We start from the raw sequence: 60,948 nt of genomic DNA, 5'->3' as shown, positions 1-60,948 counted from the left end.
TTTTTTTAAGTTAATTGAATAACTGATGTATATAGATTATTATAAATCAAATACTTCAATTATTTAATATGAAAAGAGAATATTTATGTATAATGATAACCGGGTGGATGAAGTATATTTTAAAATTTGGATTGATGCTAACTCAACTCTTATAAAATTGACTAATAAGGTGAAGATTATTTTCATTTATAAAAAGATGTTTGGACAATATTTCATTTAATGAAAGATTCTTATTGGTTGGTATTTTTTATTTTGAGATAGAGACTCTTATTGGTATTTGATGGCAATGGATATTGTTAATTGCAGCCATTGCTTGTTCCTGCTGTCTATTCATCAAAGAGTTTGGGTGGTCCCCTTCTACATTCCACACTGTCCAATATAGGTGTTTCTGGAGAAACTCTAATAGCACTCCAGTTCAGATGTGGTCCTCTTGGTGTAGAATGTGGATTCAAGTGATAATGAGTTTGATCATTATATGCTTTTTAATATGAATTTTAAAATTTATACACATAATTCTCGAATTTTCTTTAAACTCTTGTCCAAAATTGTGTACATACATACTCAGAAATATCAGTATGAAAGTAATAAACTGTAAGCTGAAAATGCAATGCTCAACACATCAGTATGAAAGTAAAAAACTGTAAGCTGAAAATGCAATGCTCAACACAGCTTATATTTTGTTTTTACCATAGCAGCATGCATGCTGAAAAAATAGTGCACACCCTTCAAATTTGATCAACTTTTGGTCCATTTTATCAGTTGGATATGTGTGAGTATATAGATGATGTAACATGACTTGAAGGTTTTTCTAAACAGCGAAAACAAATTTAAATAAAAATCAGAAAACAAGCTCACAATTGTAAGCTCACTTTCGTGTAAATACCATATGTAGGCTCACTTTCGCGTAAATACCATATGTAGGCTCACTTTCACGATTTCAGGTCGATATGACGAAATATCAACACGATGATAAATGCACCCAACAATTTAAAACAAACAACATAGACTAAAAAACACATGGAGTTGATAATCCAGAACCAAATCAGCAACTAGCTGCAAACAAAATCAAATAGTTCTAACAGAAGACAAGTTAAAGCATAAACACGAAAAAGAAAAAGCCCTGCCACCGTCGATCAAGAACCCAGTTCTGGGAACAAAAGTTGCGAGATGACGGTGCAGACTTGACACTTAATCCGAAAAACAAGTTAACAAGACAAAAAATAAAAGTACTACATAGACCAAACCATTTATTGTAATCACCATAATAGACTTCCTTGGATACATCTTCCTGCACGGTTCACTTCTTCTTCAATGCTGACTTTGTTTTATTAAGTCCTCCGCTGGGATCCTTCTTCTCCACAGCCTTGATAACACCAACAGCCACAGTTTGACGCATATCCCTGACAGCAAAACGGCCAAGTGGAGGATACTCAGAGAAAGTCTCAACCACCATGGGCTTGGTGGGAATCATCTTAATAATACCAGCATCACCATTCTTCAAGAATTTGGGCTCCTTCTCAATCTCCTTTCCAGAACGCCTGTCAATCTTAGTAACAAGCTCAGCAAATTTGACAGCAATGTGGGAGGTGTGGCAGTCAAGAACAGGGGCATAGCCATTTCCAATCTGGCCAGGGTGATTCATGATGATCACTTGAGAAGTAAAGTTAGCGGCCTCCTTGGCAGGGTCATCCTTGGAGTTTGAGGCAACATAACCACGCTTGAGATCCTTAACAGCAACGTTCTTAACATTAAATCCCACATTGTCACCGGGAAGAGCCTCAGTGAGAGCTTCATGATGCATTTCCACAGACTTGACTTCAGTTGTCAGTCCAGTAGGGGCAAAAGTGACAACCATTCCAGGTTTTATGACACCAGTCTCGACACGCCCCACAGGCACAGTCCCAATTCCTCCAATCTTGTAGACATCCTGAAGTGGTAGTCGGAGCGGCTTGTCTGATGGCCTCTTAGGCTCGTTGATTTGGTCAAGAGCCTCAAGAAGGGTAGGACCCTTGTACCAGTCAAGATTTGTAGAGCGCTCAATCATGTTATCTCCCTCAAAACCAGAGATGGGAACAAATGGAATTTTGTCTGGGTTATAGCCAACCTTCTTCAAATAGGATGAAACTTCCTTCACAATTTCATCATACCTACCCTTCGAGTACTTTGGTGTAGTGGCATCCATCTGTTCAAGATAGCAAAAAACAATAAGAACTTGTATAAATAAAGTAATTACAATAATAATCAGAGGCACCTTCAAAGGGCTAAAACGTTCAAATACCTTGTTGCAGCAACAAATCATTTGCTTCACACCAAGAGTGAAAGCAAGGAGAGCATGTTCACGGGTCTGACCATCCTTTGAAATACCGGCTTCAAAACCACCAGTAGTGGAATCAATGATCAGAACAGCGCAATCAGCTTGAGATGTTCCAGTAATCATGTTCTTAATGAAATCCCTGTGTCCAGGGGCATCAATGACAGTGCAGTAGTACTTAGTAGTCTCAAACTTCCACAGAGCAATGTCAATTGTGATACCTCTTTCACGTTCAGCTTTGAGCTTGTCGAGCACCCAAGCATACTTGAATGAACGCTTGTTCATCTCAGCAGCTTCTTTCTCAAACCTCTCAATCACACGCTTGTCAATACCTCCAAGCTTGTAGATCAAGTGACCAGTGGTGGTTGACTTCCCGGAGTCGACATGGCCAATGACAACAATGTTAATGTGAACCTTTTCCTTACCCATTTGTCCTTAAAAGCTTAAAACCACAAAAAGATCTGCCAATTCAACAAAGAAAACAATACATAAGTACGATACCAAAGGAAAAAGAAAATAAAAAGAAAAAAAGAAATTCTACTATCAACAAAAAGTCTTGCCAATTGAACAAAGAAAACAATACATGTATGTGCCCAAGAAAACAATTCAAGTCAATAATTCAATATCAAGTTTGTAGGGCATAGTCACCAAGTGTTTCAGCAGATCGATCAAACACAACATGATACAAAAACAAACACGAAGAATAAACCACCAAATTAGTCCCTAACTTTACTTTGTAGGGCGCTCTCAAATAGTTTCATGAGATTACGAATATTTCAAAAAGATCATGACTCTATTAAACTATCATGTTGGTCCCAATATTTAACCATCTACTATCAGTCACCTTCCTATATTTTAGCAACTTATTATCAATTAAAACACTATGTTTAACCACTTACTATCAATTTAGTCCCTAATACGCTTTAAGACTAATATGAGTAAAATTTAACAGAGTCAGCTGGATAGAGTCCGCGACTTCTTTAAAATTCGACGAATTTGGTGGTTTACTCCAAAAAGAACATCGATATTCACATCATCACATGTTCATGTATGTTAAGTATACATGGACATACAAAACCCTAGATGAAAAAAACAATGTCATCATAACAAACAAAAAATTACGGATTCATAAACAAAAAACGATCAATACATAATTTGGATTCAGAATTGCGATTTAACATGTACATAAACACAAGATAGCTTCAAACCGAAAAGTAAAACCAGAAACAGAATAAAATACTATGATGAATGAAATTATGTTATTAAGTAATAACAGAAGTAAAATCAACTATATGAATAAGCTATGAATCGAAGATAAGAATGTACCGAACGATAACAAACGAAATAGGAAGGTTACCTTGAAGGAAGAAGAGAACTAGAGCAGAGAGAAACACTAGGGTTTTTTGTTGGTTGCAAGCGGTAGGGTTTGGTTTGGTTTGGTTGTAAGGGAAGGTTAGAGGGTTTATAAAGTGATGGAATTGTACTAAATTAATTTCAAAACAAATATTTTAAAATTGTGCTCAAAAATATATAAACAATATATTGCTAATATATTTCAAAACAAATATTATTTTTTTTAGACAGAATTTTCTAAGATTTTCACTTCACCTCTTTAAAATTAAAATAATTATGTAGAGTTTTACGGCACTTTGGTTCTATCTGACTCGAAAGATTAATCTCTACAACAATTGTAAATAGGGATAACAATTCCGACTAAAATTATCCACTTTTCAATGAGATTAATTTAAAATGTTAATCAATAATTAGTAATAATTTTTCTTGAGAAGAATGATTAGTAGTAATTTTAGTGTCAAAAACTAATAATTACTAATGAATTTATTTTTTTTGATAAGCCAAGAGCAAAATGACATAAAAAAGAATAGTGTCTAACTAGGTTGGACACTATTCTCATCAGTTGCCAATTGCTCATAAATATTATTAAAAAAAGGAAAAATTACATAAAAACTGGGAGGACATAAAACGTGACCCTGTCAACAACCCTAATGGGCAAAAACAAAAAACGATCCACAAAGTGGGTCCAACCCTAATCAATTCTAACAATTAAGCATGGGTCTAAAGTTTGGCGAATGAATCGATCGTCAACACGAATCGGATCACGTACCATTAACTAATGAATTTATTGAATTGTCAAACCTTTCTCTTATACGAGAGCACATTTTTTGTTATGATAGATGTATGGAAAGAAAGAAATGGTATAGACAACCTAACAATTGGACTTAAGTGGTTGCGTATTAAACTTCACCAAAGAACAAATCATTTAGAAGAACTTGAGTTTAATTTTTGTATGAAACAATTTTTGATCGGACTATATTTATCTCACAGTCACACTCCAGATTATTAGGGCCACACTCTCCTAAGAATTAAAGGGTTAAGACAAAAAAGAAAGAGAAATACTATTGTTAGTGAAAAATAGGCCAGTGAAAGTTTCACTACACATGTGAAATATTCTCTAACAGGTTAGACATCAGAGAGGAGGACTGGAACTATAACTATTATCGTCGGATTCAGGAGCATGAGGTGAAAGAAGCGTTGAAAAGGATGAGTAATGGCAAGGCAGTTTGGCCGGACAACATACCCATCGAAGTGTAGAAAAGTCTTGGCGATAGAGGAATTGTGTGGCTCGCAAAACTTTTCAACGAGATTATGAGGACGAAGAAAATGCCAGACGAGTGGAGAAGAAGCACCTTAATTCCAATCTATAAGAACAAGGGGGATATACAACATTGCGCGAATTATAGGGGAATTAAGCTAATGAGTCATACCATGAAGTTATGGGAAAGGGTAATTGAGCGAAGATTAAGAAAAGAGACTCATGTTACGGATAACCAATTTGGTTTTATGCCCGAGAGGTCGACTATGGAAGCGATCTACTTACTTCGACGCGTGATGGAGCGATATCGGACGGATAAAAAAGACTTACACTTAGTTTTCATTGATTTGGAGAAGGCGTATGATAGAGTACCTAGAGAGATTTTGTGGAAAGCCCTGGAGAAGAAAGGGGTGAGGATTGCCTATATTAGAGCTATCCAGGATATGTATGAGGGGACTTCGACTAGTGTGAGGACGCAGGATGGGGATACCGTAGATTTTCCCATAACAATAGGACTGCACCAAGGGTCAACCCTAAGCCCTTATCTTTTTACTTTAGTTTTGGATGTACTGACGGAACACATCCAAGAGTTAGCACCGAGATGTATGCTTTTTGCAGATGATGTAGTCTTGCTTGGTGAGTCGAGGGAGGAGTTAAACGGGAGGCTAGAGACTTGGAGGCAAGCCTTAGAAGCGTATGGCTTCCGCCTGAGTAGAAGCAAGACGGAGTATATGGAATGTAACTTCAGCAAAAGGAGAAGTGGGTCTACCTTGGAGGTGAAAGTTGGAGATCATATCATACTCCAAGTTACACGGTTTAGATATCTTGGGTCCATATATAGTACAAAATGACGGAGAAATAGAAGCTGATGTACATCATCATATTCAAGCTGGGTGGTTGAAATGGAGAAGAGCCTCAGGTGTTTTGTGCAATAAGAAAGTACCACTTAAGCTGAAAGGAAAGTTCTATCGGACAACAGTCAGACCGGCAATGTTGTTTGGTACGGAGTGTTGGACGGTTAAGAGCCAACATGAGAGTAAAGTAAGCGTAGCGGAGATGAGGATGTTGCGTTGGATGAGTGGTAAGACTAGACATGATAGGATTAGGAATGACACCATTAGAGAGAGAGTGAGGGTAGCACCTATAGTAGAAAAGTTGGTAGAAAATAGGCTTAGATGGTTTGGACATGTAGAGAGAAGACCCGTAGATGCCGTTGTAAGAAGAGTAGATCAAATGGAGGAGAGTCAGGTTAAAAGAGGTAGATGAAGACCTAAGAAAACCATTAGAGAAACCATTCGAAAAGATTTAGAGGTCAATGAGTTGGATCCAAATATGGTTTTTAATAAAACACTATGGCGTCATTTGATCCATGTAGCCGACCCCACGTAGTGGGATAAGGCTTGGTTGTTGTTGATGTATTATTGTTGAACTGCTTGTTATCCACTCACCACACCCATGTCTTCCGCTAGCACTAAATTTTAATTGGCCAAAGGTTTTCTCGAAATGCTTTCGTGAAGCTTTTTGTCGCAGTAAATAACATAGCTCAAAAAGAAAATACAAAGGTATAAAGCGAGAAGATCACAAGAAATTTTTTATATTAGTTCACAACTCAAGCTGGATGTTACATCTATTCCTACCCGTAAGAGAGATTTGCCCCATTCACCGAGGACTTAATTCTCTATAACCAAATTGATTAGAAGTCATTAACCTCCACTTCAAATGTTTGGTATTAATGTATTATTATTTACCAAAGCCATATTAGACCATGTGTGATTATCAAAGCATCAACAAACATACATGATTTTGATCATGTCCCACCAAAAATCAGGTCCCACCGAACCAACTCAAGTGTTTTTGATCATGTCTCGCCGAACCAACCTAAGTATTAGCAATACCTCTCAAGGTACCTATAGAAGTCTCTCTTATGCATTCCTCATGACCCATTCCTCATAAAAGGCTATATCCACTTTCCCGTCAATTACAAAAGTTTGAGTTTGTGATTATGTCTGCTATGACACAAAGTCATTCTAGGATTCTAACTCTCCATAGCGAGGATAACACAAATTCAATCATGTATCAATCCAAGTATTTATTTCTTATATAGAGAATATAATGAGTACTTGATTGATTTATCACAAGATCTACCCAAACCATAGAGGATTTGCATTTGCGCTCATCTTGTTAAAGGCTTTTGTGAATGTTTATCCTTTATGAACATGCCTTTTTCTTTTCTCTCATTGTATCTTTGTTTCACTAAATCATTTCTTATTTCTCTTTTCTCTCTACATGGACATTCAGCATAATCGTCTCGTGTAGTTAACTGACAAAAATTGTCAACCTCATCATTAGAGATGAACTTTCTCTTAATTATGAGAGAAAGACCCATTGAGAGCATATAATTCTTAAAATCTAGCTATGTATAAGAGTTTTTGCCACAGCAGTATTCTAGCTTTTGTGTAGATGAAGCCTTGAATCTATCTATGTTCCAAATGTAGAAGGCTCTCTCTAAGTACCAAATATTCAAGTATTCTAGACATACAAGGTTTTTATGATTCCTGTGATCACTTTTCATCAATATATTGTGTGACAACAGATAAAGTTTATCCTCGATGTTAGATATACTTAATCCAAAACTAATCGTGCCAAATATCAATATGTAATTTCGTGTTTCACTTTCCATAAGTAGATAGTGAATAAAGGCATATGTTGTATTGTGGTATTCCGCATATTGTGCAATCATCAGATGACACGTACTTAATAGTCGTTGTTTTGTTGGATATAAAAAATTTCTGATTATTACTTCTAGCAGAAGGTAAGTACTAGATAAACTAGTATCTGGCTGATCCAACAGTTGTTAAAGTGAACATTACAAGTGATAACATTTTCAGCGAAGAAAGTTGGTCACTCATAGGCAAAAAACACCAATTTTTGCAACTATACCACCAATGTAGTAATTATGAAGACAAACTGAACACAAATACTTTGGAAGATCAAAACCCAGTATAAAGCTTCTTATCAAGATGGGAAAATGTTATAACTAATCTATTTGTTGAAGTTAATATTTACTTCTAAACAACATTACTTTTTTTTATACAGTTTAATAGTGGATATTAGCTCAGATTTTAGTCAATATAGCATCAATCAACATCACCATGTGGGAACATTTACGTTCTTTTTATTATGGAATTACCTTGAATAGCTTGCGCGTGGCTCCATCATCATCCTCCGGAAGTTCTTTTAGAAAACTTGCCAGGTCAGCGCTTTTGGGTCCAAAACCTGAGCAAGGATAAAAAAACTGAATTTTAAAAAGGAGGAACAATCTCGTGAAAGAACTAAAATAGAGAACCAAAACAGCAATTAAGTCTAAAGATGGTATTTCAAAAACAACTCCTGCAATAGTATTTCAAGATTGATGAAGGTGAATGGAGCACATTATTTAAACCAAATAACTAGTATTGTCAATCACAAACAACTCTTGCAATCATCCAAAGTATACAAAGGGCAACCAAAAGAAATGTGAAAAGAATGGCTGATACATTCTAGGGATAAAGAAGCACTAAAAAAAATAAAAAAGAATCTTCATTATATCATGACAAAAGTCCACAATCACATTTGAAAAATAGATCAACAAAAATTAAGAAGAATACTATAATAAAGATTTCAGATCCAGAATCATTATAGATGAGATGATGCTGCATATATAATATATTGTGGCAACTGTTAGCATAAGCAATTAAATTACTATCTATGATACGTACCATTTGTAGTTTAAGTAGGATTATGGAAATTGAACAAGGTGCTGCATGAATTATTTTACCAAGCAATGATTTTGTTGGACTAGAACACATAATGTTTTCAATAACTTAAAAGTTGATGCTTCCTGCCTCACAGACAAAGCATAAAAATGTAAGTACTATTTTAATAGAGTACATGAGCAATTAGTATCAAGTAGAGATTTTACATTTTATAAGAAATAAGTTTTTATTATTTGGTTAATATATTTCAAATATTAAAAAACAAAAAGAGTATGAGGGATACTTCAGTCCTTAAGGATACTCCAAGTCAAAGTTCTTAACATACAACACTATCTTTTTTTATTATCCCTATCAGCTGAGCTAAGCTTACGAGGACGAAAAAGAACTATCTTAGAAACAATCAAAGGGATCATCACACCATTCATGAAGCCCAATAACCAATTCCAAGACAATACCATCATTTTCTCGACTAGGCTATCAACTAGAACAACTTGATTAGAGAAAATACAACTATGATTGCTCAATAGGTCCGTTAAATTGCTCAAATTTTCAGAAAAATGTTCATCGAAAGTTAGGACCCGATTGAGGTTTACACACACAAAAAATCGATCGGGAGTTACAATCCGGTTGAGCATATTAAGGGGATTATTGAGCAAGACCCAAATACAACTATTCCTTAATTCTCAATTAGCCCAAAATATAACAACATATGTCGTGGCAAGTATGAGGTGAGTTAGAAGTCCCACATTGGATTAAAAGTGAGTGTTGAGCAATTGATAATGAGAGTATCCATAAACTCAATGTCTTAAGGTTTTAGGTTAAGATGTGGTGTCCAACTCACTTGTGTTGTTGCTCTTGATCCAATATAGATGATCCCTCATGACCGAACAATGTTATCACAGTCAACGGTTGGACAAGAATTCGATCGGTTCCTTGTATCGAAAGTCTTTCTTACCAAGGGTGTTCAAGCGGCGTGTCCGTTGATGTGCTGGGCGTCAACGAAGGTGCATGCAAGTAAATGTGGACGAAAAAGCTTCCGCTTAAGGGAAAGCATATAACCAGATGAATAAAATGACTCACACTTGAATGGCTGATTGTTGTGCCAAGTCTGAGGTGAGTTAGAAATCCCACATTAGGTCCCAATGTGAATGATCCTTCGAGCTCCCCTCATAACCCAACAACATTGACCTCCCTTTTTCATTATTTACTAAAAGATACACACTTCAAGAATAACTAGCACTGAGATAACTCACCCAACATCACAAATTGCATCCCAAGCCAATGACCCAAATATACGACACAATTTTCCTAAATAAGTTAATTCAAGTACGTAATGCACTCTTCCATTGGAACCTAATGCAACTCCTTCCTTAGAAAAATCTAAAGGAGACAAAGATGAGGGATAAGGAAATATAAACCGAGGAAACAGAAAACATGATGTCATGTGAACTCACCCAACATATATCAATTGTCAGACTCAAATGAAAGTGGTTCAAGGTCTTCAAAGCTCAATGGAAATAAGACACCAAACCTTCCTCCCGAACAAAAAAGTCTTCTCCACAATCTAAAAATCGCCAATAACCCCTTACCACCTGCAAACACTATTGTTGGACGGGGACTGCAAAAAATCTTGAGAAGGCAACCATAGAGAACGAACTCGCACATCATGCCTGAAGGAGACTAACTCCCCTTTACAACTCATCATGCCAAAAGTTAGTTGTTATAATAGTGTCACTGTCAAATTAACCAGAAATTGATATTCATGTCCAAAATTTTCCTAATTAACAAGGAAAATAATTAAAAACTAAATAAACATAGTAACAAGAGTAATCCTTTTCAATGTTTTCTTAGTACTATATGTATAGTGTTTCACTTCTCTGGAGCGAAGGATAAATTTTAGATAACAAAATGTGATATTCTAACATTTGATCATAAAATTAGTTGTTAAATTTTTTCATGGTTATTGATATATGTGCATATTTCTGTATATATTATAGTCAAAGTAATGAGTGTTGAATAAAAGGAGAAGAGAAAGAATAAAGACTTTTGAAATATGATTACATGTTCTGAGATGATTGATAATATAAATAACTTGATACAAAAGACTAACCATATTTGATATTTCTACAAGACCCCAAATTGTATAGAAATAGGAAATCGGGAAGTAATTAATATATGTAGAGACTAATTTGAAAATATAATTATGTAAGACCCTTTAAGATGATAAACAACTAACCCTATGCAATATATGAATTATTTTCCGATTTCCTGATTTCTATAGGATTTGGGGTCATGTAGAAAGTTAGATGTGAATCCTCTTCTCTCTTTATCTTTGTTCTTTGGATTGGTTTTAATTGCTCTACACAAAGGTTATAGGTTTGTTCCAATTTGAATCTATATTTTCTTGGACTTTTTAGCTTTATTTCCTTTGCTATTTGTTTCGCTTTATCTTGTTGAATTCACAACAAGTGGCACCATGTAATCTTTTAAGTATTCACCATCGGTACTAAATGGGATATCGAGAAATTTGAGAAACAACGATTTCGGTGTGTGGAAAGTAAAGATGGAAACAATCTTGATTCAACATGTGTGTAGGTGCTTTGAAGGATGAGGCAAAAATGTTAGTCGCTATAACTCAATCAAAGAAGACAAGACGGAGATGATAGATAAGGCAAGAACTGCCATTATCTTGGTCCATGGAGATAAAGTATTGAGAGAAGTCATGAGGGAGAAGACACCGACAAAAGTGTGGACCAAGTTAGAATCATCGTACATGAGCAAAAGTGGTTGGCACAATGGTTATGCATGAAATAAAATCATTATTCGTTGAGGGTGCTAGAATCAAAATCGAAGGATCATGCTAACAAGTGTTCTAAAGACATTGTTTAAGAAATACACAAATAGAAAATATGTCCTGGAAATACAAGTCAAAATCGAATATCTTCAAGGAAGCGGTCGAGAACAAGGATAATTAGAAATGACAATAGGAAATGAATGAGGAAAAGAGTTCACGGAAGAAGAAAGTGAATGAGGAAAAGAATTCATGGAGAAGAATCAAACTTAAAAACTTGTGGAACTACCTAAGGATCAAAGGGTAGTTGGATGGAAGTGGAGGTCGATGCCTATAGCAGGGTGCAAGAATTTCTTGGACTTGATCAGTTTTGCTATAGAGGGTAATTCCAGCATTCAAAGAGAGCAGCAAGTGGTTGATGGGTAAATATTGAGCATTACCACTGATTTGAATTCAAGGTGGAGAATTATGGCGAGTATGTCTTCTTGTAACAAATATGTTTTCTTGTAACAAATATTCAATTTACTATGAGCCTTTACAATAGATACAAAAGAGTTACAAGAAATTAGTTTCAAGAGTTTGTTCATCTTCAACTCTTGAAACTAATTTTTTGTAACTCTTTTGTATCTGTAGTAAAGGCTCATAGTAAATTGGATATTTGCTCTCTCCCGCAAACACATCATGCTGAATTGCGTAAACAAACTTGGTGTGAATCCTCTATTCTCTTTATTTTTGTTCTTTCGATTGATTGTTTGATATCTCTGCACATTGGTTCTAGGTTTGTTCTAGTTTAAATCGCTATTTTCTTGGGCTATTTAGTTTTGGTTCTCACTATTATTTGTTCCACTCAATCTTGTTGAATCCACAATGGAAAGTTACTTTGACATAGATCATATATATCTACAAATTTTGACATTTAATCTATGACTATTTCTGACATCATCAAAATTAACATCAACAATGTGTGTGTCAAATAAAAGTGTTCATAAAAAAAATCTAAAGTAGAAATTAGAAAGATATATAGGTAGAGACAAAAAATGGAGGGAGAATATATATAAATAAAAAAAAAGGGAGGGAACGACAAAGAACGCTACTAAGTACTAATTAGCATAATTGACACCCCGATGTCAAATTTAATATTATAACATCTCATATAATTCTTTAGCGCATATATGTATTTTAAAATTCTTCCTCAGATTAAAAACTGTTATAATATAGATTGATCATGCCTATAAAATTTGATATTAATTTAAATCATTTGATATGTCAATGAGATAATAAAAATTAACTCGTTTAATGTATCTCATTTAACATATCAAATGATTTCATATTAATATTAAACTTTATAAACATGATTTATATTATATTAGTTTTCAATTTAACAGAAAATTTTGTAATATGGATATAGGTAAATTGCCCTACATTTAAACACATTGATATGTTTATACCATGCACTCTCTTACCTAGAGAGTACAAAAATAAAAAGGAAACATAAAAGTTGCCCCTTGGGATCTGTACAGTAACTCAAGGCACAACTTATTCCTCTGATATAATAGAAATTGAATCATGAATAATAACCAATATAAATATATAATTAAGTAACCAAAGCAACAACTCACAGGATTTTGTTTTACTGTTGGATTAAAAGATAACCTGCTTAGAGGCTACATGGTGGATTTGGTTTGGTTTTATTGGAACAAATGAAGCTGAGTTGAGAAATTTTCAACACTATTTCAAGCATTGAAAATTGTCAGAAGAGCATGAGCACACAAAAGTAATGGTATAAACATCATATACTAAAGACTTTTTTGTGCTCACTCTCTTCTGTCAATTTCTGTGTCCCAACAACAGCCTAAATGTTATGGGTTAAGATTCTCTCCATTTATCAATCTCTCTAGTTCTTTCATTTGAAGAGATAAAGACACAAAGAAGTATCGACTTCTGAAGAGATCACTCATTTTAATACTATTGTTGAAGGAAAATTCTATGGTGAAGTCATGAGAATGACTTTTCCGGTGAAGTTAACACTATAGAATCAAAAGTGTAGTGACTAACACCTCACTATTTGTACGGTGGCATCAAAAGTTCAGTCCCCACAGTATCATCAATTCATCAGATTAACAAGACTACATTTAATCTAATTTTATCCTACTTTGTTTTAAGTGTAACACCCCACAAAGTGTAACACTTAAGATTATCACATAATATCATCAACTATGTTTGCATGTTAAAGATGCCAACGATAAAATAGTACATGTAAGTCCAAGATGTTGCAAACATTACTAGATGAATTATTATTGATCATTAATCAGTAATCAACAATTTAAAAATGAATCAAACATTAAGATCAAAATTAACTTTTTCAAAAAAGCCAATTTCCTGACTGCACCGTAGAAGCTCCCTTTGTTGAAACATGGTTAATGTGGAATTCTTAGGGCAATTTCTATGTTCCAAATTAAGAAATTCTTTTATACCAAAACAAGTACATATACAATTAAAAACATCCCAGATATGGAAACTTCACAGGAATAATTCAAAAGAAGATTTCAGAAATGCAAAAGGGAAAAATACTAATAATTGAATCAGATCTGAGGAAAAGAGACATACCTGTTAATAGAATAAAACATCATAGAAACATATAGCCAAAAGGAGGAGAGAAAAAACAGCAGATCTCTAAAATTGTTTGAGAAAGGATAACTGAGTTGTTTAAAATTTAGAATAAAACACTGAAAAAATAAAAACCACATAAAGATAAATAAACTTGGAAGTGGACAAAAATTAAGATAAAAAAATAAAATAAGAAAGACAAACACAAATTCCAACCAAATCTTTTTTTTTTTTATTTGACGCACTGAAAAACACTCTCTCTACACCTGTATCTGTATCTCTGTCTCTTAATGAGTTAAGTGTTGTTTACTCAACTCAACAGAGAGAGAAAGACATGCAACACGTGGATAGGGCATGTCATCAGACCTCGTTAAACTGATGATATGTGAGGATAGAGAGGAGAAATGAGTGCTGCTGCTTTTGCAGATTGCACTATAAACAAGGTCTGAGACTGAGAGGGTTTCAACAGTAAAAATATCTTCATAAATGACAAATATGAGGCTTGGTTTGGTTTTGTTTGCTTGACCCAACCAACTCAAATGGACATGGAGTAGACTTTTGTACATGTGTGTGGCGTGTGTGAGAGTTCAAGAAAGAGAGAGACACTACTCTTAAATGCTCCTTTGCTTTTCCCACTTGTGCAACCGAAATTATCAGTATAATCATCAACTAACACACCCCACCACCCTCATTCTAGGTTGTTTAATGGGTGCCTTTTAGGGTTGTCGATATTACATACTCCCTCCGGTCACATTTATAAGCAAAAAACAACTTTTTAGGTTCATTGAATGATTAATGTATTTGACCGATATATAGACCGGATACATTAGACATTCAATGAACCTAAAAAGTTGTTTTTTGCTTATAAATGTGACCGGGGGGAGTAATTGAAAGGGTTTGTCCAGAAGTCCTAACTCAACTGGCAAATGCCGAAATTGCAAGGCCGGACGTTGTGACCCGGGTTTGAACCCAGAATCTCACAGTTATGTGTGAGTTTATTTTTAGTAGATTACCACTTCATCCAAGACAAAAAAAAAACGGGGGGTTTAATGGGTGCCTCTTAGGGTTGTCGATATTACATAATTGAAAGGGTTATGTTAATCGCTCTCTCCTATATTAAATGACTTGATTTGACCTTGTGTATTGATCATATAATATACTTTAACTATTCGTTTTTACTAATATCATCTTATATATAAAAGTTAACCATGGTGAATATTTTAGCCCTAATTTTAACCTAAACCTATTGCATAGATTTACTGTTTTAACCCTAATGCTTATTTTCTGGTTTAACCTTATCTGCTTCCTACTCTTTCTCCTTTTCTTATTATTATTATCTTCTTATCTCTTATTTATTAAAGTTAACCTGGACGCTAACTGTTGCCCTAATTTTAACCTAAATTTTATGCTTATTTTTACTGTATTACCCCTGTTTAATTAAACCTATTTAATTTAGTTAATTTAATCAAATTCTTATTTTCAAACGGAGAGATCTTTTATCTCTTATTTATTAAAGTTAACCTGGACGCTAACTGTTGCCCTAATTTTAACCTAAATTCTACGCTTATTTTTGTTGTATTACTCCTGTTTAATTAAACCTATTTAATTTAATTAATTTAATCAATTTAATCAAAATCTTATTTTCAAACGGAGAGATATCTTATCTCTTATTTATTAAAGTTAATCCGGACGCTAAATGTTTCATCCTATAATCGTTGCTCTTATTTTCAACTCATCGTTGCTACTTTGTTTTTACTAAACGGAGTCCATCCTATAACAGTTTCCTCCTATTTTGTTTCCCTGCTCCTACTTTGTTTGCAAGATAAACAATAACAAATATATATGCTACTAAATCTTGAGGTGTGGTGGTACTTGAAATTTTTAGAAATTGCAACTTTAGAATATAATTGTTCTTGAATGTATGATTTAGGGTGTCTCTATCACCCCTAATTTCCCAAATGTTGTTGGCTTCTACTTGAAAATAGGAATAAAACTTAATAGACTGATCAATTCAATATGCTATATTTATTATTATAAAATAATATGAGTGGATGGTAAGAAAAAAGAGAACATGAGTGGACCTTTAATTAAAAAAATAAAATTTAGTATAAGTGAACCAAGTGGATATGAAAGCATGGGTGGTGAACGGTTAATATGCACATGAGTCCTATAGGGGTCCTATATATTTCATGGGTGGCGGCTGTCCCTTTTCATTAGTACCTAGCTTCTTCCCTGTACTTAACATATGATGTTACGTTACGGTATCAAGGACGATGTCATGGAAAATTATGTTATGGTACAGTACCAACGTCTATGATTCTTAATATTATGAAATACTATATGACAATCATGACATTCATCTAAATTATTTTGTTACCTATTACCGTCAAATATTACCTTCCATATGACCCGTACGTTAGCACGGGTCGATGGACTAGTTTAAAAATAAATAGTATCATTTAGGATGTTGCTTGATTTGTCTTGATGAATATTCGTAAAATATCAAATTTTTATAATTTTGCTGATAAATAATTAAAGATATAAAAGATTAAAGTTATATTTTGATGTTTGTGATAAAATCAACAGTATCACTTAATATGGACGAAGGGAGCAATGCTTATAGAGCGTTAATTAAGAAGAAGAAAAAATTGTATTGATTTTTTTTTTTTTTTACATTTTCAAAAGTTTTACTATACAAGTTTTAAAAAAAATTATTATATTTATTTTCTTAATAACTAGTGTCTCAGGGACACTTTATTTTGTTGAAGAAATTGTCTCAAGGGCACTTAATTTAGTACTCCCTCCGTCTCAAAATAATTGTCTCTTTAGCATTTTTTTCTCTTTCAAAATAATCATCACTTTAGAATAACAATACAACATTTATTATTATTTTTCACTATTATACCGTTGTTTATTGAATTTCATTCAACTTAACTACTCCACTAACTACAATTAATATGTGTATTTTAGTCAATGATACTAATTTTATCATTAAAATCAACACAATTAATCATTTCTTTAAAAATCATGCACAGACCATAAACGACTATTATTTTGAGACGGAAGGAGTATTTCTTAAAGTTAGATGTTGATTGTTATTAGTTGATAATTTAATTTTTGTTTTGTTATTGATCTAAGGGCCAATACATATTTAAATAATGGAAAATGTTAACTAATGCTCCCGGACACTAGTTAAATAACTTAAAGGTTATGCTAACAAGTGCCCTTATTAGGGCACTAGTTTAGGAAACTAAAAATAATAAGTTTGCATTGAATTCAACAATTTTTTAACTTTTAAAAAGTCAAATCTATCACTTTTCACCATTTTTCAATACAACATTTCTAAGTTTGTACTCTTAACCAATTTCTTAAGGGTACTCTTTAACATTTCTCATAACTTAAATAAACTTTTATGAAAGTTAGTGCAATTAGTGCATTGGAAATTGAAAAAGTTTGATATTTTTAAAAAATAATTACTCCCTTCGTCTCACAATTATTGTCTCTTTAGGATTTTTTTCTTTTTCTCAAAATAAATTTTTTTTTTTTTGAGGAAAAGTAAACTCACAGCATTTCATTTAAAATAATATTGTCAATACAATGAGGAGGGGAGAGAAATATACTTGGGCTAGACTGAAATACAGACGCTCTAGCAAGATTGTGAGCGGCACTATTAGCTTGCCTACAAATAAAAGCTAGTTTAAAGCTAGCATGAGCAGAGAGATATGACCTGCAACTAGTAACAATAGTACCTAGTTCATTTTCGTAGATACAACCACTAAGCACATAATGAACTACGGATTGATTATCACTCTCATACACAACGCGTTCAAAGCCTTTGTCAACAGCTACCTTCATAGCAATGAGGAGAGTTGTAGCCTCACATTCGATAACCGGGATAGTATAAGAAAAACACTCTGTATATGCTTGAACCAAATGTCCCGAGCTATCACGGAAACAAATGCCAACTCCAAAACAACCTTTGTCTATGAAAAGGGCACAATCCACGTTACACTTAAGCCAATTTGGGGCAGGTTTCTCCCAAGATATTATAGGTGGTGGTGTAGACGTATGATCTTAAGAGTGTTGGATGGCTTGAGTACACCAACGGAAGTCTTGGACTACATCGGTTGCTGCCCTGCATGTTGTAGAAACATTAAATGTTTTATGCTCCCAAAGAACCTCGTTACGAGAGCGCCATATGCTCCATAGAAGTGCAACAAAACATGATTTTTCTATTTCAGATAAACCTGCAAAAATTGAGAAAAACAACTCTGGTAGAGTATGAAATGACAACAACTTTTGCTCAATTTTTCTCCATAAGTTTAAGGCGACCCAACAGTCTCGAGAGCGTTCACAGCCAAAGAAAAGGTGGATCTTATCTTCTACTGCGTCATCACATAGTACACATGTCGTCGGGCAAGAAACTCCTCGACAATGAAGGTTGAATCTAGTTGGAAGACATAGTCTAAGTAAGCGCCAACAAAAGTGCTTCATTTTTTGTGGTAATTGAAGCGACCAGACATCTTTCCAATTTCCATCAACTCGGGGGAGAGATTCATGGTCAGTGAGAGATATGCATAACTTATATGCTGATTTGACAGTATAACAACCACTTGGCGTAGATGTCCAAACAACTGAATCAGACAAAGCTCTGGAGTAGAGAGGGATTTTACAAATATCTGATACATCTTCTGTATTCATAATTGAGTTCAACAAGGTAAGATCCCAAGTATTTTGTTGGTGATCAAAGAGTTGTGAGACCGTCAAATGAGAGAGGTGATACAGTGATGGTGTTGTAGGCTTCATATTGTTACGAGTTCTAATCCACGGATCAGACCATACGTTGATACTTTTTCCGTCTCCAATTCTCCACCTATATCTAAGTGTTAACAGTGGAATGATGCTCCATATACTCCTCCATGTATAGCTTGGACTATGACCAAGTTTGGCATCCAAAAATCCATTTCTAGGAAAATATTTAGCTTTGAGAACTCTGGTAAGAATAGAGGAAGAGTTTGTGAGAAGCTTCCATCCTTGCTTTCCCAACATGGAAAGGTTGAAACCTTCGAGATCGCGGAAATTCAAGCCACCATAGTCTTTGCGGATTGTCATCTTGTCCCATTTGAGCCAATTGATACCGTGCGCTCCATTTTTCTTCGAACCCCAGTAAAAAGAGTTCAACATCCTTTCGATTTCTTCTCCAAAAGAGGTAGGAAGAAGAAAAGCACTCATGCAATAAGAAGGAATAGCTTAGGCAACTGATTTGATTAAAACCTCTTTTCCCGCTCTAGAAAGTGGTCTTTGGCTCCAATTCTGAATATTTTTCCAGATCCGCTCCTTTAGGTATATAAATATAGCTTTTTTATTCCTTCCGACCATAGAAGGAAGACCCAAGTATTTACCTTGGCTGATTACCTCATGTACCCCTAACAATGAAGTAATAGTGGAACGATAAGATGGGTCAGTATTCCGACTAAAAGAGATAGCCGACTTCTGATAATTTATTGCTTGACCACTAGCCGATTCATAGCTATCCAGGATATATTTGAGTGTGTTGATTTATTACATAGCCGACTAATGCAGCATTTATTTTTTTTCCACCATTATACCCTTACTTATTGTATTTCATCCAACTTAACTACTCCACTAACTACAATTAATAAGGGTGTTTTTGTAAATGCAACTAATTTTACCATTGAAATCAACACAGTTAATCATTTCCTTAATAATCGTGCACAAACCTTAAACGACTAATATCAAAAGGTAGTTTAATCTCATTGATTTAATTTATTTGTTCGCTAGTCTATTTAAGCTTATATCTTATTACTTATTTAAATATGTAAGAAGAAATAGATTTTTAAACAGGCAAGTAGATCATATCAAACTTTCAAAAGGCCTAATAAGGGTGTTTTTGTAAATGCAACTAATTTTACCATTGAAATCAACACAGTTAATCATTTCCTTAATAATCGTGCACAAACCTTAAACGACTAATATCAAAAGGTAGTTTAATCTCATTGATTTAATTTATTTGTTCGCTAGTCTATTTAAGCTTATATCTTATTACTTATTTAAATATGTAAGAAGAAATAGATTTTTAAACAGGCAAGTAGATCATATCAAACTTTCAAAAGGCCTGACTCAAACTTAAAAAGTAAGTCTATGACAGACCGCAGACCAGACTTAAGTCTTTAAATTTTTAACGTCATACTTAGGTGTTACAGGGTCTTACAGGGTCTTTAATTTATAAGTCTTATTTGATAAAAATAAGCTTGGAATCAATGGTGATTTAGTTTCAATGGTGATTCTGATGTTTCAAAATCATTGGCAATAGAGGAAACAATGGTGATTCAGTTTCAAAATCATCCATCATAGTATATGTTTCCATTCCACAAGGAAGCTGGTGATCAATGTTTTGCTTTTACTTTACACCTTCACTGTCTACATTGTTTTGTTGACCGTAATTATCCTATGTTTTGTACAATTATTTTACATTGATATATACTAATTTTTTTTTTATCTTTCTACGTTTTAAACAATTTAAAATAAGAAATCCTTAACAAAATTAGATGATTATAGAAGGAAAATGTTAATGAATGTGCTAAAAGCACAAGTTAAGGTCCTCGTGAGCTATAATATATGCAAGGTCTGGGGTTCAAACCCCGACCACCACAAAAAAGAAAAAAAACACAAGTTAAGTAAACCAATATAGTAATATTGGTTTGGATCATAACAATGATTTTATCGAAGATTTAGTTCAAGGTTTTGTCAAACATGCACAAGTGGAAGAAGTAGGAAAGACAAAAAAATTATCACTTGATAAATAATTTTTTCTTCTTGTTTTAATATTTGTGTCAATAGTAATTAATCACATAGTTTTATATACAACGAAAATTGTTAAGATAAGATTCATATTGAACTATCAACACGTTCCTAAGGGCTAGAACGCCTTCTACGAGGGCTCTGGTAACACTCCAAAGGACACCACCTTCACAAACATTCGACAACATGAGATAATTTATGACCAATCCTCGTAGATTCATCACTTTGCCTTGTTCCAAAGCTCTTGTTGGGGGGCTGTGGACGGTCAATATATTCATAAGGGCCTAAAAGCCCTCTAGAAAGGCTTAGGCGTCCTCCAGTAGGGCTCCTGAGACCTAGGTGCGCCCTTCCAAAGGCGTTGCCTTAACCAGCTTCTAGAAGCATCTAGAGCTTGGTAAAATGACTTAAGGCCCAGCTTGCTTGAGACTTGAGTCATGCTGAAGCAAGCCCACAAAGAGCTATAAATATACCACTCTTGATATCACTCTCAAGGTATCACATAAACAATCTAAACCCTAGATTCTATTATTGTACTCACTGCAAATACACATATAAATATAATTTACTTTTTTTATTTAATATTTGACATTCATAAAATTTGGGCTGGCTCCCACTATGTAACATGTTGGGTGAAGTTCTGTGTGAGATTTTAGATGAAGAAGTTCTATTTGATATGTGTGAGATCTCATTATAAAAATATTCACGTGGTAATAAATTTGTGGTTTTGATGGTACAGGATTCTTTTTCACGTTGGTATTCATGTCCAATTATTTGTAGCTACCACATGCTTTGTATAAATTCGGGTGTACGTAAAACATCTGCATGCGTGGTTCTCTGCTCTGCTGAAGACACAAGCGTGGTTCTCTGCTGTGCTGAAGACACCAACTTGTGCAGTGTCATTAAATGCTTTTGCTGATACGAAGATTTGTTCTTATCTTGAAGGAAATTGCATTAGTCAAACTGATTTCTGTTGCATTAGTCAAATAGGATATAATTAAGTAAGGGAATGAACAATTTTAAAAAAGAGAAGAGCAGTGTTTGTATTAAGGTGATCCAAAATAGAAGTACATTGCTTTGTGAAAAGGGCAGGGGAAGTTGTGGGACATGTGTAGTGGCATGCCTCCTCAAAGAGATAGTAAGATGATCTAAAACATAGTTTTGAAAACCGGACCGGACCGGCCAGTTGGACCGATTGAACCGGACCCCTAACCGGTTCGGTCTAGGTTTTGGATCGGTTGTGCAGTTAACTCGGTGTGAACCGGTCTGACCCGGTCAGAACCGGCGAAAACCGATGACTCGGCGGTTTTCTGAACCGGACCGGTTTTTTAAGCAAGCTGTTAAATTTTAGAAAAAAAGTGGCGCTTGGGAGGATATTAGGATTGAATTAGAAAAAAAGTGGTTTAAAAAATAGGTTTAAAAAATCTTTCTGAAAAAAGTCTCTGCAGGGAGTTGAACTTGCAACCCATAGCGTCCATCCAAGCACTTTAACCACTTGACCAGTAGCTGTTTTAGTGTTATAATATCGCTTCCACTAATACATTATGATTGAAATGAATGAATAGCATATCATGAACAAACCAACAATGAATTAATACAGCAGTTGATATCAACAATTAAAAAGAATACACAAGGTCAAGTAATACAAGGCACAATTAACTTTTAATTTGACGTTATGCTTTTTGTTTCATTTTACGTTATACCTCCTTCACACATTCTTTACATGTTTATTATGGATTATGGATGGATGGATTCATTTCTATCACAACCTTTGAACTGCTTTTTTTTTTTATTCCGTAACTCAATTTTTAATTATGACCATACACTGACTCATTATATATACAACCACTAATATGATCTCAATATTTTTAGTTTCTACATTGAAAACATTGTGTATAAATATGTGATTTTGTGCATCATATTTTGGGTTTTGTTCATCATCACTTTCAAGTAACAATTGGATAATTTATCTTCAATTTTGTATTGTTGTTTTTCCACTCACTTTTACTCTTCATCTTTTGATTATCAAAGTCTAAAACAAGAGTGTTCTATTTGTGGATTGGAGTTTGCAATAGGACAAGCTTTAGGTGGCTACATGAGGAGACATAGAGCTTCAAATATGAAAGGAAATAACAATATTCACAATTCTAATAATACTATGTGGTGGTAGTAGTCTTGATTCGCTGCAAAAGATGAAAGCTAGAAACCAGTGAGTTTTGGTGTTGGATTTGGATTTGAATCCATTTTCTAATATTTCTTGGTATTAATTATATGACGATTTATTCATTACTGTACGTACAATTTTTCTCTTATCTCTTGATTATTAACTGGTTTCTATGATATGATAATTGATAGGGAGTCAAGTTACTCTTAGATTGATCAAATAGTTAAGCTTCAAATGTTTATTAGTCTATTTTCCGAACTTTCTTTTATATATTTTTTTATTCCTTAATGTGTATGTGGATTTTTTATTTTTTTTGTGAATTAGGATAAATGATGCTTCTATTTTTTATTTTGTTGCATCATTGATGGTGAGGAAGAAGCTTATTAAAAATAGTTGTTTATCGTCATTTTCTCCATGAAACTATTGGATGATTCCTCTTCAATTTGGTGTTATAGTTTTTCTTCTCCTTTTTACTCTTTATTTTTTTGGCTATTAATTAATACAAATTGGTAATATAAATAAGGGGTATATTTATAAATAATACTGTTTTTTTTATAAAGGTGAAGACAAGTGACTACCATTTTTTCGTATAAAAATAATAATAAACATAATACTCCAAGTATAATGATAGAGATAAACATTGTGTATGTGTAATTAAGATAAAGATAGATAAAATTGAGATGAATAAAGAATAGTGCCTCTAAAAACAATATATAGAGAAGGTTAAAGGATATGATCCAAGTTACACATCTATCTCTCTATCTTATATATATTTATATATCTTTGAATTTGTACATCTAAAAAAAATTTACACTATTAATTAACAACTTGACTTTCCAATTATCTTTGAAGAATTAAAGAATTAATTAATTATCAAATTGAATAGTTTCCTCCACTATTGAAAAAAAAAGGAACTTCCCATTCTGCATGTCACACAAAATGAAAGGAGAAAACAAAGACTTACTTGACAGTTAGTACTATATACCTCAAAGAAAAATATGTATGCTACAATTATTAAATAATTAAATCCATATGTCCACATAAAATAAATAAAAAAACGTATACACTAATCAAATTGTCAGAAAATTTAGGAAAAGTCAGTCTTAACATGATAAGAAGATTAAAATGATTATGATATCCAAAAAAAGTTCCATTCATTAGATTGGAAACTCTAAAAATGAACGTTTTAATTTTTTCAATAAAATCTTGCCCCAACTTATCTTATATATGCATGATTGCCCAACTCTACTACCATGATCATTTATGCTTTTCTGCTTTGTTAAGGTGATGTGGTTCTCCTTTTACTTTCCTTTCCTTATTTTTTGTGTTTGGGTATACATTTTCGGTCCATAAATTGGTTTGTTTTTTTAAAGGAAGGTCCGTAAATTGGTTGATATGTTTTCTCAAAAAGAAGTTCATATATCCCACACATATAGCATATAAGATTATACATAGAGAACACATTATTTTCTTAGACTAATACAGTTTTATTTTCATATTTTATCCATAACAACAGAGAGAGGTGTGATCACTAAGATGTACTTTCAAGGTTTGATACTTACTACTCCCTCCGTTTCAAAATGAGTGTCGTTTTAGGTGTTTACACACATATTAAGAAATGTAATGATTAAGAGAAAGAGAATGGTTATTTTACCAAATTATCCTTATTAACTATTGGTTAGTTTTAAAAGTAATTTTTTGGAAGTAGTGTGCAGAGTATTAATTGGAGGGTACAATTGAAAAAAAAAATTATTATTGCATTGGAAACTGAAAGCGACACTCATTTTGAAACAATTTTTTTTGGCTAAAGCGACACTCATTTTAAAACGGAGGAAGTATTAAAATTTGCTTTTAGGATTGACACATATGCAATTTGTATGACCCGTGCGGCAGCACGGGTGCAAGGACTAGTGTGAGATCAACTGAATATGCACCAAAGTGAAACTGTTTGGTGATGCCAAGTATTAATGGGATGGTTCAACCCGTTGAACCCTTTACGTTACCATTATGATTCGATTATTTGAGTTTTTTTATCACAATTTTGTCCCAATTCAAATGGTTTAAGGTAGCTACCTTAAACCATGATTAAAGATCTTTCGAGTAGATGTTTTATTTGGTTTTTGATGCATTGTCATATAGAGATGACCTTTTCTTTTAGGCTTTGTTTGCGAGTTTGGAGGGGAGGGGAAGGGAAGACTTTGAAGTGTGGAAAATATTAGGGAAAATGGAGTAATCTTTCAATTTTTTTAAAAGAGTAGTTTTATAGATAATGATAAATTAATGCATATAATTACTATATTTTTAATTTTAAAAATAATATAACAACATAGATTAAATTTGAAGAATTCATATAAACCCTCCAAAACCCCCCAAAATCCTCCTCCAATACAATTTTTTAGTTCCCCCAAATGAGGAGAGTTTAATATTATGAAGAAAACTTATCCCCCAAAGCCCTCCCCTCCCATTTTCCTCTATTTCTTCCACTTGCTCCTTCCTTTTTTCTCAAGTCTTCCCCTCCCATCCCCTCCAAACTCGCAAACAAAGCCTTAGGGAATATAGAGATGACTTATCCCATGTAATTATGATAGGGTGAAGTATCCTTGTCATGTCTGTACGATTGAAAAAATTTGTATACCATTATAATTACAAGTTTTTTTTTTGACAGGATAATAACAAGTGGTTGGTAAAAACAATTTTTTTTACTTTCTTTTAACTCAAAATAAATTAAGTTGGAATTTTTTTTACGCTACTTTCATTTTTTGTAATCTATTAATTTTTTGATATATATCCTATTTTATTGCTTCAGTTAAAACACTTATTTTATACTACAAAAGGAAAGAAAGAAAGAAAAAACACTTATTTTCACCTTCCCTCGTATTTTGACCAAAAAGAAAGTGAAGATACTGAGGGAAAAAATTAAAGGAATCTGAAGAGTGAAATAAATTGTTACCTTTTACTAGTTTGTTCTTATATTCCAGTGTCGAGGAGTTCAGAGGTCACGAGATAAACAACAAGAACAATACTTCAAGGTCATAGGAGAGGGAGACGTCATATCTCAACCAAAAACCTTAAAATATTGAGTATTTGGGTCACCTCTCTTATAAATCCAATACTTTATCCATTGATAAACGATGTGTGACTTAACCCCACTCACACTTGTAACCCAGCCATTTCCACCATAAGTGTAACTGTGTAAGTTCTCACCTCCTATAATAGGACTCCCCCTCCCCCACCAAGCCGAACCAAGGCTTTGATACCATTTGTTGGGGGTATGAGGCCGCGGGAGAGACAACAAAGTCAATGCTCCATGATCCAAGAACAAAAGAGAGGGAGACCCACATCTCTACCCAAAACCTTAAGATTTTAGGCATGTGTGAGTGACCTCTTTTATAAATCCAACATTTTTACACATTCATAGGCAATGTGGGACTTAACGGCCACTCACACTTGAAACCTAACATCGAGTTCTCAATTTATTTATACTTTTAAAAGAGCTAGCCTTATATGATCACAAGATCAAATGTATAGTTTTTGAGTACCAAGTGATACTTTTTCTAATAATAATAGAAAAATTGATAAAAAAAATAATTTAATATTTTAGGAATAAGTAAAGGCTACCGAGTAAAGATAGAGAATAGGTCATGAAAGTGTTGAAAGACTCTAAGGTGATGAAAATATTGAAACAAAAAATCCGTAATCGCCAACGTCAAAGGGCGAGAGTTACAAAGTCGTTGGAGGAGGTTCATCATCATTCTTCTAATGACTCTTCAACGGCGGTGTCGGCGACTAATGATTGGCAAAATTGGGTTGTCTTAAAAGGAAGTACGGAGGCAAAGGCGAATGATATTAAGGATATAGGAAAGTCTATTGGTGTTTCTTTTCAGAGGCTAGATCAAAATAGTTTTGGTGTGTTATCTCGTTCCAAGAAAGTGGTAATGGGACCAGTGTTGACGCCGGTGGTGAATGACGCCGGAGAGGTGGATGGGGATGTTTAGGAGAGTCGGTGTGGTGGTGACGGTGAGCGGGGGGAGTGTGAACAATGCGGGTGGTGTCTTGGAATATACGGGGTCTAGGGAGGTTGGATAAGAGAAGGGAAGTGAGGAAGTTTGTCATACCCCAATTTTTGACCCAAGATATCACAGACACGTGTCCTCTAACCCCGACCAGTCTCAGTCTTTTCAGTGAAAAAATCGGCAGAGAGGTATTTTAAAATACCTCATATATTGGTTCCGAGTCGGGCCCTCTTCTCTCAATTATTATTATTATTATTATTATTATTATTATTATTATTATTATTATTATTATTATTATTATTATTATTATTATCGTTATTATTATTATTATTATTATTATTATTATTATTATTATTATTATTATTTTCGTTATTATTATTATTATTATTATTATTATTATTTATATCATGTCCATAAAAAATCTAATTTTGGTCCAAAATGTTCCAAACACAGCTCAATTAACAGCCTGTAAATGTCCCCTTCATCCCACACAAGGGCAGGTTTTGGTCCTCCTTTAGCAAGCTCTTTGTCTCAATTCAACTCTATAAATAGAACTACCTGCAACCAACATTAAGACACAAAAATTTTTTCCAGCCAACACACAAACAGAGAGGAATTTCGATCCAAAACAACACAAATTTTCCAGTAACAAAATCACAAGGTCACACCAAACAGCATCTCAAACCACCATAATCACCCTCAAAAACAAAACCGAATCAAACCCAGGAAACACAAAGGGGTACTTTTCTTTTCTTTTTTTCTAGTATTGCTAGATCTAGGTTTAATTTATTTTTTTTATTGTGTTTTTGTACCAAAAAAAAAAGAAGAAAAAAAAGATAGAAACAAGAAGAAGCTCTAACGGGAGGGAGAAGAAAGAAAAGAAAGAAAAGAGAAAGAAAAGAAAGAAAAGAGAAAGAAAAGATAGAGAAAAAGAAGGAAAAAATGAAAGAAGAAATAGAAAAAAAAAATATATAAAAAAAGGGGTTTCCAGCGGTGGCGCCGCCACCTAGGGTGGCCGGCCACCGCGCCGGAAACCCCCACCACCAGCCTTCCCGTCGCCGGAAATGAAGAAGAGGGATGAGAGAGAACAGAGCTTCTCTCACTAGAGAGAAGTTAGAGAGAGGAAGAGGGTTTAAAATGAAAAGAAAAAACCAGTAAAACCCTATTTATATTCCTCCTCGAACCGGGTTTTTTTAATTAAACCGGTTCACCCTGAGGTCCGAACCGGTCTAAGTCCAACCCAGGCCCAGCAGTGCGCCTCTGTGCTCATTTAAGCCCAATCCCTCCAGTTTTCTTCCTACACCCCCTTTACTACTTGCACACCCCCCTGTTTATTTATTTTGTTTCTTGCATACATTTTTTGGCACTTTGTTTTCTTTTCTTTTGCATCTTTATTTACTATTATTAGTTTAAGTTTGTCATCATGCATTTTTATTTCTTACTCACATTTCATTTTTATCATTTATAAATTATTGCATGCATTTTAATTTCTTTAGCATTTTTACTTTCATTCTCATGCATTTTTTTATTTATTTCTTGCTCGTATCTCATTTTATTATTTATAAATTATCTCATGCATTTTTATTTTATTTTCGCATTGCATTCCATTATCTACTATTATTATATGCATATTTAAATTTTGTCATTAAATACACACCTCAATCCAGAGTGTTCTGGTCCTAATTTAACTATTAATATTATATTATTCTCCAGAACAATCTGGTCCTTGTTAATTAAATTAATCCAGAGTGCTCTGGTCCTAATTTAACTATTAATATTATATTATTCTCCAGAACAATCTGGTCCTTGTTAATTAAATTAATCCAGAGTGCTCTGGTCCTAATTAACTGTTAATAATATATTTTTGTTTAAATTTAATTATTCTCCAGAACGATCTGGTCCTTGTTTAATTAAATTAATCCAGAGTAATCTGGTCCTAAATCGACTGTTAATATTATGCTTATGCTTATATAGTCGTTCTCCAGAGTATTCTGGTCCAGGTTAAAATAACCTTATATTTCAGTTTAATATTATTTTTTCTCATTCTGTTTATATAATTTTCATATCAATATTCAAAACAACAAAAACACCAAATAATCAAATCACAAAAATATTTTCATAAACAAACCTTGATCTTCAATCAAGTGATCGTCTTTTTTTAGTTTATTTCTTAATCAAATCATCAATCAATTTAATCCTACTTTGAGTCTACTTTCTTTCAATATTAAAAAACACAAACAAATACTCATTTGCCACTTTGGCTTTCTTTCATTTTAAAACCCTTTTTTAAGAACATAAAAAAAAAAACACTCAACCAATCAAACGTCAATTTCTACCCCGAACTACGAGGTTTTGATCCCTCACGGGTACGTAGGCAGAGGACACTCGTCCTTCCAAATCAATAAAACGTAGATAATTTAGGTCTCTAATTTTCTTTTATCATTGCAAATTCCATTTTTTAAAGCAAGCAAGTTTATAGCACAAAAGTTAAATAAAATCAAGAGGTTCTCGTAGAGTACTATGAATATTTAGGGTGCTTAACACCTTCCCTAAATATAACCGACCCCCGAACCCTTAATCCCTAAAAAATGTGGTATTTGAACCTTTTTCCACTTTCTTTTGAAAAGAATTAAATGTTCAGTCGTGAAAACAATAAAGCGGGTCGAACGCCAAATCAAAATGGCCTTTGACCGTCCGAAAAATGACGCGACAGAAATGGCGACTTCACTGGGGATATAAAAAGTAAGAGGGTTAAGCCTAACTTGGCTTTATTTAAATTTTGTGCTATAAACTTGCTAAAAAAATAAAATTTTAGTCAAAGATGGAAATATGTGTATATATGTTCTTCCTTCTTGTTTCTTCTTTCCTAAAATATGAGTGGTGAGATAAGTCCTAACCCGGGCTTGAGAGAAATATAAGATAGGAGTGGTAAACTCATAGTGTCATACCGAGAGTATACTCGTGTTTTGACACATGTGAGATGATCACACTTAGCGGAGGAGCTTAAAGTGATATTTGTCGGCGTGTGTTTTCACGTTTAGACTTTATTACTCTTAAGTTTCCGTTCGAACGCTAAGGACCTTTAGTAACATTTAACCCATCTTGGCCTTTTAGGACGTAGTGCGGTGGCTAACCGGGTGTTTTCTCGGAATTAGTCGACACGCGATACTACACTCGAACGAGACTTTCCTACGAACGTTGTTGGACCGGGTGTTTTCTCGGTATCCGATAAAATTCGGAGGGGGTTGGACTTTGGGAACTTGGTAGAACCCTTGTTACAAGTGCAAATTAAACCATAGTCCTTACCAAATGGCGTTGTTACCCTTGACTCCAAAATTATGGACTTATACTTCACCATGTTTTCACCGTTTGTGTAGCATAAATCATGCATACATGCATTCATCCATAAATTTTTTTTTTTTCCATCCATTAAAATATCGAAGGACTTATATAGGATTTTCTTTGTAAACATCAAAGGATATGGAGGGTATTGGAAGAAGAACTCATGGGTATAAATTCAAAAGTCCTGATGTAGAGAGTTTAAAGAGTCTGACAAAGATGTTGAAGGATCCGGATCGTTTTCAGAAACAGTATGGTAATTTACTCGATATTCTCAGGACAAAAGTGGATGTGGTACTTCTCAATACTTTGGTCCAATTCTACGATCCGATCTACCATTGCTTCACATTCCCAGACTTTCAGCTTATCCCTACTTTAGAGGAATACTCTCATTGGGTTGGTTTACCCGTACTCAACGAAGTACCCTTTCATGCCTCTAGACCCACTCCTAAGATTCCTACCATCGCAAAGGCCCTTCACCTTGAGGTAGCCGATATAAAAAACGAATTCACCCCCAAAAATGGTCTCCAATGCCTACCATACAACTTCCTTCACCAAAAAGCCACCACTTGTTTTGAGAAATCCCAGACCGTTGCCTTTGAATCTATCCTCGCCCTGCTTATCTATGGTATGGTCCTCTTCCCAAATGTTGACAATTTTGTTGACACGAATGCCATTCGGATCTTCTTAACCCAAAACCCAGTTCCTGTTTTGCTAGCTGACACCTATGTTTCTATTCATGAACGCACTCGTAAAGAAAAAGGGACCATCGTTTGCTGTACACCTTTACTCCACCGCTGGATTACTCCACACTTACCCCGTCCCAAGCTTAGACCAGAACGTCTCCCTTGGTCTCAGAAGCTCATGACTTGGACCCCGAAGGACATAGATTGGTTTAACCCAGTTTGTGACCCAGAGTTTGTCATTAATAGTTGTGGGGACTTCAACAACGTACCTCTTCTCGGTACGCGTGGAGGAATTAGTTACAGCCCGGTTCTTGCTAGACGACAGTTTGGGTATTATATGAAGATGAATCTGAAGGTGAGAAAAACACAAGAAGGGGGGTTGAATTGTGTTTTAGAAAAATTCTTCGTTTCTCCTAAAAACTGAACACACTGATCAGAAGCTAAGCGAGACAGCTTCTGAAGTGATAATCAGAATCTAAATGCAGCGGAATAAAACAGAGAGAGAGAGAAGAAGAACGACACAAAGCAATTATACTGGTTCCTTCCACAATCCGGAAGTAGTCCAGTCCCCCTTGCACTTCCAAGGAGATTTCACTATGAGTAATATCTGATTACAAATGCTCAAGCACACAAGCAAGAGACTTCCAATGCTCAAGCACACAAGCAAGAGACTTCCTTTGCTCAAGAACACAATCAAGAGACTTCCTGCTCAAGCACAACTGCAAGAGACTTCCTAACTAAACAAAATTACACAGAAAATTGTTTAAGGTTGAACACTTGATATACAATCAGAGGTGCTCACAATACAAATCAGATACAGACTCAATGGACTTAAGAATTTCTAAGATATGACTTTGAGACACAGAAATTCTAAGTGAATGCAGAACAATTTCAGCAGAGGTTTGGTACTTGTGAAAATCTTGTGAGTCTTTCGTTCAGCGTTCTTGCATTACCAATTCTCTAGGTCTTCACTCCTTTATATAGAGGTGTGAGAGAGACGTTGTGAAATTGCCAGCACACCAAAGAGTCGTTGTTGAAGCTTGATCTTTCACCAATAATCTTTTGCCTGATTTGGCTGTTGTCCTATGAAGAACAAATTTGAAATCCATTCCTTATCCAAAGGAACATCTATGCAGGCGAAACCGTATTCTGGAGCTGTTTTCTTGTCCTGTGGCGCGGACACAAAACAGAGTAGTGGAGAACGTGGTTGTACAATTCGTACAAAGTACAATGTCAACGCTTTCGTCCAAATTGCAAACACACGCCTTCAAACACCTTTGAAATGACCGTTGCAAACTCCACTAATCCTTTGTTTGTGTTTTCGAATCCAATAGACAGCTTTTGCATTGATAATTCTTCAATTCTTGATTCTTTGCAAATCCAGTTGATATTCAGCTTCTGGTGAAATGGCTTCTGATGAGGCAGCTTCTGATGATGCAGCTTCTGATGATATGACTTCTGCAGCTTCTGATGACGCAGCTTCTGATGATGTGGCTTCTGGACCTCTTGTCTTCAGAAGCACTATTCTTCAGGAGCAGCTTACTTCAGGAGCGCTATTTCTTCAGGAGCAGCTTGACTTCAGGAGCGCTTTTTCTCTTCAGTAGCAAGTTGCCTTCAGGAGCGTCCAAGCTTCAAATTTTTGTTGTTTCCATAGCTCTTTATTTGCTCATTCAGAACCAATGATGATGTAACTTTATAATTATGGTCCTGTACACTTGAACAAATATTAGCTAGTCCAATTTACAATTTTTAATACCTTGTTATCATCAAAACCCTTTAAGGTTCATTGTTAAACACATTTTGTTCCAACAATCTCCCCCTTTTTGATGATGACAAACAAAAGTATTTAAAATTGATCAATTGTTGTTAATCTAATTAACAAGTTGACTTTGGGGTTCTGAGGTTTGTAAGCTCAGAATCTGAGGTTTGTAAGCTCAAACTCCCCCTGAGTCTGATAGTCTTTAAGGTGAGGTTTGTAAGCTCCCCCTAAGTTCTATCCAGGTTAATTAAATTCATTTTTCGCGCAATAATATTATCAGAGCTTAAAAATAAAATTGAATCATTGAAAGAATTAACTTATAGATAAGAAGAATGGTTCAATTAATTTTACTTGAATTTTGATACTCCTTCATTCGTTCATAGCTTATACCAATAAGGTAAAAAAAAATGATAGAAGGTTTTCAAAAATTTCAAATGCCATTAATGGGGCTCAGAGCCTTTAAATACTTGTCACATATACTCCCCCTTTTGTCATTATCAAAAAAAATTAAAATAAATTTAAGCATAAAAGACAAAAAGATATGAGAAAAACTCAAACAGGAGAGAGTATAAAAGAAAGTGAACTAAATAAGTCAGAGCAAAATATATGAACATGTATATCAATTGTCAGAAGCAGCTAAACAGTCAGAATCAGTAAGCATTCAGAAGCAAGAGAAATAAGACAAGATGGTTTCAGAAGCAAGGACTAAGAAATTTTAAAATAGACAACAAACAAAGAAAAACACAAGGGTGTGCAACTAAGGGTTGGTTTGTTGTTGTTTCTTCATCTCTTCCATTTCTTCAATCTTCTTCTTCAACAGTTCTTCAAGTTGTTGTTGCCTCTGAAGAAGAGCTTGTTCCCTTTCTCTAGCTTCTTGCTGCTGCTGTGCCATCTGTTTCTTCAGAAGCTTACACAGCCTTGCTTCTCTGGTCAAGTAATCCGTTTCAAAGAAGAAAGGCTGGTTTGCCAGGAGCAGTGTAGAACTTCTTACTCTAAGACTCTGATTCACTTGCTCCATTAGCCTTCTGACTGAAGCTTGCTTGACTCTGATGCATTTGGCCTTGATTTCTTCAATAACCCCAGCTGCCCGGTTTTGAAGAGATGCCCAGGAGTCTTCATATGCACCTGTGAGATCAATTGTCCTTCTTTGATCCACCAGATTATGCATCTGACTCAAGATTGTGAGAAGCTCAGAATTAATATATCCAGATTCCAGGATGTTTGTGGGTGGATGATCAAGGGTTTCAAGATCAGAATCACTGATTTCTAAATCTTGAATGGGGTTAGGAATTGGAAAGGTAAGGTGTGTTTGTGTGTTTGAAGACGAAGGCTGGTCAGAATCAATGTGTGTGGTGGAGGTTGAGTCTTGAACATTGACTTGAGAGATGTCAACATCCATGGGAGTTGGTTCTGGAGAGTGTTCAGGTAAAGGTTGAAATTCAGTTTCAGTTGGTGGTTGTTGTAGTGAAGTTGTTGTTTGATTGTTGAGTTGGTGGTCAATGATGGCTATTGGTGATTGTGGGGGTGTTGTGGGTTTTTGTGGTTCAGGTGTTTGTTGATGGGGGTTTTCTGAAACAACATTTTCAGAAGCAGCTGCTTCTGGAGTTGCTTCAGAGGCCTTTTCTGAAGTTTTGTCTATGAGTAATTCACCTGAGTAGTGGAGAGCAAGATTGTCTAAGACAGAAGTGTCTTCTATTTGTTCAGGTGCTGATGGTGAAGAGGGTGAAGAGGGGATAGAGGTGACTGGAATCTGGATTACCTGATCTGCAGGGTCAGCTTCAGAAGTGATCTTCTGTGGATCAGCAGATTGAGAAACTGCTTCTGAAGTTCCCTCTTCTGGAGCATTTTCAAAGACGAGCATCATATCGTCTTCCTCATTGTCTTCAGTAGGTTTACCAGCAATGGCTCTTACTTCAGCCAGTTTATCTTTGTAGAACCTATCACAGTCCTCCAATCCCAAAGCCTTGAGCTTTTCATCTCTTTGATGAATGTATTGAGCTTTTTGATCCTTTCTTTCTGATATAAGATCAGCAGCACGTTCATCTGCCATCCTTTTCCTTATTCGAGTCATCTCAACCATAGGACTCACAAGTTGAAGGGGAGCCTTCTTCTTCTTCAGCTTGGGATCAGCCTCCTCTTTCTCTATTTCTTCAAGAGCTTCATCCAGCTGCTCTTGAGTGATTACCAAGTCTGCCTTACCTTTTCTCCTCTTCTGTGGAATAGAAGCAGCACCAACCTTCTGCATCTTTCCTTTTTCCTTGATAAAAACAGGTTTAGCAGCTTCTGACTCAGTACTAGTTCTGGCCTTCTTTCCTTTAGTAGGAGCAGCTTCTGATTCAGAACTAGTTCTGGCCCTTTTCCCTTCAGGTGCCTCAGAAACAGCAGCTTCTGACACAGCAACTGCCTTGGCCTTCTTGCCTTTCCCTTTAGCAAGAGCAGCTTCCTCCTGAGACCTTGCATCTTCCTCCAAGACGTACTCAGCTACTGATTGAACTAGGAAATCAGAGTCACTTTCCTTAAAGATGGGAGGAAAGTCCCTGATTATCTCAGTTTCAGCAGTTGTCATCTCTAACCACTTTTCATCTTTAGGGGCTTCTTTGATGAACTTCATAGAGCATAAGCTCCTGCTACTGATAGTCCTTTCAGCAGTAGAAACTTCGAAACATTTATCAGAAGCACTCCTTGTCCTTTTTAAGAACTCCAGCACCCTTCCTTGATGAAAGATTTCAGAAAGCAATCTTCCATAGGGTACTTGTTTTCTTCCTCTTGTAGTGCTTTCGTTTATGGCCCAGCAGAGATGATCCATTACATATCTGGGGAAGTTTATCTTTTCAAGATTGGTCATGAAATAAATTGCTAGCTTCTGTTGGTTGTTGGGTTGGTCAGACCCTCCTGCTCTTTGAAAGAAGCAATCATTACTGAATTTCACCAACATTCTGTTGTGAATCTCCATCTCTGAAGGCTTGGCATCTTTCTTCCCACCCAGAAGAGAGTTGTAGTAACCTTTTAGCAGGACATCTTCCTTCCTGACTATTTCTTGGAATCTTCCCTCTGCATGCATCCTACAAGCTTTAGCTATAACGTCCTCAGTGATGGTTATAGGAATGCCCATCACTTCAGACCTTATTTCTAAGCTATCAAATGATGTAGGATTCATATCCATGACCATTTTCCCTTTCTTTGACCCCGCTTGTTTGCTTACGACTTTTGCAGGCTTTTCATTGTACACTTCAGCTTTTAACCAAAAGTCCTTGACCAAGTTCACATATGTTGGCCCATTTAGCATCTTGAAATACTCAGACATCATCTGAGTTTCTATCAAACCTTCCATGTTTACTTCATACTTCTTGAGTGAAGCAAAATCCACCGGTGACTCTACTTGAACTATTAAGGATTCCCATGGAATATCCATAGTCTTCTTTTTGTAGATGGACCCAGATTCTGATACGCTTTGCTTGTTTGATGTAGATTCTGAAACTTTTGAGCTTGATGATGCCATTTGATGATTTACGAAGATTTGAAGAAGATGAAGATTTTAGGGTTCTAAGGTTGAGAGAATGCGCTTACTTCGCAAGAGGTTTGAGAGCAAATGTGTTTGTTGTGAGTGAGTAGTGTGTGAATTGACAAAGTGTTAAAAGTAAAACGATTGCAATTCAAAAGAGACAAACAAACATAACATTAATGACAAAATTGGGGGCGCGTGAAAAGTACTTTCAAAGCTTTTAAATCATCATTGCCCTTTTAGTTATACACCAACACATACAGGCCACGTAAGAGGTTCACAGAGTAACTACCAAGTTAGTGGGCCAAAAGTTACTTTTTAAAAGGTAACTTCCAACGTTTCCACTAATTCAACTATTCAGAAGCAATAAATCCAGCTTCTGGACTTCAGATGCTGACGTCATCATCAGAAGCGAGTTTTCCTCAGAACCTCAATAAAGAGCTTCTGATGGACTACTGCTTCTGAACTAACTTCAGAACCTAAAATCCTATTCAGGAGCAAGCAAGCATTTAATCAGATACAAAGTGCATGTTCAAATTTTTCTTTATAAAATCAAATCTTTCAACAGTTAAAGGCTTAGTAAATATATCAGCCCATTGATTTTCAGTATCAATGAATTGTATATCTAAAATTCCTTTTTGAACATAATCTCTGATAAAATGGTGTTTGATTTCAATGTGCTTCGCTCTTGAATGCAAAATTGGATTTTTAGACAAACAAATAGCAGCAGTATTATCACAATAAATGGGAATACTGTTAGCAGTTATCTGATAATCTTCCAACTGATGTTTCATCCAAAGTAGTTGTGTACAACAACTTGCAGCTGAAATGTATTCTGCTTCTGCTGTAGACATAGCAATAGTTGTTTGTCTTTTGCTAGCCCAGGATATAAGATTATCACCCAGAAATTGACAATTGCCACTGGTTGACTTTCTTTCAATCCTATCACCAGCATAATCAGCATCACAGAATCCAATTAGCTTATAATCTAAGGATTTCCTATAAAAGAGTCCAAGATTGGTTGTTCCTTTCAAATACCTGAAGATTCTCTTGACAACAGTCATATGAGATTCTCTAGGATCCGATTGGAATCTTGCACACAAGCATACACTGAATAAAATATCTGGCCTAGATGCAGTGAGGTATAACAAAGAACCAATCATACCTCTATACAGCTTCTGATCTACTTTAGTTCCTTCATCTTCTTTGCTCAGGTTGCACGTAGGATGCATTGGAGTGTTCATCACTTTACAATCTTCAAGTTTGAACTTCTTCAGAAGCTCCTTTGTGTACTTTGATTGATGAACATAGACTCCATCTTTGCATTGATTGATTTGAATGCCAAGGAAGAACTTCAGCTCTCCCATCATGCTCATTTCAAATTCATCCTGCATTAACTCAGAAAATTCCTTGCAAAGAGATGCATTAGTAGAACCAAATATTATATCATCAACATATATTTGCACAACAAGAGTATCTTTCCCAAGGGTCCTTCTGAAGAGTGTAGTGTCAACCTGTCCTCTCTTAAAATCATTTTTGATTAAGAAATTACTTAGTCTATCATACCAAGCTCTGGGAGCTTGTTTCAAGCCATATAGTGATTTCTTCAATTTAAAAACATGGTCAGGATATTTAATATCCTCAAATCCAGGAGGTTGCTTAACATACACTTCTTCTTCTATGACACCATTGAGAAATGCACTCTTGACATCCATCTGATATAATATTATGCCATGATTAACTGCATAGGAAAGAAGTAACCTGATTGCTTCCAATCTTGCAACTGGAGCAAACGTTTCAGTGTAATCAATGCCTTCTTGTTGACTATACCCTTGTGCAACAAGTCTGGCTTTGTTTCTTGTTACTTCACCTTGCTCATTCAGCTTGTTTCTGAATACCCATTTTGTTCCAATAATGTTCTTGTGCTGAGGTTTGGGTACCAGATCCCACACATCATTTCTTTGAAATTGATTCAACTCTTCTTGCATAGCTAGGATCCATCCATCATCTGAAAGTGCTTCATCAACTGTTGTAGGTTCAATCATTGAGATTAGTCCAATCATTGACTCTTCTTGTCTGAAATGTGATCTTGTTCTTCTTGGACTATCTTTGTTTCCAATGATTAGCTCTTCAGGATGTGAAGACTTGTGTTTGAATGTGTTTCTGGGAGGATCTTCTTGATGTGAGTCATCTTGTGCTTCATCAGAAGCAGCTTCATCTTGTGCTTCTGATGTGGGTTCAGCTTCTGGACTATCTTCAGACTCAGCTATCTGATCAGGTTCTGGAGTAGCTTCAGGAACCTGTATCTCTGCAAAACTTTCACCTTGCTTTGAAGTTTTATCTTCAAGCTCTTTGTCATCAAATTTAACGTGCATAGATTCTTCAACACAGAGTGTTTCTGAATTATACACCCTGTATGCCTTTGACCTTTCAGAGTAACCTAAAATGATTCCTCTTTGGGCCTTGGCATCAAATTTCTTTAGGTAGAGCTTGTTGTTCAGAATGTAACATGTACATCCAAATTGATGAAAGTAAGAGATATTGGGTTTTCTTCCTTTAAAGAGTTCATATGCTGTTTTCTCCAAAATAGGTCTAATATAGATCCTGTTTTGAACATAGCATGCTGTATTCACTGCTTCTGCCCAAAAATGTTTTGGTAAATTGTTTTCATGAATCATGGTTCTGGCCATTTCTTGTAAAGTTCTATTCTTTCTCTCTACAACCCCATTTTGTTGTGGTGTTCTAGGAGAAGAGAATTCATGGAAAATTCCATGTTTTTCACAAAAAGCTTCAAATGGCTCATTTTCAAATTCTCCACCATCATCACTTCTGACTTTCAAAATTTTTGATTCTTTTTCAGATTGAATTTGAGTGCAGAAGCTACTGAATACATCACACGCAACATCTTTACTCTTTATGAATTTCACCCAAGTCCATCTGCTGTAATCATCAACAATGACTAATCCATATCTACTTCCATATAAGGATGCAGTACTTACTGGTCCAAATAAATCAATATGGAGTAATTCTAAAGGTCTTGAGGTTGAAACAATATCTTTTGTTTTAAAAGATTATTTCACAATTTTCCCTCTCTGACATGCACCACAGAGTGCATCTGAATAATAGTCAATGTCTGGTAGCCCTTTCACAAGTTGTAACTTACTAAGCTTAGAGATTAACCTCCAGTTAGCATGTCCCAACCTTCTGTGCCACATCCATTTCTTATCATTCACTGATAGTAGGCACATCACCTTCTGATCAGCCAGTTCAGAAAAATTGATTTTATAGACATTGTCAACTCTCTTTCCTTTGAACACAATGGATTTGTCTTCCTTGTTGATTACTGTACAGTTGGGTTTTTCAAAAAGCACATCATAACCATTATCACAAAATTGACTAATGCTCAAAAGGTTATGTTCAAGACCATCTACCAACCATACATTATTAATTGAGGTAGAGGAGTTACCAATAGTTCCTGTACCTATGATCTTGCCTGACTGGTTGCCTCCAAATTTCACATTTCCTCCCTCTTTCATTGTTAGGCTGAGGAACATGGACTTGTCTCCTGTCATGTGTCTTGAGCAACCACTGTCTAGGTACCATGATCTTTGCTTTGGCACTGCTCTTAGACATACCTGCATCATTGACATTTTTAGATTTAGGTACCCATTGTTCTATGGGTCCTGGAAGGTTAGTACTTAAGGCTTTACTCTTCACTTCTTGTACCTTGTGCTGTGAGTTGGGTTGCTTCTGATTAACCATCACCTTAGGTTTTGGTACTTCAGAAGCAGTAACTGTCTTCTTCTGAAACTTAGACTTCAGAACCCCAGATTTTGGTTTCACCAGACTCTGAGGAATAGGTTCTGATCTTTTCAGGATCCTAACCTTTGAAGTTTTGGAATCAGATTTGATCATAGCCTTTGACTTAGAGTTCTTTGGCTTTGAAGTAATCTTAGCCTTAGAACTAGAAGCTTCAGGTTCTGATTGAACAACAGTTTCCAACTCAGCCCCTTCTGGTACAAAGAATGTTTTCAGACCTTCCTTGATGCATTCACAACAAGACTTTAGATTGGTTTTCTCCAGTTTCACTTCTGGAAAACCAATTCCTCTGCCATTGTTCTTGTAAATGCTATAAATCATAGAAGCCACTCTGCTTCTGTCAATGCCAGATATAATAAAATCTTCAAGAGCAATTTCATGGTTACTTAAAGGTTTTTCATTACACTTTTCTTGTAGCTTCTGACATAAGAACCTGAGCTGATCTTCATATGTTTTACACATGAAGTCAAAGCCCCTAAGTCCTTGTTCAGAAGCTTTCAGATCCAATAAAGTTGATTTTTGCTGTTGTACCAAATCAGCATATTTTTCTTTTAAATCCTTCAACTCATTGGTTCTTACTTCAAAATGTGTAAGAAGTTCTTTAAGTGACTCAACAAGTTCATCTCTGGGAATTTTGGAATATACCTCGTTTTCATCTTCTGAGTCTGAATCTGACCCAGCTTCTGAAGTTGCTGTTGCTACCAACCCAACAACTACCTTTGCATCTTCATCAGCTTCCTCTTTATCAGATCCAGATTCACTACCCAAATCATCCCAGGTTGCCATTAAACTCTGCTTAATCTGCTTCTTGAATTTGCTTGGTTTGAATGTAGACCTCTTTGACTTGTCCTTTGACTTTTCTCTTTGAAGATCAGGGCATTCAGCAATGAAGTGACCTGGCTTCTTACAGTTGAAGCATCCCTTCTGATCTTCTTTCCTTGAGCTTCTGGAGTTACCCCTTCTGGAGAGAAACTTTCTGTTCTTCTTGGCCAGATATTGAAGTCTGTTTGAGAGCATGGCCATTTCTGCAGCATCTGGTTCAGAGTCTGAACTTGACTGTTCTTCCTCTTCAGATTCAACCACTTTGAGAGCTTTTGATGACTTGCCTTTGGATGGAAGAGCTATTGATTTACTCTTCTTAGTAGACTCATGTTCATTAAGACTTAACTCATGAACTTTGAGAGAACTAACAAGATCTTCGACACTTAAAGTGTTTAAATCTTTAGCTTCCTCAATGGCAGTCACTTTTGGTCTCCATCTGGCAGGTAAGCTTCTGAGTATCTTGCTTACATGATCAGAAGCAACATAGCTCTTCTTTAGAATCTGTAGACCAGAAACTAAGGTTTGAAACCTTGAGTACATCTCCTCAATAGTTTCATCATCCTTCATTTTGAATAACTCACACTGATGTACAAGCAGGAGAGCCTTTGCTTCTTTGACCTTCTTGCTCCCTTCATAATTTGAACAGAGAGAAGCAAACATAGCTTTAGCAGTGGATTTGTCACTCATCTTCATGTATTCTGCTTTGGGTATGGCAGTGACAAGAGCTCCTCTGATAATATGATGCTTCTTGTAAAGTTTCCTCAGTTCTGGAGTATGTTTCTTTCTATCCACAGCAGCTCCTTCTTCATCAAGGACTAAATCACCAACACCATCTTCCAGAATATCCCATAATTCTTCATCTAGGCTCATGATGTAACTGTAAAAGTTGGTCTTCCACCAAGAGAACTCTTCAGCATCTCCATTGAACTTTGGAACTTTTCCAATACTGGTTTTCTTACTATCACTATAATCATGTGAGACATGTTTATAGCTAGTATCACCAGGACCAGTAGGAGTAGGAGTAGACATGTTTTTCTCAGATCTTTGACTGTTGCACGGTTAAGTGTTACACAACAGACCAAGGCTCTAGATACCAATTGAAGGTGAGAAAAACACAAGAAGGGGGGTTGAATTGTGTTTTAGAAAAATTCTTCGTTTCTCCTAAAAACTGAACACACTGATCAGAAGCTAAGCGAGACAGCTTCTGAAGTGATAATCAGAATCTAAATGCAGCGGAATAAAACAGAGAGAGAGAGAAGAAGAACGACACAAAGCAATTATACTGGTTCCTTCCACAATCCGGAAGTAGTCCAGTCCCCCTTGCACTTCCAAGGAGATTTCACTATGAGTAATATCTGATTACAAATGCTCAAGCACACAAGCAAGAGACTTCCAATGCTCAAGCACACAAGCAAGAGACTTCCTTTGCTCAAGAACACAATCAAGAGACTTCCTGCTCAAGCACAACTGCAAGAGACTTCCTAACTAAACAAAATTACACAGAAAATTGTTTAAGGTTGAACACTTGATATACAATCAGAGGTGCTCACAATACAAATCAGATACAGACTCAATGGACTTAAGAATTTCTAAGATATGACTTTGAGACACAGAAATTCTAAGTGAATGCAGAACAATTTCAGCAGAGGTTTGGTACTTGTGAAAATCTTGTGAGTCTTTCGTTCAGCGTTCTTGCATTACCAATTCTCTAGGTCTTCACTCCTTTATATAGAGGTGTGAGAGAGACGTTGTGAAATTGCCAGCACACCAAAGAGTCGTTGTTGAAGCTTGATCTTTCACCAATAATCTTTTGCCTGATTTGGCTGTTGTCCTATGAAGAACAAATTTGAAATCCATTCCTTATCCAAAGGAACATCTATGCAGGCGAAACCGTATTCTGGAGCTGTTTTCTTGTCCTGTAGCGCGGACACAAAACAGAGTAGTGGAGAACGTGGTTGTACAATTCGTACAAAGTACAATGTCAACGCTTTCGTCCAAATTGCAAACACACGCCTTCAAACACCTTTGAAATGACCGTTGCAAACTCCACTAATCCTTTGTTTGTGTTTTCGAATCCAATAGACAGCTTTTGCATTGATAATTCTTCAATTCTTGATTCTTTGCAAATCCAGTTGATATTCAGCTTCTGGTGAAATGGCTTCTGATGAGGCAGCTTCTGATGATGCAGCTTCTGATGATATGACTTCTGCAGCTTCTGATGACGCAGCTTCTGATGATGTGGCTTCTGGACCTCTTGTCTTCAGAAGCACTATTCTTCAGGAGCAGCTTACTTCAGGAGCGCTATTTCTTCAGGAGCAGCTTGACTTCAGGAGCGCTTTTTCTCTTCAGTAGCAAGTTGCCTTCAGGAGCGTCCAAGCTTCAAATTTTTGTTGTTTCCATAGCTCTTTATTTGCTCATTCAGAACCAATGATGATGTAACTTTATAATTATGGTCCTGTACACTTGAACAAATATTAGCTAGTCCAATTTACAATTTTTAATACCTTGTTATCATCAAAACCCTTTAAGGTTCATTGTTAAACACATTTTGTTCCAACAGAATCCCGTGTACCTCATCCTAGACAGGGATTTCTTCCTCTACAAAAAGGATGATGGGAATCAAGGAGCACAGTTCGAAAAAGCTTGGTATTCCATTGTCAGGAAGGATAGAAATCAGTTAGGGAAGAGGTCTGTTATCGCTCATGAAATTTATGTCCAATGGGTCATCGATCGAGCTAATAAATTGAAGATGCCTTACCCTCGACAAAGACTGGTGACCTCAACCGTTCCAGCTATACCTTTACCTTTACCTCTTGAGTCCTTGGGAGGGTATCAGGAGCAGTTGGACATCGAAAGGCGTGAGAAGTCCATGTGGGAAGGAAAGTACCGCGAGAAGGAGCGAGAGTATGATACTGTGAAGAATTTATTAGATCATCAAATTCGGATTAATCGCAAGGAAAAGGATGAAAACACTAAGCTGAAAGCCGTTGTCCGAGAGAACCAGGATTTACTTGACAAGGTTTGTCCTGGGAGAAAGAAGAGACGCATGGATCTCTTTGCAAGTACACACCCAGACTTTGGGGAGTAGTCCACTACAGGAGCTCAAGAGTTTCCCATTTTGTTCTTCTTTTTTATAGCTTTCTGTTATGTACTTTGGAGTCTGTCCCTTGGCTCAGTTTTGTTAAAAAAGGGAATTATCTTGCTTCTATTTGTAAAGTTCATCCCTTATCTTTTATAATGTTTACAAAATTGCTTCTATAAGTCCTTCGATAAATAAAAAAAAATATGTCTATTTTTGCATAAACATATCATGCATCATTTTGCATCTCATAGTCTCAAAGTTCAAAGTCTCACACAATTTTCTCTTTTCCAAAAAAGGGGGGTAAGCTAGTTGCGAAAGTGGCCCGACGTATTCTCCACCAGTCTACCCGTACTCATTACACTCGAGCAACCGTAAAGAGAAAGATGGATCTTCTCGAGCAAGATAATGCGACACTTCGTGATGAGGTGGCAGCCCTAAACGCCAAATTGGATGAGTTGGCAGACATGAAAACGAAGATGGAAGAATTAACCGTTCTGGTAAAGGTGTTGGCAGTTGCGCATACTCCGCCACCTCCTCCTCCTATCAGAGTTCGAACCGAAGCTACTACATCTGCTACTCCTGAATGGACTTTCTGTGCTGACACTCCAACATATTCTGCTCCACAACATTCCACACCATGGTTTCAGCCCATGACTGCGGGCGAGATACTCCGCCCCATCGCCTGTGAAACACAAATGCCCCATTTGCAACATACAATTCATGTTCCTCAGCAAGTCCCGATGTTTCCTCCAGCTGTTGCAACCTACGCAGCACCTGTTGTTCATGCTACACCACAAGAAGAAGAGCCCATCTTCCATTCTGGGAGTGTGGGGGCGCCTGACAGAGTCGACGATCTACAAGAAAAATATGAAGAAATGCATCGGGAAATGAGAGCCCTAAAAGGAAAAGAAGCTTACGGGAAATCTGCTTACGACCTCTGTTTGGTACCGGATGTCCAGATACCCCATAAATTCAAGGTACCTGACTTTGAAAAGTATAAGGGAGACTCCTGCCCTAAGGACCACCTGAGGATGTATGTAAGGAAAATGTCTGCTTATAATAAAGATGATAAGGTCCTCATCTACTTTTTTCAAGAAAGCCTGGCTAACCCCGCTTCAAAATGGTACAGGGACCTGGACAAAACAAGCATCCAAGGTTTCCAGGATTTATGTGACGCCTTTGTGTTGGAGTAAGCCCTAATATCCAATCAATATTGATTGGGTTTGGCTTTGTATCATGATATTGATATAAATATATATTGTGAATATATATAATAATAAGGCATTTCTTTATTGATTTTTTTATGTTTCAAAATAATAAAGTCCCTAGAATAGATAATTCATGTAATGGAATATTAAGTGTGACTTAATCATGAGATTACATTACGTAAAGAACGCTATTCTTAAACATATCCATAGTCAAGCTTTAATATGAATTGGGATAATAATAAAGCATAAAGACTATTATGTATGTAGACTGATGACCGCATCTCATGGGTCATTGATATTGAGATATTAAGTCTATACATAGGTATAAATATTAGGGGTAATATTTATACTGGATTGACCCACCGTGAGAATACTACATAGTATGTTATGAAAATGTCATAAGATATTCTCACAATGATAATAATGTATATCGATCTTAGACCTGAAACCACTATGATCCCTAGATGTGGACTCAAGTGCTTTGTTGCCATTCTAACGTTGTCTGTAAAAGGATAACCATAACGTTGGTTGATGGGTACTTGATGAATCATGCTGAGGGACATGAGTGTCCTAGATGGGATTTGTCCCTCCTCATAAACAGGAGATATATCTTTAGGCCTCTTGATGAAATATGACTGTAAAACTGCATGGCCATGCCGAACTAAGTCAATATAAGATATTGGACTTATTCGTTATTCAGTATATTTCGGAATCAAGAAATATAAACATTGATCTATACAAGGGTGACAATATCTATGCCTTGGGATCAATAGAGATATCGAGACAAAGGAGTAATTGTACACATAAGTATTATCATGGAAAGGTTTCGTCAGATCACTTGACATTCTTGTCACTTGGGTAGCAATGATGTGTTGCTAGATACCGCTCATTGTTTATAATATTAAATATTAGATTTAATATTATTGCCAACGTGACTAGAACCTATAGGGTCACACACAAAGAACAGTCAAAAGAGAAATATATAAGTATGACTTATATAAGGGGTGCGTTTAGTAAATAACGCTAATTAGTTAGCAAAATTACTAAACTCGTTGTTGGGCTTACTGAAGCCCAATAGTGACTTATGACTTGCAGAGCACACTAGAAGTTCTATAAATAGAACTCTGGTGCTGAAGTTTTAGGTTACACGTTTTGAAGCAACCCCTTTCTTCTCTGCACTTCCAATTCATTGGCTAGCACCGAGTTTTGGAGGAGCACTGTTCGTGTGGACTTACTAGAGGCTTTGCTGCTTTGCTTAGCTGTGATCGTGATTCAGAACAGAAACTATCGAGGTAACAATCGTATCACTGATTCATGTCAAATTCGTAATGATCCAAGGAAATAAAATCGAAATTCTTCTTCTTCTTCTTCTTCCGCTGTGTATGATATCTTTCGATTTTCCTTCAGTGGTATCAGAGCCAATTACGAAACCATGAATCGGATTGCTTTGTTACTGCTTTATGTTTTAATGTGATTAAACATTTTGAATCGGAATTAAATAATAAAGAGAATTAAAATTGGCATCGTATCATGTTTTCTGTGCATGGCTTTTCGATTTGTTTGATGTTTCAGAAACCGTTTCTGGTGAAGTATCGACATATCAATTATACATATCGACGGGAACATGATTGGAAACAAATCAAATTAGATTATCTTTTAAAATTGTTTTAAGAGATAATAATATTTTCGCAAATATTTGATTTGCTAATATTTTGATATTCTATAAGGAATTAATTTGGAATGCAAATCCGTTAATAAAATAGAATATTAAGTGTTAATATTTTATTATTTAAATTTAAATATTAATTAAAATTGATTGATCAATATCATATATGTGATATATGATTTTAATACAACATCATTATATGTGATATATTGATGATATCATTCGTTCAATAGGTTTTATATAATTGATTGTGAATTTGTAGTCAACTCGTGAGATTGAGCTTCGAATACCGATTCTGGTGAAGCATCAAAGATCCGGTTGTCCATACTGAACAAACAATTGTTAAAACTATTGATGTTTGATTGTTGTATTAGGATACCTAACTATACAAGCGTTGTATTATTATGGTTGTATCATTCGATCAATTGTTTTCAAAGAGATTGTTGTAAATTTGAACAATTCGTGAGAGTGAGCTTCAATATCCGAATCTGGTGAAGCATCATAGATCCGGTTGTTCATGCTAAACAAACAATCCTTGAAAATATTTATGTTTAATTAATTTATTTAATTGGAGAAAGGTAGTAAATTTAAAAGATCATGATTTTAAAAGAGTTTCAATATCAGATATGATTTTTGAATTTGGTAATAAAATATTTGCTTAATTTTAGCCCTGTAATTTGTTTTGGAAACAAATTGATTTCCTAAATAAAGCAGATTTAATTATAATAATTATTGAGTGTCAATATTACTATAATTAAGTAAATAAAAATTCTACCTTTTGGATTGTTTTTCAAAAGTTGTTTGAAAGGTAATAAACGATCCTAAATTGATAGTTAATTTAAAAGATCATGATTTGAAATAGTTTCAATGTCATATATCATCTTTTGAACTTATTTAATCGATTTGCATAACTTTAACTTGATTTGTTTATAATTTAAAAGAATCATGATTTGAAAGAGTTTCAATATCATATATGATCTTTTGGATTTGATCATAATATTTGCCGAAACGATTTGGGTGTTCATAAACGTGTCAAGTGTTGATGCGAAATACGCAATCTAGAATATTTTGGAACACAATCTGAGATATTTTGGTATGCAATATAATATATTTTGGTACTCAATAAAATATATTTTGGTACATAATATGAGATATTTTTGTACTTAATATAATATATTTTTGTACTCAATTAAACCCCCAGCTAATCTGCGTAGTGTGATCATATGTCAAATTTTAATTTAATTTATTTTAATTATAAGACCTTAATAATAATAAAAGTGTGTTTGTTATTATTATGTGTGTGAATGATTATGGCCTTAGTCCTTTTTATTTTATTTTGTTTGGATTTTGAAATACGGCCTGCGTGTCGTGCCTCTCTCTCATATTCTATTTGTACATTCTCTTCTCATCCACTCCCTCGTATGTAAAACGAGTTTCTTATTATGTAATGTAAATAGAATACAAGTAGGTAATAGGGCTGAAGGCGTTAGGATAGTCCTGGAGGTCCAGCTTGGAGAAGCAAGGTCGTTTCTAGGATTAGTTTAGATTCTCTCATTGGCTTGAGAGAGTCATAACGTTAGGAGGCCATAATCATGTCACTTTTATTTTGTATAATTGTTATGCATGCTTGAATGATTGGAGTGTGAATATATATGATATATAAGCCGTGGTGAGGTGAGATCAAACTTAATAAAAATCCTTCAATTCAAAATATTAAGTTTAATGCTTTCCAAAAGTTTAACACCCTTCAAGACTAATATCGAAATGTGTAGGTTTCGCCTCCGCGAGGTGCACTTTCTATACTAGTAAGTTGCGGTGCGGTAATCCAATTTACCCAAGTGTTATTCTTTTGGGTTTAACTTAACTAAATTAATTTTAATAAGATTAAAATAAATTTAGAAGCAATGTTTGGGAACATCTATATGATAGATTAGAGTAAGGAGTTATTCACTCAAATGATTTGAAAGTTGTATGAGATACAATTGGAAGGAGTTCCTACCTAAATAACTGAGTTTTGAGTACAGCCCCCGTTGACTTAAAGCAAGGTGAAATATGGATTTCAACCCACTAGAATATCTTCCAACGGGATTTTCCGAATCAAGTGTTTTGAAGGTCATTTGATTTGAGTAAAATAGTGGGAGCGTATTTAATTAAAGACCTATTTAAATATGTTTTAAATCATGATACATTTATTTATTTTCTGTATTTAGAATTTCTTTAGCATATAAATTTTATTATACTGTTAAAAGTTCTTATGAAGAACAAAATTTTCAGAAAAGAGTTTCTGAATTAGTACAAAATTTAAGAATTGTTCTTAAGAATGAGAAAAACTGTATATTCTCGAGCAGTTATTTCCTAGCAACTTTCTATGTCTATATTTGAAAAACAACGCTTATCAGAAGCATTGGGTCAAATGAGTAGATATAGGATGTCTCATAGTGGTAACGACGATGGAGAATGATATGATCATTCAACCTCAATGTTATAAGATGAATAGTTTAAGCCTATCAAGTAGATGTACATGGATAAGAATAAAATTCAAATTCTGTTTTTCTACCTTTGAAAGGTTAAACACGGTTGCAAAAAGGGGAAGCAATTATTTTAAAAGTTGAAAAACAAAAATTGCTCGTAGTTTTGAAAGGGTCAAAATATAAGATAGAAGTAAGACTTCTTATCTACCCATATAGTTATAGAAAGTTAAATTTCTACTTCTGCATCATAAGTATATGATATTTGATGATTAATCTCATATTTGTTGAAATATAGAAAGTTTTAAAGAAGCAGAACATTAACTATAAGTGAAGTTCACCTACGTCTGGAATGGAACAAATTGTTTCATTGACTATAAGAGCTTATGCTTGGACTTAAACTTAACTTGATATGGAACCAAATAATTGTTATTAAATTCCATATAAAATAGAAACATTAAATCATAAATCTTGTATTGACAAGAGAAGGATTATGTAGTTGAATGATAGACAAATATTGTCCTATTGTCCTAATAATGTTTTCTATACAATGTGCTAATCAAGTAATGGATTTGAGTTCCATGATCTTGATAAGCTAGTCTATAACATATGAGAAAAGGATCAAATGAGATTTGAACCTTTTGTATATCATTGGCATCACTGTTTAGTACAAACAAGTGTGATTCACATTTCCAAAATCCATGGATATGGACTATTGGACTCATTTGATTTTATATCATTTGAAGGACGTGAGCCCCACTTTTCAAAATAGATTAATGCACCGGTCACCAACAAAGGTGAAAGGACACATAATTAATTTGAATTGATATACATATGAGATGTATATGGAAAACTAAACATATTTGCTAGATATTGTTTCTATACTTCATCTAACATTACTAAATCATTTAGTAGATAAGAAAAGTGTATTTGACACGATTCAAGAAAACTTTGAAATTGTTCAAAGATTTTAACAATGAAGTAAAAGGAATAAGTTTGAAAAGTATAAAGACTATACGAGTAAGTCGTGATGGTAAATGCTTGATTAATGAGTATAATGATTATTTATATCGCTTCATGTTTGACATGACTCGATCTAAAATAGTTTGATTATAACTCAATGACTCTTGAAATTAATTAAATTACAGTTATTCTTCACCCACAACAAAGTTCCAATTAAGTAATCATAAAGACACCATATTAGATATGGAGGTAAGAGTACCTAGTTTTGACTTTATGATAATTTCAGGTTATATGGTTTATTAGATAAACTAAACTTCGAATTTAATGAATGTATAATTGTGTAACTATCCTTAGGAAACTAAAGGATATTATTTTTTACATCTTCTTCTTTGACAAAATTTGTTTGTCGCTAGAACTGGAGTATTCCTTTTCAAGGAGTATGTCTCTACAGGAGCCAGTGGGAGTGATGTAGAACTTGAATTAAGTCAAGTAACACAAAATACACATCTCTCTAAGAATGGAACACGAGTTGATTCAACGAACGGTTGTTGTTAAATCATCAGTTTGAGTAGCACAAGATCTAAATGGCTTGAACTTTGAGAAGTGACTATATGCCATGGGATCTTATAAAGAATCTATGTACACAAACCATATATGGATATTGGAATGTGATTTTTCTTTTAGAAAACTGACATGGATGGTATTATGAATACCTTTAAGATGTGATTGATTGTAGAAGGTTTCATGCAACTCGTGATGCAAATCATGACGAAACTATTACATCATCATAATGCTTAAATCTAACGATCCCACTTGTCATTATTGTATAATGCAAATTCTAGGAGATGGACAACGATGTTGCATTCTTTAATTAGAATGACCTTGTATATGTATTTGACATATATGTAGGGTTTCGTTAATCCAAAGGATGCTAGAAAGGTATATATATTACAAAATTCATGTATGAATTGGAGCAAGCTTCTTGAAGTTGAATTATTTTTTTTATTAGTGAAGTTTTATGAAAAACTTTGATTAATAAAAATCTATAAAAATCTTGTGCACACAAGGAGAATAGTGGGAGCATTGATATTAGTTTGGTGGAGTATGTGGATGACATACTAGTCACCAAAACAATTTATCTACACATGTGAGACATGGTTAGAAAATTATTTTCAATATGTACCAAAATTGATTGTAGTTCGACACTAGAATACTTTCAAGAATATCCATGGATGTCTTAAAGGACTAAGGATTGTTTCTTGAACACGGATTAAAGGAACATTGTAAAGAAGTTACAATGATGCTGACTTTAATATCGGTGTACAGTATATCCAAATCGCAATTTGGAATAAATGCTATGCTTGGATATCAACTATGAAATTTGTAAAAGTACAAGCTTCAAATAGTTGTTGTTTCTATTACAGATGTCAAATATATATGATTTGGATTGTTTAGCTCATAACTGAGCGAAACCATGTGTCTCTTGCGTTGCGGATTCCATTGATCCCGTCTGAGGTGAAATTGGTTTAATCTTGCGAGCAATGAATACTTGATCTCACCAATAATCCAAATGTATACTTTGACACTTCAATTTCTTTTCGATGGAAGATCGAAAGTGGAAATTGAAAGAAGTGTAACCTACCAACATAGGAAAGAGTTCCTTATCTACTAGAATAGTATCATGCCCAGGGTGTGCTTGATGCTAACACTTGATCAATATATATAGAGTTAATATTTGATTGGCTTTTAGTGCTAGTGGGAGATTGTTGGAGTAAGCCCTAATATCCAATCAATATTGATTGGGTTTGGCTTTGTATCATGATATTGATATAAATATATATTGTGAATATATATAATAATAAGGCATTTCTTTATTGATTTTTTTATGTTTCAAAATAATAAAGTCCCTAGAATAGATAATTCATGTAATGGAATATTAAGTGTGACTTAATCATGAGATTACATTACGTAAAGAACGCTATTCTTAAACATATCCATAGTCAAGCTTTAATATGAATTGGGATAATAATAAAGCATAAAGACTATTATGTATGTAGACTGATGACCGCATCTCATGGGTCATTGATATTGAGATATTAAGTCTATACATAGGTATAAATATTAGGGGTAATATTTATACTGGATTGACCCACCGTGAGAATACTACATAGTATGTTATGAAAATGTCATAAGATATTCTCACAATGATAATAATGTATATCGATCTTAGACCTGAAACCACTATGATCCCTAGATGTGGACTCAAGTGCTTTGTTGCCATTCTAACGTTGTCTGTAAAAGGATAACCATAACGTTGGTTGATGGGTACTTGATGAATCATGCTGAGGGACATGAGTGTCCTAGATGGGATTTGTCCCTCCTCATAAACAGGAGATATATCTTTAGGCCTCTTGATGAAATATGACTGTAAAACTGCATGGCCATGCCGAACTAAGTCAATATAAGATATTGGACTTATTCGTTATTCAGTATATTTCGGAATCAAGAAATATAAACATTGATCTATACAAGGGTGACAATATCTATGCCTTGGGATCAATAGAGATATCGAGACAAAGGAGTAATTGTACACATAAGTATTATCATGGAAAGGTTTCGTCAGATCACTTGACATTCTTGTCACTTGGGTAGCAATGATGTGTTGCTAGATACCGCTCATTGTTTATAATATTAAATATTAGATTTAATATTATTGCCAACGTGACTAGAACCTATAGGGTCACACACAAAGAACAGTCAAAAGAGAAATATATAAGTATGACTTATATAAGGGGTGCGTTTAGTAAATAACGCTAATTAGTTAGCAAAATTACTAAACTCGTTGTTGGGCTTACTGAAGCCCAATAGTGACTTATGACTTGCAGAGCACACTAGAAGTTCTATAAATAGAACTCTGGTGCTGAAGTTTTAGGTTACACGTTTTGAAGCAACCCCTTTCTTCTCTGCACTTCCAATTCATTGGCTAGCACCGAGTTTTGGAGGAGCACTGTTCGTGTGGACTTACTAGAGGCTTTGCTGCTTTGCTTAGCTGTGATCGTGATTCAGAACAGAAACTATCGAGGTAACAATCGTATCACTGATTCATGTCAAATTCGTAATGATCCAAGGAAATAAAATCGAAATTCTTCTTCTTCTTCTTCTTCCGCTGTGTATGATATCCTTCGATTTTCCTTCACTTTGTGCAACAATATGACTACAATGTAGATCTGGCTCCAGATCGAAGTGACCTTCAGGCTCTAACTCAAGGGGATAGAGAAACTTTTAAAGGGTATGCTCATCGATGGAGGAATTTTGCCGCCCAGGTTAGCCCACGGGTGGAAGAGAATGAGATGACCAAGTTGTTTTTGAGAACTCTCAGTCCATTCTACTACGGAAAAATGGTAGGGAACGCATCCAGAGCTTCGCAGAGATGGTCGGCGTAGGTGTAAGTGTAGAGGAAGGTGTCCGAGAAGGACGAATAGTGAAAGATGGTGCGTCTACTAGTGGTACGAAGAAATATGGTAACAATTTTCCAAGGAGGAATGAACAAGAAGTCGGTATGATGACCAATGAAAGAACCCGGCAACACTATCCAGCATATCAACATGTTGCTGCCATCACGCCCACCACCAATGCAAATCAACAACCAAATCATCAACCACAAAGACCACCTAATCCTCGACCATATTATCCACCGCTATACCAACCAAATAATCAACCACAAAATCCTCAACCACTCTACCAACACCCATATCACCCTCCACCATATAATCCTCAACAACAACATCATTTCCAAGCTCCACAACAACCTCGCCCTCCTAGAAACAATTTTCCTCCCATACCTATGTTGTACAAAGTCTTGCTGCCCTCTTTGCTTGCGAGAAACCTTGTACAAACTAAGCCTCGCCCCCAGGTACCAAATCCCTTACCTCGTTGGTACCGCCCTGAGCTCACATGTGATTTCCATCAAGGAGCACAAGGCCACGATGTGGAGCAATGTTACGCTCTCAAGGATGCAGTTCAGAAACTGATCCAAAACAAGGATTTATCTTTCACGAACCCTGACCCTATTGCCCAAAACAACCCTTTACCACCGCATGGGCCTGCTATTAACATGATCCAAATATATCAAAAAGACAGCCCAGTCCTCAATTCTCGTGATATCAAGACTCCATTGGTCCCGATACACATAAAGATGTGTGAGATGATTCTTTTCAACCATGATCATGAAGCATGTGACATATGTTCTGTAGATCCTCGTGGCTGCATACAAGTCCAGAATGACGTGCAGGGTTTGCTAGACAGAAAAGAGCTAATTGTCACCAGGAAAAACAAGGATAAAGATGTTTGTGTCATCACACCCGTATTCAGAACCCGGGAACCACTAGTGATAATGCTCAGCCAGGCAAAGCCAACCAACACTCCTCTGGTAATTTGCTCTCCAGAACAGATACCGTATACTTCTCAAAGGACCATCCCATACAACTATGAGTATGCAATCATAGAAGATGGAAAGAAGATACCACTGGATCTGCCAATCCCTGTGGATAATATCGCTGAAAGTAGTCAAATTCTTAGAAGTGGACGTATTATCCCTTCTGCGGTTCAGAAGGAAGCTGGTGCTCCGGTAGAAGAACCAATGAATGAGCAGAATGTGGGTAAAGGCAAAAGCATGGGACAGTCTAGTGGAACCACCTATGAGGATAATGATGAAATCTTGAAAATGATCAAGAGAAGCGAGTACAAGATTGTGGATCAACTGTTGCAAACTCCGGCAAAAATCTCCATCATGTCTCTGTTATCAAGCTCTGACGCCCACAGAGAGACTCTAATGAAAGTCTTGGACCAGGCTTATGTGGATGATGACGTAACGTTAAGTCAGTTTGGAAGTATTGTAGGAAATGTGACTGCCTGCAACAACTTAAGTTTCAGCGATGAAGACCTCCCACCGGAGGGAAGAAACCACAACTTGGTGTTACTTATCTCTGTCCTTTGCAAATCGGACTCTCTGTCAAACGTTCTAATAGACACTGGGTCTGCTCTTAATGTAATGCCAAAATCTACCCTGGATCAGCTGCAATGTTCGAAGGCTCTCTTGAAACCCAGCACAGTGACGGTGAGGGCATTTGATGGGACTAGAAGGTCTGTGTATGGGGAAATAGAATTGCCTATCTCGGTGGGCCCACGTGAATTCAAGATTAATTTCCAAATTATGGAAATACAGGCCTCTTTCAGTTGCCTACTCGGCAGGCCTTGGATCCATAACGCTGGGGCAGTAACGTCCACACTTCATCAGAAGCTGAAGTTTGTCAGCCAAGGGAAACTCATAACCGTGAACGGTGAGGTAGCATTATTGGTTAGCCATTTGTCATCATTCTCCTTTATTGGTGGTAACAGTACATATGGATCATCATTTCAAGGACTCTCTTCCGAAGAGAATGTGGAGAAGGTTGAGACTTGTATGGCCTCTCTGAAGGATGCCAAGAGAGTAATACAAGAAGGTAAGACTGAAGGCTGGGGTCAGTTAGTGGAGCTGACTGAGAACAAACGCAAAGAAGGAATAGGTTTTCCCAACAGTAAGCCTGGGGTATTCAACCCTACTGGAGGTACTTTTCATAGTGCAGGATTCATTCATGCTCCATCAGAGATTAATGCACTGCTCGAGGATCAGTCCGAAGAAGCAACACCTGTCTTTGTGACGCCCGTAGGAACTTGTTGCAACTGGATCGCAGTGGACGTCCCTTTTGTGATGCCTTATTCTAAGTAATGTGTTTGTCTTGTTTTTTGTTTTTCTTAAAAATTCCTTTCGTCCTGCCTCAGACGAAAGTGAAATCATGTAGGGCTTTGCTTCAAATACTTTTGTTATAAATAAAAACCGTCGTTTCTATCACGACCGTTACTTTATCTTATTTCGCATTTTCTGGAAAAATGGTAACACATAAAACCAAAAAATTCTTTTTTTATTTATTTTGTTTTCTTCCTTTTAAAAATCAAATTCAAAAGTCTGCATTTTACTCATTAAAATCAATCATAAATCATGTGCAGACTAAACATAAATGAGCCCGTTGAACATGACAACCCTATGCTCCCTCCCAACTTTGAAGTCCCTGTTTACGAGGCTATGGTAGAAGAGGATGAAGAGATTCCTGATGAGATCAGATGGATGTTAGAACAAGAAAGAACGGCTTTTCAGCCTCATCAGGAAGAAATCGAGATTGTCAACCTGGGTACTGAGGAAGACATGAAAGAGATCAAGATCGGGGCATTGTTGGGTGCAACAGTTAAAGAAAGAGTAATTGAGCTTCTTAGGGAGTATGCCGACATATTTGCATGGTCATACAAGGATATGCCAGGGTTAGATACTGAAGTAGTAGAACATCGACTGCCTCTGAAGCCCGAATGCCCTCCGGTTAAACAGAAATTGAGAAGATCTCATCCTGATATGGCCCTCAAGATCAAAGAAGAAGTACGAAAGCAGATTGACTACCGAGATTTGAACAAAGCCAACATAGTACCTGAATATCCTCAATGGTTAGCCAACATAGTACCTGTTCCGAAGAAAGATGGCAAGGTCAGAATGTGTGTCGACTACCGAGATTTGAACAAAGCCAGCCCGAAGGATAATTTCCCTTTACCTCACATTGATGTATTGGTTGATAATACCGCTAAGTGCAAAGTGTTCTCCTTCATGGATGGTTTCTCCGGATATAACCAGATCAAGATGGCTCCCGAGGATAGAGAAAAGACGTCTTTCATCACGCCTTGGGGCGCCTTCTGCTACATAGTGATGCCGTTTGGTTTGATCAATGCTGGTGCCACCTACCAGAGAGGTATGACCAAGATCTTCCACGATATGATACACAAAGAGATTGAAGTCTATGTAGATGATATGATTGTCAAGTCGGGGACTGAAGAAGAGCATGTTGAGTATTTGTTGAAGATGTTTCAGCGTTTGAGAAAGTACAAACTCCGACTGAATCCTAATAAATGTACCTTCGGTGTCAGATCCGGGAAGCTTCTGGGTTTTATTGTCAGTCAGAAAGGTATCGAAGTAGATCCCGACAAAGTCAACGCCATCAGAGAAATGCCTGCTCCAAAGACCGAGAAACAAGTCAGAGGATTCCTTGGTCGACTGAACTACATATCCAGATTCATCTCTCACATGACTGCTACATGTGGGCCAATATTCAAATTGCTTCGCAAGGATCAAGGAATCGAGTGGACTGAAGATTGTCAAAAAGCCTTCGATAGTATCAAGGAGTATTTGTTAGAACCTCCAATTCTCATCCCTCCAGTTGAAGGAAGACCCTTGATCATGTATTTAACGGTGTTAGAAGACTCTATGGGCTGTGTACTTGGTCAACAAGATGAGACTGGAAAGAAAGAACACGCCATTTACTACCTGAGCAAGAAGTTTACTGATTGCGAATCTCGATACTCCGCACTCGAGAAAACTTGTTGTGCTTTAGTCTGGGCTGCCAAGCGTCTCCGCCACTATATGATTAATCACACTACTTGGTTGATATCTAGAATGGATCCAATCAAGTATCTATTTGAGAAGCCTGTTTTAACAGGAAGAATTTCTCGTTGGCAGATGTTGTTGTCCGAGTACGATATCGTGTACCGCACTCAGAAAGCTATCAAAGGCAGTATCCTGGCAGATCATTTGGCAACCAATCGAAGATTATCAGCCTATCAAATTTGACTTCCCGGATGAAGAGATCATGTATTTAAAGATGAAAGATTGTGAGGAACCATTGATTGATGAAGGCCCTGATCCTGAATCAGAATGGGGTTTGATATTTGATGGAGCTGTTAATGTCTATGGTAGCGGAATTGGGGCAGTCCTCGTTACCCCTAAGGGCAACCATATCCCTTTTACTGCAAGGCTACGTTTTGATTGCACAAATAACATTGCAGAATATGAAGCTTGCATCATGGGTATTGAGGAAGCTATTGATTTGAGGATTAAAAAAATCAAAATACATGGTGATTCAGCCCTTGTGGTCAACCAGATTAAAGGAAAGTGGGAAACTCATAATGCTGGGTTGATACCGTACAGAGATTATGCCAGACGTCTGTTAACTTTCTTCAACAAAGTAGAATTGAATCATATTCCTCGTGAGGAGAATCAAATGGCAGATGCTCTAGCTACTTTGTCTTCAATGATCCAAGTGAATTGCCCCAAAATTGTACCTTTAATCAGCGTCAAGTTCCTTGACCGACCTGCTTATGTGTTTGCTGCTGAAGCAGTCTTTGACGACAAGCCGTGGTTCCATGATATTAAAGTTTTCCTTCAAACACAAGAGTATCCGACCGGGGCATCTCGCAAAGATAAGAGGACTCTAAGAAGATTGTCTAGTAGTTTCTTCTTGAATGGCGACATTTTGTACAAAAGGAACTTCGACGCCGTTTTGCTCAGATGTATAGATCGGCGTGAAGCAGATTTGTTAATGCAAGAAATACATGAAGGCTCGTTCGGGACTCATTCTAGTGGTTATGCAATGGCTAAGAAGGCGTTGAGAGCAGGTTATTATTGGATAACGATGCATGCTGACTGTTACCATCATGCCAAGAAGTGCTACAAATGTCAGATTTATGCGGATAAGATCCATATACCGCCGTCCATGCTCAATGTTATTTCTTCCCCGTGGCCTTTCTCTATGTGGGGCATCGATATGATTGGTCGGATTGAACCAAAAGCTTCCAATGGACATCGTTTCATACTAGTGGCCATTGATTATTTCACCAAATGGGTCGAGGCGGCATCTTATGCTAATGTGACCAAGCAAGTGGTGGTCCGGTTTATCAAGAACAATATCATCTGCCGCTATGGTGTTCGTAACAAAATCATCACGGATAATGGTACCAATTTGAATAACAAGATGATGAAAGAACTGTGCGATGATTTCAAGATCGAACATCACAACTCTTCTCCTTATAGACCACAGATGAATGGTGCAGTCGAAGCTGCAAACAAGAATATCAAGAAAATTGTGCAGAAGATGGTGGTCACATATAAAGACTGGCATGAAATGTTACCTTATGCTTTGCATGGCTATCGTACCTCAGTACGTACTTCAACAGGGGCAACCCCTTTCTCTTTGGTGTATGGTATGGAGGCTGTACTCCCGGTAGAGGTTGAGATCCCGTCGTTAAGAATCTTGAAAGAAGCTGAGTTGACTGAAGCCGAATGGTGTCAGGATAGGTATGATCAGTTGAACTTGATTGAAGAAAAACGCATGACAGCTTTGTGTCACGGACAACTATATCAGTCAAGAATGAAGCAAGCATTCGATAAGAGAGTGCGTCCCCGTGAGCTTAAAGAAGGAGACCTTGTGGTCAAAAGTATCAAGTCATTTCAACCAGACCCCAGGGGCAAATGGACACCTAATTATGAAGGTCCCTATGTTGTTAAGAAAGCTTTCTCTGGTGGTGCTTTGATACTTACAAATATGGATGGAGAGGAGTTACCTCGTCCTGTGAATTCTGATGCAGTCAAGAAATACTTTGTCTAAAAAATGTATAAAAGAACAGCTCGGTAGGTCGAAAACCCGAAAGGGCGGTCTAAACCAAAAATGAGCGTCTCGATGGATTGAAAACCCGAAAGGGCGGTCCATGCAAAAATTAGAGGCATAAAAAAAAATGTTTACCCTGATGGATCGAAAACCCGAAAGGGCGATCTATGCAAAAGTTAAGGGATTATGACAAGTAACTGCATCAGATTGAGCATCGCTCACTTGGGGCACCTTAGCTGTCAGAAGTTCTCCGATATCAAAGCATCAAAGCAGTAGAATTCAAAGTTGTTTGAGGAACATAGCGGTTATTATGTTCAATGCACCTTCCCCATATTAATTACCATTTTCCAAATTCTGTAATCTGTGGAGACATGCCTTTGGCCGGTTACCATTTCTATTAAATCAATTTGAGCCTGTGCCTCTTTATTTGGAATTCTTGTTTATTGTATGTGCAAAGTTTCTTCCATTTTTATATTAGTACTTGAAGCAAAAAAAAAACTTTAAAAATTCTTTTGAAACTTTTGTGTTTTCTTCGAGAAGAACAAAAAGGACAAACATATCATCTTTACAATTATGTATCATAGAAGCATGTGTCAGCATTCGTTCCGAAAGCGGTGGATGCAACAAGTACGCATAGTCATTGCTAAAAAAATAAGAAAGGAAAAAAGAGAAAAAGAAAAAGAGAGCTCGCTAAGTTTAAAAACCCGAAAGGGCGACCTAGGCAAAAATGAGCTTCCCGGTGGACTGAAAACCCGAAAGGGCGGTCCAGGCAAAAGTTAGGGATTTTCAAAGCAAAAAGCATGACTGCTGAAGCATGCCAATGAAGGAACACTCTGCGCTGGTCTACAAATGACAACTTCTTCCAGACTTCTCGTCAGCAATGGGCTTTATCCCCAAAAGGCATCAGTTGCTACTTTGTGCCAGATTTTACACCGTCAACGGCTCTATTTGCTCATAATAGTATCATCTTCAAGGACGTTTGCCGAGTGTTTGTACTGCGTCGTCAGTCCACCTCCCATCTTACTTGTCTTGTCTCGTTTCACCG

At 35.9% G+C, this 60,948-nt stretch overlaps 3 protein-coding genes across 10 annotated transcripts; 2 read left to right on the top strand and 1 right to left on the bottom strand.

The window, feature by feature from the left end:
• Positions 1–986: 986 nt before the first annotated feature.
• LOC146952403 (elongation factor 1-alpha-like) lies at positions 987–14,602 on the bottom strand. Of its 8 annotated transcripts, XM_085701524.1 has the most exons (7): positions 14,076–14,601; positions 10,132–10,366; positions 9,519–10,057; positions 8,681–8,802; positions 8,113–8,198; positions 2,279–2,772; positions 987–2,182 (listed from the first exon to the last, which is right to left on the bottom strand). In XM_085701524.1, the coding sequence occupies exons 6-7, from the start codon at positions 2,738–2,740 to the stop codon at positions 1,298–1,300; spliced, it is 1,347 nt and encodes a 448-aa protein (XP_085557650.1). In that variant the 5' UTR covers positions 2,741–2,772; positions 8,113–8,198; positions 8,681–8,802; positions 9,519–10,057; positions 10,132–10,366; positions 14,076–14,601; the 3' UTR covers positions 987–1,297. The 8 variants fall into 8 exon arrangements, with proteins under 8 accessions (XP_085557650.1, XP_085557638.1, XP_085557645.1 ...); XM_085701512.1 differs by lacking the exon at positions 9,519–10,057; XM_085701519.1 differs by lacking the exon at positions 14,076–14,601 and having other exon boundaries at positions 10,132–11,945.
• A 15,949-nt stretch (positions 14,603–30,551) lies between these two features.
• Positions 30,552–44,086, top strand: LOC146952402 (uncharacterized). The gene is made up of 2 exons (XM_085739581.1): positions 30,552–31,451; positions 43,559–44,086. Exons 1-2 carry the CDS (start codon positions 30,552–30,554, stop codon positions 44,084–44,086), a joined length of 1,428 nt encoding a protein of 475 aa, XP_085595707.1.
• A 9,729-nt stretch (positions 44,087–53,815) lies between these two features.
• On the top strand, positions 53,816–56,930 carry LOC146952401 (uncharacterized). Its single transcript, XM_085739571.1, has 3 exons — positions 53,816–56,148; positions 56,431–56,851; positions 56,922–56,930. Exons 1-3 carry the CDS (start codon positions 53,816–53,818, stop codon positions 56,928–56,930), a joined length of 2,763 nt encoding a protein of 920 aa, XP_085595697.1.
• The last annotated feature ends 4,018 nt before the right edge of the window (positions 56,931–60,948 follow it).

Source organism: Medicago sativa, chromosome 1, assembly GCF_051527215.1.
Source record: "Medicago sativa cultivar Bolivia chromosome 1, Bolivia_mono, whole genome shotgun sequence".
In the NCBI taxonomy this organism is placed as follows: Eukaryota; Viridiplantae; Streptophyta; class Magnoliopsida; order Fabales; family Fabaceae; genus Medicago; species Medicago sativa.
The sequence above is the reverse complement of the archived record's forward strand: the minus strand, read 5'-3'. Positions and strand labels throughout refer to the sequence as shown.

Excerpts from the sequence above, each read along its gene's own strand:
- LOC146952403 (XM_085701532.1), bottom strand. The coding sequence starts at position 2,740 with ATGGGTAAGGAAAAGGTTCACATTAACATTGTTGTCATTGGCCATGTC. Across the intron at positions 2,183-2,278 it reads TGATTTGTTGCTGCAACAAG|ATGGATGCCACTACACCAAA; the intron begins GTATTTGAACGT and ends TATCTTGAACAG.
- LOC146952401 (XM_085739571.1), top strand. The coding sequence starts at position 53,816 with ATGGTCGGCGTAGGTGTAAGTGTAGAGGAAGGTGTCCGAGAAGGACGA. Across the intron at positions 56,149-56,430 it reads TTTGTGATGCCTTATTCTAA|ACTAAACATAAATGAGCCCG; the intron begins GTAATGTGTTTG and ends AATCATGTGCAG.
- LOC146952402 (XM_085739581.1), top strand. The coding sequence starts at position 30,552 with ATGGAGGGTATTGGAAGAAGAACTCATGGGTATAAATTCAAAAGTCCT. Across the intron at positions 31,452-43,558 it reads ATATGAAGATGAATCTGAAG|AATCCCGTGTACCTCATCCT; the intron begins GTGAGAAAAACA and ends TTGTTCCAACAG.